This window comes from Lactuca saligna, chromosome 5 (genome assembly GCF_052625555.1).
Source record: "Lactuca saligna cultivar CGN05327 chromosome 5, ASM5262555v1, whole genome shotgun sequence".
Taxonomy (NCBI): Eukaryota; Viridiplantae; Streptophyta; class Magnoliopsida; order Asterales; family Asteraceae; genus Lactuca; species Lactuca saligna.
This window is the reverse complement of record NC_136421.1, coordinates 282,912,813-282,984,901: the sequence shown is the minus strand read 5'-3', so window position 1 is coordinate 282,984,901 and position 72,089 is coordinate 282,912,813. Positions and strand designations below refer to the sequence as shown.

General features: G+C 37.7%; 1 protein-coding gene and 2 long non-coding RNA genes across 3 annotated transcripts; all 3 read right to left on the bottom strand.

Moving 5' to 3' along the window:
* Nucleotides 1-36,359: 36,359 nt before the first annotated feature.
* Nucleotides 36,360-37,121, bottom strand: LOC145047255 (uncharacterized). The gene is made up of 3 exons (XR_013682174.1): nucleotides 36,712-37,121; nucleotides 36,531-36,617; nucleotides 36,360-36,427 (listed from the first exon to the last, which is right to left on the bottom strand). It is a non-coding gene; the product is annotated as an uncharacterized LOC145047255 (long non-coding RNA).
* Nucleotides 37,122-37,758: 637 nt separating this feature from the next.
* Nucleotides 37,759-39,640, bottom strand: LOC145048031 (zeatin O-glucosyltransferase-like). Its single transcript, XM_078996412.1, has one exon. The coding sequence runs from the start codon at nucleotides 39,589-39,591 to the stop codon at nucleotides 38,140-38,142; it is 1,452 nt and encodes a 483-aa protein (XP_078852538.1). The 5' UTR covers nucleotides 39,592-39,640; the 3' UTR covers nucleotides 37,759-38,139.
* An 11,566-nt stretch (nucleotides 39,641-51,206) lies between these two features.
* Nucleotides 51,207-51,906, bottom strand: LOC145048037 (uncharacterized). The gene is made up of 2 exons (XR_013682696.1): nucleotides 51,613-51,906; nucleotides 51,207-51,534 (listed from the first exon to the last, which is right to left on the bottom strand). It is a non-coding gene; the product is annotated as an uncharacterized LOC145048037 (long non-coding RNA).
* Nucleotides 51,907-72,089: the final 20,183 nt, after the last annotated feature.

The window sequence follows — 72,089 nt, the reverse complement described above, 5'->3', positions numbered from 1 at the left end:
CACCACTCAGACTTACGTTGCAATAGCTAAGTCATCCTTACCACAGTCCACAATAAAAAGCTCTGTGACTCTTCAACCAATTCACCATGAACTACCCATAGAGAACTTTGAAGTAGGTCAATGCTCTCAAAACCCAGAATCTTCAAGTTCTAATGAGTCAAGACCTCGTAAAAAATTTTTCAAAGGTTTCCAAGAAACCGAAGTTCAACACTAATGACTGCGGTGCTCCAAAAACATTAGCAAAAAAGACATTCAAAGAGGAAATTCGATCCCAAGGCACAAATCGACAAACCTTTTCTAAAAATAAAATATTTACAAAATCTAAAAGTCCAGAAAAGTTTGTACTCACTTACTATTTTTCAAAAAACTCTCCCATCAAGAAAATATGCAAAAGGAATGTACAGTTTCAACATCAATTCCTACCTCTTCTAACACAACCCAAAAGAAAGAAGGGTCTTTTCGATGCAATGCTTTTCAAATCTATTCCTCAGATGATCCAAAATGGAAGGGTATCTTACCCACTCCAACACTTTTTATATCACATCAAAATTTCAACAAGAGGAAGGGTATTGTACCAAATCCTAGAAAAAGGTCCAAAGAATCTACACATGCTAAATCTTTCTTGAAACAAACTTTTTCAAATTCCAACAACACCAATGTTAGATATTACCAACCTCGGACCGGTTACAAACCTACATCATCCTTGCAACCCCAGACTAAACAAAGAGTCAAAACAAAAGATAAAATTTTGACATGTTAATGTCGGTGTAGCTGTCAGAAAAGTTTATCTCATGTCAAATCTGATCCTTTTTAGAAACCTCGTAACTTTTCAAAAATACACAACACTCCAAAAATTCACAAACACCCAGGACTATGATTAAAAGTTGACACAAAACTTGTCCCTGCAGCCTCGATTCATGCATCAATCAGAAACTCATCCTTTGTCCTAGGCTCCAAACTAATTTGGATGCCTAAACTAACCGTGTAATTCTCGGGCCTTGTGCAAGGAGGAACAAGAAGAAGAATGGTTAATCAACAGTGCCTGCTCCTTGCACATGACAGGAAGGTTGAAATACCTTTGAGATTTCAGGCCAATTAACAACGGTGGAAATGTCACATTCGAGAACAATTCAAATGGGGTAATTTGAGGTTATGGTATTCTTACTATGGGAAACTTCTCTATTCAAAATGTTGCTTATGTAGAAGGCCTTAAACACAATCTTATCATGTTGGTCAACTATGTAAGGCAGGCCATCGTGTTGAATTTGATGACCAATTTTGCTATGTAGTGACAAGCGATAGGAGCACTTGCCTGATCCAGTCCAGATCCGAAGGTACTATGTATCCTCTGGATCTATCTCTGATCATAAGCAAACCACATTTATGCTTCTTATCCAAAGCAGTATTCGAAGTCAGCTGGCTTTGGCACCGTAAGTTAGCACATCTCAACTTCAGATACATCAACAATTTGGTCACCGGAGAACTAGTCAGAGGTCTTCTAATCCTCAAGTTCAACAATGATACTCTCTATTGTAACACCGTCAATTTCAAAACAAAATTTTCAAATTTTTATAAAACATAATTCATTTAATATTCAGAAAACAACCACATTTAATTATCCAATTCAAGTAAATACAAAATCCCATGATCTCAAAATCATAACTCCCATGCGTGTGTACTGATCAAGCCGGCGCCTTCCCATGATCGTAACTAGTACCTGAAACAAATAACATAAAACACTGTAAGCACAAAGCTTAGTGAGTTCCCCAAAATACCACATATAACACATATTAGCCACTCGAGGCTATAACTCTATGGGTCCGTGCACCCAAACTCTGTGAACTCTCAGGTTCTAACTCTGTAAACATGCACAACATAAATCACATAGAAATAATGCAGTACAACACATAACATACATAGCATACAAATACTCTATCACATAACTCTGGTTACCTATTCAAGGTAAAGTATAGTGAGAAGACTCACCTCGCGTGTCTCGGTAAGTCGTAAATCCTGAAATCACTAGTGCTCGATCTCCCGAGCTATAGTCCTCCTAAATCACAATACATCTCTAATTAACACTTTCGCAACTAAGGTTGACTACTCTTTAACAAGTCAACTTAGGTCAACGCTGGTCAACAGTCAAATTTGACCGGACTCGGCGAGTGCACTATAGCGACTCGGTAGGTCTGAGCGTATACACTAATTTCCTTGGAATCCTCCCTTGACATGTCGACTATTCTCATAACTCGACGAGTTCCACCTGGCATGAGTTGTGGAGCCACCACGACTCAACTCGCCGAGTCTCAAGAACCACTCGGCGAGTCCAGCTTGATTCAGTCCACCTGTCCACTCTGACTCCCCCCTGACTTACTGAGTCAACCCTCTCCAACTTGGCAAGAACACACGCTCTGTGATCGGGGCAATATTCATACTACTCGCCGAGTCTGTTCTTCAGACTCGGCGAGTCCGTGCCATGCAATGACTCAAACTTGATCATAAGGTCAGATCCAGTCCATTAACCCATCGATCCAGTCCTTCCAAGCTTATTTAGCACGTAAACTCACTATCTTGATGCACATACAATATCTATATGACCATATATGATGCTTTTGACCCATATACTACAACTCAAGGTCATAAACTCCATTGCTATACATAAAGCTTGATGAGTGAGGTTCTCTGGACCTCTATGGATCCAGATCCAGAGCCTCAACACAAGAAGGGAACTATTTGGCATCAAATCAACCCAATAATGTCCATAAGAAACCCTAAATCACATTATACTTCACAAAACAGAAGATGAGCCGAAATCATACCTCTAGATCGATGATATAAGCTTCAAATCCACAGTATAGTAACCTCCTTTGCTTCCCCTTGCCTAGAATCTCCTCCTTCTTTGCTAAATAACACACAAAAGGTCAAGAAATGCTTCCTTTCTCTCTCAAAACGTTCAAGCACTCAAGGGTTTCTCTCTAAGGGTTGGGTGAGCACAAATGACGGCCATAAGGCCCTTTAAATAGGTCTCAAACCCCGTAAATTAGGGTTTCACCACACAGCGTGGACTTGCCGAGTCCACTCTTTGACTCGCCGAGTCCGGACGCGAACCCGTGCCCAAAACCGCGATCCTACTCGGCGAGTTTGAGCTACAACTCACCGAGTCCACTCACAATTCCCAAAAATAAGCCAAAAATAAATACCTGGAAATTACGGGCTGTTACGATTCTCCCCCACTAGAACTAGACTTCGCCCTCGAAGTCTCATTCTGCAAATAACTCTGGATGCTGCTCTCGCATCTCACGCTCCGGTTCCCACGTCATCTCGGACGCCTTCCGATGCTGCCACTGGACCAAGACCAAAGGTACCTTCTTGTTCCTCAGAATTTTGATTTTCTTATCTATGATGGCCACTGATCTCTCAGCATAATTCAGGCTCGCATCCACCTGAATATCATCTAATGGAACCACTGCCGACTCGTCAGCTATACATTTCCGCAATTGCGACACATGGAAAGTGTCGTGAATCTGCCCCAACTCTGCTGGCAAATCTAAGCGATAGGCTACCCTGCCTACCCTCACGACTACCCGAAATGGTCCGATATATCGGGGCCCCAACTTGCCCCTCTTCCTGAATCGGATCACTCCCTTCCAAGGAGAGACCTTCAGGAGCACAAAATCACCGACCCGGAACTTAAGTTCGGACCGGCGCCTGTCCGCATAACTCTTCTGTCAACTCTGAGCAGTCAGTAACCTCTATCTGACCTGCTGGATCTGCTCTGTCGTCTGAAGCACTATCTCCGTGTTGCCCATAACATGCTGCCCGACTTCTCCCCAGCAAATGGGGGTCCGAAACTTCCTCCCGCACAACAGCTCAAAGGGTGGCATACCGATGCTCGAATGATGGCTGTTGTTGTAAGAAAACTCGGCCAACGGCGAATACGTATCCCAACTTCCCCCGAAATCCAATACACATGCTCGGAGCATGTCCTCGAGGGTCTGAATCGTCCGCTCACTCTGTCCGTCTGACTGAGGGTGATATGCGGTACTAAAATGCAGCCTAGTACCCAACTCCTCATGGAACTTCTTCCAGAACCTGGAAGTGAAACGCACATCCCGGTCGGAGACAATCGAGATCGGCACCCCATGCCGAGATACCACTTCCCTCACATATATCTCTGCTAACTTCTCTGTGGAAGAACTCTCACTGATGGCAAGGAAGTGAGCGCTCTTCGTCAACCTGTCCACAATCACCCAAATTGCATCAACTCCCCGAGCAGTCCTTGGCAATTTGGTGATGAAATCCATGGTGATCTGTTCCCACTTCCATTCGGGAACCTCCAATGGCTGCAACTTACCATGCGGCCTCTGATGTTCGGCCTTAACCTTACGGCATGTTAAGCACCTCTCAACGAACCACGCAACATCTCTCTTCATACAAGGCCACCAATACTCCTTCCTCAAATCCAAATACATCTTAGTGGCCCCGGGATGGATCGAGAATTTTGACCGATGAGCCTCTTCCATCAAAATGGCACGCGCACCTCCCACGAACGGTACCCAAATACGCCCCTGAAAAATCATAAGCCCCCGACCATCGGTAACGAACTCTGATACCAATCCAACAACTCACTCTCTCCTCTGGTTTTCCGACCTCACTGCCTCAGCCTGTGCTCCTCGAATGGTGTCCAACACCAGAGTCATCACGGTCAAACACAAACATACACCTCGCAACAGGGCACTCTCCGCCCGACGACTCAGGGCGTCGGCTACCACATTAGCCTTGCCCGGATGGTACAGGATCTCACAATCATAATCCTTAACCACATCCAACCACCTCCTCTGCCGCATATTTAGGTTGGGATGATCCATCAAATACTTTTGACTCTTATGGTCCGTGTATATCGTACATCGAACCCCATACAAATAATGGCGCCAAATCTTGAAGGCGAACACCACTGCCCCCAACTCTAGGTCATGCGTGGGATAACTCGACTCATGAGGCTTCAATTGCCTCGATGCATACGCTATCACATGCCCTCTCTGCATCAGTACCGCTCCCAACCCCAAAATCGATGCATCGAAGTATACAACAAAGTCCTCCATTCCCTTCGGGAGGGCTAACACCGGGGCCTCGCAAAACCTTTGGCGAAGCGTCTCAAAGGAGGCCTACTGCTCGGGGCCCCATGAAAAAGCAACACCCTTCCGGGTCAACCTAGTAAGTGGCATTGTTCTTAGAGAAATCCCTGATAAATCTCCGATAATAACCGGCCAACCCTAGAAAACTCCTGATCTCGGAGGGTGATCTCGGCACCTCCCAACTCATCATTGCCTCCACTTTGGCCGGATCGACCAATATCCCATCCTGGTTAACAAGATGTCCTAGGAACTGGACCTCTCGCAACCAGAAATCACACTTGGAGAATTTGGCATAAAGCCTCTCCGATCTCAGAACTCCGAGGATCTCCCTCAAATGCTCCTCATGTTGCTCCCTAGATCTTGAATATACCAAAATGTCATCAATAAATACGATCACCGACCGATCCAACATCGGCCTGCATACCCGGTTCATGAGATCCATGAACACTGCCGGAGCATTGGTGAGCCCGAAAGGCATCACCACAAACTCATAATGCCCATAACGCGTCCTAAACGTTGTCTTCTGGACGTCCTCATCTCGTACCCTCACCTAATGGTATCCAAACCTCAAATCGATCTTGGAGAACCAAGATGCTCCCTGCAACTGGTCGAACAAATTGTCGATCCTCGGCAACGGGTAACGGTTCTTGACCGTCAGCTTGTTCAACTCTCGGTAATCAATGCACATCCGGTGTGAACCATCCTTCTTCTTTACAAACAGAATGGGCGCTCCCCACGGCGAGCTACTCGGCCGAATAAACCCTTTACCTAGCAGCTCCTGAAGCTGCGAGGATAACTCTTGCATCTCTGGAGGTGCAAGACGATAAGGCACCTTAGCGATAGGCGCGGCCCCCGGGACCAAATCAATACCGAACTATACTTGTCTCACGGGAGGCACCCCGGCAACTCCTTTGGAAAAACATCCGGAAACTCACACACTATAGGAACCTCCTCCACCGACCTTGGCCTCCTGGAATCAACCCGCGTATCTGACACGTACGCCACAAAACCCTTACAGCCCTGCTGTAGACACTGCCTCACCCTAGCGGCCGAAAAAAATGCTGATCCAGAACGGGTACCCTTACCGTACACTGTAAGAACTCCCCCACTAGCATCTCGTATGGTCACTAGCTGCCGCTCGCAGTCGATAACTACACCAAACTTTCTCAACCAGTCCATGCCCACGATGACACAAACATCCCCCATGGCAATAGGAACCAAATCAATCGGGAACTCAACACCGAAAATCTTGAGTACGCACCCACGGATCACCTCCGTGGCATATATCGCCTTCTCGTTAGCTATGGAAACTCTCAGAGGCCGACTCAGCGCCTCGCGACTAACACTGATGTGCTGACTAAAAGACAAAGACACAAAGGACCGACTCGCACCTGAGTCAAATAATACCAAGGCATGTACAGAATTCACAAGAAAAGTACCTACGCATAACATAATATGAGCATAATGTTTCAACATTATAATAAATACACGAAAGAATACATACCAGCCACGACATCGGGCGCTGCGCGGACCTCCTCCGTGGTCAACTAAAACGCTCTCCCACGTGCCCTCGGCACCTCGGCCTTCACTCGCCCACTCCCGGTAGCTCTGATGGCGGCAGGGTCAGATCCCTGAGGTGCTCCCTAAGCTGATCCTCGCAACTATGGACACTCCGCCTTCCGGTGTCTGGTCTGGTTGCAGTGAAAACATACTGCAAACCCCTTGGGGCAGTCCTTAGCCATATGCCCCTCCTTGCCACATTTGTAGCAAGATCCCACTCTACACACTCCATCATGACCCTTGTCGCACTTTCCACAAGTGCAGCCCTTCTGGCTCCCTGATTTGGGATCAGCGGGCTTGGCCCGCTTGGCTGTCGATTGGAATTGTGCCGGTCGCCGATCGCTCCCATGAGACTCAGCCTCCTCCCTAGCCTGAGTCTCCAGCTCGATCTCCCTCTTCCGGGCATTTGCCTGAAGCTCAGAAAATGTCTGGTATGAGGAGTTCTCCACGGACTCCCGAATGTCTCATCTCAGGATACTTAAATACCGACTCATACGTGCCTGCTCAGTGGACACGTGCTTAGGGCAGAACATCTCCGTCTCGTGAAACATCCTGGTAATCACCGTAACAGACTCAGTTCCCTGCTTGAGGGTCAGAAACTCCTGGGCCAAACGCTCCCTCTCCACCTGGGGAACGTACTCATCTCGGAACATTGCAGTGAACCTCTCCCAGGTCACTGCTGCAAGCTCAGCAGGCGAAAAGTGTGTTGTCACAAACTTCCACCAGTCCTTCGCTCCCAAGCGAAGCTGGTTCAGCGCGAACCGTACTCTCAAATGCTCAGGAGATGAGCAAGTGAAGAAACACCCCTCTATGTCATAAATCCATCTCATAGCCGCCACCGGGTCCTGGGTCCCATCAAACTCTGGTGGTTTCGTGTTACTGAACTCCCGGAACAGCAACGCATCACCACCCTGCGACCTAGCAGCAGCAACAATTGCGTTGCCACCGCAACAGCAGCCTCAGAAAGAGCAGCATAACGCTCGTCAAAAGTCTCAATCAGTGCGGTCTTAATAGACCCGAACATCTCTGGTATCTCTGCCCTGATGACCGCAGCCACCTCCTCATGAATGATCTGTCGGATCTCCTCATCACTAGCCCCGACACCCTCCGGCATATGACGTGTCCTCACCATGATCAACCTCTGAAATACAACATACGATAAATTAGAATTCGCTCGATCATACTCACACTCGACAACTCATCCCTCCTTGATCCTTGGTATACCGAAGATTCTTACTTGGACCGTGCACTGCCCCGGTGCTTTCAGTAGTACGGGCCCGATACTACTGTCCACACCGTCTCAGTACACACCCCAAATCCTCCTCTTCGGATCCCAAATTCCAAGTACTCTATCCCTTCTAACAGATCTCTCATAAGCTCCTCGCTGCTACCTATTCGCTCTCAAGCATCTCATAGCAGCTCACATCTCCCTATGTTAAGGCATCACAAATCAGGGCACTCTAGTCCTAATAAGAATACCTAGCCTACTCTAGCAAGAGAATACATCATATCAATTCCATAAACATATAATATAAGGGTATTTAGGGAAATCACCGTTCGGGCGCTGACTGATCGTACACACGTTTCTTCTTTGAATTTCTCTAAAAATCTTTTACTCTTAGAAAAGTTTAATTCCCTTTTGAAAATATTTTTTCCAAATCCTCAGTTTGAGTTCAAATACTCCCGAAGGTGTACCCGAATCCCTCAAACTAAGGCTCTGATACCAAATTGTAACACCGTAAATTTCAAAACAAAATTTTCAAATTTTTATAAAACATAATTCATTTAATATTCAGAAAACAACCACATTTAATTATCCAATTCAAGTAAATACAAAATCCCAAGATCTCAAAATCATAACTCCCATGCGTGTGTACTAATCAAGCCGGCACCTTCCCACGATTGTCACTAGTACCTGAAACAAATAACATCAAACACTGTAAGCACAAAGCTTAGTGAGTTCCCCAAAATACCACATATAACACATATTAGCCACTCAAGGCTATAACTCTGTGGGTCCGTGCACCCAAACTCTGTGAACCCTCAGGTTCTAACTCTGTAAACATGCACAGCATAAATCACATAGAAATAATGTAGTACAACACATAACATACATAGCATACAAATACTCTATCACATAACTCTGGTTACCTACTCAAGGTAAAGTATAGTGAGAAGACTCACCTCGTGTGTCTCGATCAGTCGTAAATCCTGAAATCACTAGTGCTCGATCTCCCGAGCTATAGTCCTCATAAATCACAATACATCTCTAATTAACACTTTCCCAACTAAGGTTGACTACTCTTTAACAAGTCAACTTAGGTTAACGTTGGTCAATGGTCAACGGTCAACTTTGACCGGACTCGGCGAGTGCATTATAGCGACTCGGTGGGTCTGAGCGTATATACTGATTTCCGTGGAATCCTCCCTTGACACGTCGACTATTCTCATAACTCGACGAGTTCCACCTGGCATGAGTTGTGGGGCCACCACGACTCAACTCGTCGAGTCTCAAGAACTACTTGGCGAGTCCAGCTTGATTCAGTCCACCTGTCCACTCTGACTCCCCCCTGACTTACTGATTCAACCCTCTCCAACTCGGAAAGAACACACGCTGTGTGATCGGGGCAATATTCATACTACTCGCCGAGTCTGTTCTTCGGACTCGGCGAGTCCGTGCCATGCAATGACTCAAACTTGGTCATAAGGTTAGATCCAGTCCATTTACCCATAGATCCAGTCCTTCCAAGCTTATTCAGCACGTAAAGTCACTATCTTGATGCACATACAATATCTATATGACCATATATGATGCTTTTGACCCAAATACTACAACTCAAGGTCATAAACTCCATTGCTATACATAAAGCTTGATGAGTGAGGCTCTCTGGACCTCTATGGATCCAGATCCAGAGCCTCAACACATGAAGGGAACTATTTGGCATCAAATCAACCCAATAATGTCCATAAGAAACCCTAAATCCCATTATACTTCACAAAACAGAAGATGAGCCAAAATCATACCTCTAGATCGATGATATAAGCTTCAAATCCACAGTATAGTAACCTCCTTTGCTTCCTCTTGCCTAGAATCTCCTCCTTCTTTGCTAAATAACACACACAAGGTCAATAAATGCTTCCTTTCTCTCTCAAAACGTTCAAGCACTCAAGGGTTTCTCTCTAAGGGTTGGGTGAGCACAAATGACGGCCATAAGGCCCTTTAAATAGGTCTCAAACCCCGGAAATTAGGGTTTCACCACACAGCGTGGACTCGCCGAGTCCACTCTTTGACTCGCCGAGTCCGGACGCGAACCCGTGCCCAAAACCGCGATCCTACTTGGCGAGTTTGAGCTCCAACTCGCTGAGTCCACTCACAATTCCGAAGAATAAGCCAAAAATAAATACCTGGAAATTCCGGGCTGTTACATCTATCCTTCATGTGAATATGGAAAGCAATTCAAAGTATGTCACCCCATGATGATTGATTCTTCAACTTCTGAACCATTGGAACTCTTGCACATTGATCTCTATGGTCCATCTACCATAGCCAATCTTCATCACAAGAAATACATACTGGTTATAGTGGATGACTTCACACGTTTCACATGGGTCTTCTTTCCAAGTCTCAAGTCAGAAGCATCGTAGGTATTGATAAATTTCATCAAGGAAATTGAACTTCAGATCAAGTTACCAGTTTGACGAATCCGCAGTGATAATGGAACCGAGTTTACTAACCATCTACTAAATAGTTTCTTGGTTTCCAAAGGCATTACTCACAACTTACATGCCGTAACAAAATGCGGTAGTAGAGTGAAGGAACCGCACTCTAGTAGAAGCTACCAGATCTATGCTCAACTTTGCCCACCTTTCTCTCTACTTTTGGGCCGAAGCAGTGGTCACAACCTATTTTATACAAAATCAAAGCATTGTGTGCAAACATCTCAACAAAACATCGTGTGAGGGCCTTAGCAACCACAAGCCAAATGTCTGATTCTTCCATATCTTTGGGTGTAGATGTTTCGTAATCAACAACACAGACAACCTCAACAAATTCGCACCAAAGTCTGATGAAGGCATCTTCTTTTGCTACTCCACTAACAAAGTTGCTTATAGAGTTCTCATTAGACGCACAAGGCTGATAATTGAAAGCTTCGATGTAAAATTTGATGACTATCACACCCGCAACACCGCTCCATCAACCGAAACCACATCAATTCTAGAAAGTGATGTTCCTGCTTCTTTGGGTTCGTTAAATCTAATTAAAGTAAACCATGATGATCTCTTCGACCCTATAGAAACAGCCAAGTTTTTCGAAGTTCTTGTGTCCCGGGAAGCTCAACAACAGTATGCTGATGTATCTGGTCCTACACTGTCCGATGAGGTATCGCTAAATACTTCTACCTCGCCGGTTGAGGGGGAAAACTCTACTCCGGACCAAACAACAACCATCGAGGTTCCTTTAATAGAAGATGCAGTTCCAATCATTATCCGCAGAGGTTTTCAACCATCAAACGTCTTTTCGGACTCGGATGATGAAAACATAGAAAACATTGACACAAGAATAGATTCAAAGATTATCACTCTCCCATCCGCAATCCAGGGGTAACCTTCGCAGGTTCAAGGGGAAATTTCATCTACACTCCAAGGGGAACCCTCACCATCTTCCCAAGAAAACTCTAATCCCACATTCCCAATTCAAGACAATTCAGCAGGATGTTCTCAAGTCCAGAGGGAACTGTCGTCTCCAACCGCAAAGTCTTCCGATATTGAAGATATTCCCTCCAACGCAGCTGTTGATCATCTTCAACCCTGTCTACATGTATGAACGAAAGGCCACCCACCATGTCAAATCATCGGCAACCCATCTGCAGGAATCCAGACTCAATCATCCAAGGACTTATCTGATCACTGTGATTACGCAATGTTTCTGTCCTCGGTCGAGCCCCAAACAATCAAAGAAGCATTACTAGAACCAGACTGGATATCCGCAATGCAAGAAGAGCTAGAAGAATTCAAAAGAAACAAAGTATGACAGCTCATTCCGAAGCCGCAAGGCCACACCATTGTTGGTACTAGATGGGTGTACAAGAATAAGTTGGATGAATCCGGTGCGGTCGTCAGAAACAAGGCAAGGCTAGTTGCCAAGGGATATAGTCAACTTGAAGGTATTGACTATGATGAAACGTATGCTCCGTTAGCACAGATGGAAGCTATCTGAATCTTCTTAGCATACGCAGCTCACAAGAACATCAAAGTTCATCAAATGGATGTGAAAAGTGCTTTTCTCAACGGTGAGTTAAAAGAGGAGGTTTACCTTCAGCAACCTTCGGGTTTTGAAAGTCTTAAATTCCCAGATCATTGCTACAAAATTGAAAAAGTAGTCTACAGTCTAAAACAAGCTCCAAGAGCATGGTACGAGACTCACTCTGAATTTCTTGTCTCATCTAGATACAAAAGAGGTGTGATTGATCCCACTCTATTTAGAAAAGCAAATGGTGATCATCTTATGTTTGTATAAATATATGTGGATGATATCATCTTCGGTTCATCTGATCAAAAAGTGGTGAATGAAGTTGCTAAGCTCATGACCAACAAGTTCCAAATGAGCATGAATAGAGAGATTAACTTCTTTCTAGGACTTCAAGTGAAACAAGTGTTCGAATAGTGTCTAAGGCTGCAACTATATTAGGCAAGTATTTGATCCGGTTGTGCATGGTCATTTTGGGTTGCCTTCACCATAGCAACTTGATGGATGATTTGTTAAGAGAGAGTAAATATTATAAGGAATAATATATGGTTATTTGATTAATATAAGTCATAAATTAATTGGAATTAATTTGGTGACTTAAAGAGATTAATTAAATAAAGGGGTATAAACTGCCAATTGTTTGATAGTTAAACTTTAGACTATAAATCCATTGGGATATGCTTTGGACGAATTCTATGAGATATAGGATAGCTAAAATTGTCCAAAGGTTTATCTATGGAATGGATTTGGATAGCCTTAAGAGAAGATTATCCAATTAGGGTTTAGGTTGTAACCCTTAAGGAGTCTACAAGTATAAATAGACCCTAGGGGTGAGGGAATTCGACACACCATCTAAAGTAGAGATACTCTGGCCGAATTCCTCCCCTCTCCTCTCTCCTAAATCATCTTGCTTGCTATTGGTGTTTATAAGCCATTAGAGGAGTGACATTTGTGACTCTAGAAGCTCCAAGACAACAAGATCAACAAGGAATCCAAAGGTATGATTCTAGATCTATTTCAATGTTGTTATTTAACCTAGTTAGCCATTAGAAGTCTTGGATTCAAAGCATGTTTAATTAGAAAGCCTAGATCCAAGCATTAGGGTTTTGCATGCGCACATAGGAAAGTTCTTATGGCTAAAACCCATCAGTGGTATCAGAACCTACCTTGGTTTTCTTTAAATTGTTGCTTGATTAACTGAAACAAACCTGCAAAATTCGATTTTGGGTTTATGAGTCATGGACTCGGCGAGTTCCAAAGTGTACTCGGCGAGTAGGCCTGTACTCGGCGAGTCCGGGCGTCTGGATTAGGCAAAACCGGGATTTTTTCATGTTTATCTTATGGAAACTTACCTTAATCATATTAGATCAACCCTAATCCGTTTTATATATATATATATATATATATATATATATATATATATATATATATATATATATATATGACTATAATCTTGATCTAATTAAAGATATTTATCATCTAATAAAATATTTAATTTCCTTATGTGATAAATGATTAATTATTTTGATAATTATCTTAAAAGAAATCTTGGATAAATCAAATAAAGATAATTAGGATATTAATTGTTAATTGGAATTATTTGTTATTTGATCCTTCATGTTTTAAATGTTTGAAACCTACCCTAAAGTTTTCAAATTTATATTTGTGATTAAAAGTTTTAATTTAGACAACTTAAATTTCAAACCCTAGATTTTGAAAAAGTTTTAAAATACAACCCTATACTAATATGATATTACTAGAATAATATATATATATATATATATATATATATATATATATATATATAACTAAATGCTAGTCTTACCGTTAGTAGGCCTCATTCACGAAGCCGATCTATAAGGTGGGTATAAGGTTGCGGCCTATAAAGTGGCGCTTAATGGGTGTACACTCACACCCACCGCTTGCTTGATTGGTGGAGGGTCGTTAGCCGAACGGGTAGGATAGGGAAACCTCATCTTCTCATTAAAAGTATAATAAGAAATACAAAGTAACTACACGTTTTAAAAATTTCCCAATCTTAGTTACTTTGGGAAAAGTGAATTGATGCAATCCCATGAAATTACACTTTGCACCTTGCTAAGAAGTTAGTGGAGCGTGTGTGGTTTACTGGCACACTAATTGGTTCTAAGCGAAGGTGGCAAAGGGTGATTCATTGTTTATCATAGTTCGATGGAGCGTGTGTGGTTTACCGGCACATCGAATAGGTGATCGTTACAATGAAGGCACCATGTGAATTTGCATGGTAATTCACACACGCTTTGTGATCCTCGGCATCCCAGTCACAAACAAGAGGGGCATATCGAGATTTAAACATGCCATTGAATAGTTCAATGAATCTCATCCGAACCTAGGAATTCTCAGAAACACTTAGGACTAATAGTTTAAGTTTTGTAATGGAGAATTAGTGAATCTTCATTCACTTACCTTCAATTTATTTGCATGTTAGATTACGGCATACCTTTTCTAGTATGTAAATGTTATTGTTGGATCCTAGCCCTAATTTTCTTATTGGGTGATAATTAGGGATTATTATTCTAATCTATCTTTGTCCTTTTTCTAATTGAAGATGTCGAACGCAAACAACGCTGCTGCTAGTTCTTTCACGTTGATGAGCCTTTGCCAAAAGGTCACCTTCGATGGAACCGCTTCTATGTGACTTTTACCGATGACTATAGTAGATATGGGTATATCTACTTAATCAAGCAAAAGTCAAACACCTTTGAAAAGTTCAAAGAGTTCAAGAATGAAGTGGAGAATCAATTGGGCAGGAAAATCAAGATGCTTCGATCCGATCGAGGAGGAGAGTACCTAAGTCTTGAATTCCACGATTATCTCAAGGAGTGTGGAATAGTTTCGCAATTGACGCCTCCTAGGACACCGCAGTTGAATGGTGTGGCAGAAAGGCGTAATCGAACCTTATTGGATATGGTTCCCTCTATGATGAGTCGTGCTTCACTACCTATCTTCTTTTGGGGGTATGCCTTAGAGACTGCCGCCATATCCTTAACCGAGTCCCTACTAAGAAGGTTGCCAAAACACCTCACGAGATGTGGACAGGGAAAGCTCCCTCGTTGGCACATATCAAGGTTTGGGGTTGCGAGGCTTTCGTAAGACGAGATACTCACGACAAGCTTGAACCTTGAAGTGAGCGATGTATTTTCATCGGCTACCTGCAAACATCCTTTGGATATCTCTTCTATAGACCGAAAGACAATGTTGTCTTTGTTGCGAGGAGAGGAGTTTTCCGAGAGCGAGAACTCATAAGCCAAGGAGACAGTGGGAGGCAAATCGAACTTGAAGAGATTCAAGAGTCGATAGATGAAGGAACCTCTACCGCTGGCATTCAACCCGAGGAGGAAACTCCGGTTGAACCGATTGACGAATCCTTACCTCTCAGACGTTCCGATAGAGTTAGAGTTCAACTCCAGTTTTATGGTTTTCATATTACTACCGAAGGGGACACGTATATTAGTGATGGTACACTAGTAAATCTTGATGAACCTAATAGCTATAAGGAAGCCATGGAAGGCCCGGAGTCTGCGAAATGGAAAGAGGCAATGGATAGCGAGATCCAATCCATGTACGATAACCGAGTTTGGAATTTGGTTGATTATGTGCCCGAACGTAAGACCGTTGGGTGCAAATGGATCTTCAAAAAGAAGACCGACGTGGATGGAAACGTACACACATATAAGGCGCGATTGGTCGCGAAGGGCTTTACTCAAACTCCCGGAGTTGACTATGATGAGACCTTCTCACCAGTTGCGAAGATTAAATCTATTAGAGTGATGCTAGCAATTGCCGCATTTCATGATTATGAGATTTGGCAAATGGATGTCAAGACCGCTTTCCTTAACGGAAAGTTGGCTGAGGATGTTTACATGGCTCAGCCAGAGGGGTTTGTGGATCCGAAGCATCCGAATAGAGTGTGTAAGCTTGAGAAGTCCATTTATGGACTTAAGCAAGCGTCTCGCAGATGGAATCTTTGCTTCGATGAGAAAGTCAAAGAGTTTGGATTTGTACGAAGCGAAGACGAATCTTGTGTATATGTCAAAGCCATTGGGAGTATAGTAAGCTTTCTCGTTCTATATGTCGATGACATATTACTCATAGGGAACGACATCCCGACTCTGCAGGAGGTCAAGTCCTGGCTCGGAAAGTGTTTCGCTATGAAGGACCTCGGAGAGGCTTCTTACATTTTGGGAATAAGGATAGTAAGAGAAAGAAGTAAGAGACTAATTGGACTTAGTCAGAATACTTACTTAGAGAAGGTACTAAAACGTTTTAGTATGGAAAACTCAAAGAAGGGAGAATTACCGATACAAGGAAATGCCAAGTTGAGTAAGACTCAAAGTCCGAGTACCGAAGCTGAGATAGCAGAAATGAGCCGAGTACCATACGCTTTCGCAGTTGGCTCAATCATGTACGCTATGACTTGTACTCGCCCTGATGTAGCCTTCGCTTTGAGCATGGTTAGCAGATATCAAGGGAACCCTGGCAAAGCACATTGGATTGCAGTGAAGAACATCCTTAAGTACCTTCGGAGGACGAAAGATTGGTTCTTAGTCCTTGGAGGGAGTGATGACTTGAAGGTGCAAGGGTATAGTGACGCTGGCTTTCAGACCGACAGGGACAACTACCGTTCGCAGTCGGGCTGGATCTTTACCTTAAATGGAGGAGCAGTGACATGGAAGAGTTCCAAGCAGGAAACCGTAGCTGATTCAACGTGCGAATCAGAGTACATTGCAGCGAGCGAAGCGTCGAAGGAGGCAATATGGCTAAAGAACTTCATTGGTGATCTTGGAGTTGTGCCGGCCATAAAGGAGCCCATGGAGATTTTCTGTGATAACGAAGGTGCGGTTGCCTTGACCAAGGAACCGAGGGATCATGGTAGATCTCGACATATCGACAAAAAATATCACTTCATTAGACATCGTGTAGAAGAAGGACAACTCGTAGTGAAGAGGATATCATCAGAAGATAACCTAGCAGATCCGCTTACGAAGGGACTGAGTAGGGTTAAGCACTTGCAGCATGCTAGGAGTATTGGGCTGAAGGATGATATTAGTATAGATTAGATAGTATTAGAAACGTATAATAGATAAATGTAATTAACATTTGATGATTAAATAAAGGAGTTTTATTTATGAGTAAAGTTACTTTCACATGTTAATTGTTTAACTATTGTTTCACTTTGCATGTTTTGACTTCCAGAATAATTGAGTTTATTAGGAATAATCGAATTATTCAAATGGTCCACAATCGTTCATATGTTGGGAGTAGATATGAATGAATATTGTCATGAATTGGTGTGTAGAATGTCTAAATGGTGTTAGACATAGCAAGGGTTGCTGCAACGTTCATGAGTGCTTATGAACTGGTTTTGAGCATTGGAATAAACCCGCACTTGCTGGAATCACTTTATGGAATACGATATAAAAGGTGATCGCAAGACGATAATATCATATAGTCTTAAAACCTAGATATATGATTTATTATTTGTTAATTGATTGTGCATTGATAATGCGAAAACGCATTAGTAACTTGGTGTTATAAAACGCATTGTTGTGTATAGTTGGTTAATGAATAAGTAAATGCATATAAGTCGAAGTTTATCTGTAAATTTTATCCTAAGAGGGTAGAAGAGATATCTTGGTCACTCGATTATTTGATTTGACTTATGTGCCGGGCCCGTTCAGAACTGAATTGATGTGTTTGATTAAGTTCTATGTCAAATAAATCTGAGATCGAGAAATCAAATGCTTGACTAACCATTCCATAGGATTGTCAGCATGATATCTAACAGAGGACTGTAAGATCCCTTATCTAAAGGACAAGATTGATTAGATCAGAGTTGACAGCGTCTTTGAGAGCTACGATTGCAAACCGAATTGTACTTGTATAGTTACTAGACTTATCCAAGTGGAAGACTGTTGGAATAGTGTCTAAGGCTGCAACTATATTAGGCAAGTATTTGATCCGGTTGTGCATGGTCCTTTTGGGTTGCCTTCACCATAGCAACTTGATGGATGATTTGTTAAGAGAGAGTAAATATTATAAGGAATAATATATGGTTATTTGATTAATATAAGTCATAAATTAATTGGAATTAATTTGGTGACTTAAAGAGATTAATTAAATAAAGGGGTATAAACTGTCAATTGTTTGATAGTTAAACTTTAGACTATAAATCCATTGGGATATGCTTTGGACGAATTCTATGAGATATAGGATAGCTAAAATCGTCCAAAGGTTTATCTATGGAATGGATTTGGATAGCCTTAAGAGAAGATTATCCAATTAGGGTTTAGGTTGTAACCCTTAAGGAGTCTACAAGTATAAATAGACCCTAGGGGTGAGGGAATTCGACACACCATCTAAAGTAGAGATACTCTGGCCGAATTCCTCCCCTCTCCTCTCTCCTAAATCATCTTGCTTGCTATTGGTGTTTGTAAGCCATTAGAGGAGTGACATTTGTGACTCTAGAAGCTCCAAGACAACAAGATCAACAAGGAATCCAAAGGTATGATTCTAGATCTATTTCAATGTTGTTATTTAACCTAGTTAGCCATTAGAAGTCTTGGATTCAAATCATGTTTAATTAGAAAGCCTAGATCCAAGCATTAAGGTTTTGCATGCGCACATAGGAAAGTTCTTATGGCTAAAACCCATCAACAAGTCCCTCAAAGGATATTCATTCATCAGGAGAAATACACCTCTGAACTGTTAAAGAACTATTCAATGGACATTGTTCTTCAACTAACGTCCCCATGGCCTTCGGACATAAGATATCTGCTGATCCCTCAGGTGAATCAGTTGATCACAACACTTATAGAGGTATCATTGGCTCTTTAATGTACCTCACCGCAAGCCAACCAGATATCATCTTTGTAAAAGGTGTATGCGCAAGGTACCATGCTGACCCGAAAATGTCACATATGACCGCAGCCAAGTAGATTCTAGGGTATTTAAAGGGTAGCAAGACTCTTGGTCTATGGTACCCCGCAGAGAACGACTTCAGTCTACAAGCATTCACTGATGCGGATCATGCCGGATGCTAACTAGATCGTAAAAGCACCTCCGGTGGATGTCCATTTCTGGGTGGAAGACTCATCGGTTGGTCATCAAGAAAACAAAATTGTATATCTTTGTCTACCGCGGAAGCTGAATATGTGGCTGCAGCTAGTTGTTGTTGACAAGTCTTATGGATGAAAACACAACTATTAGACTACGGATATAGAATGTTGCAGATACCAATCTATTGTGACTCTGAAAGTGCTATAGCGATTTCTCACAATCCAATACAACACTCAAAGACCAAACATATTGAACTACGGTATCACTTCATCAAAGACCACATCCTAAAAGGTAACATTGAACTAATTTTTGTCCATACTCATGAAGAGATTGCTGATGTAAATACAAAGGCACTTGAGTCGACAAAATTCAAAAGTTTCTTACAAATATTAGGAATGATGAATCCGTACCCACAATGCTTTTTGAATTGAAAGGTACCGCAGACCATCCTTGGTCTCTGTGACGATCCTAATTGGAGTTATCTATGATATATGGTTTTGTTATATCCTGTGTATCGCAACCATATATCATATTTATCCTTCAATGGTCCTTATTGTTTTTTATTACTAATCTTTGTTCAAGTGTTCTCTCCTCAGTTCTTCTACCGTAGTCACCCATCCGATGACAAATGATCCATCCGCAATGAAGTCTCAATCCGCAGTCACTTTGATTATTCTAAAAAAATAAAAAATAAATAAAAATAGTAAAAAACAAAAAAAAAATTGTTTCATTAATTTTTGAAGCATGGTGTGCTATTTAATGATCCTTCATTAAATAAGAAAAACATTAAAAAAAACATTCTTTGTGTCACTGTCCCATTCCTTTTAAATAAATCTTGTGTCAGACCTATTTTAGGTATGATGACAAAAAGAACGATTTCCCAAAATCAAATCCCTTTTAACCCGTCACTTCCATTAAACCTGTTCCTTCCTATTACCCCCAAAACGTCCAATCCATTTCAACTTCTCTTTTACACAACGGATTAATCCCACCCTCACCACATGTTCCTCAGACATGGTGTTGAATTCTGACACTTCATTAAATGCAAACCCTTTTTGGAAAATCTCGAAAAACAAAATAAACCTTTTTCATAATCTGTGGCTAAGATTTTATCTTCTAATCCAAGAAAACACCCAAACATTTTACATAATTTCACCTAGGATAAAATCTGTAACCGCTCCAAATTGCCGCTATAAAATCCCATTCTTCATCCCAAAGAAAGGCTTATGTTTTCTGAACTTTGAACTTCTCTTACACTCTGTTCCCTTACAAACCTTCTTCAACCTCAAAATGGTGAAATCAGGCATCTCCAAGAAACACTCCAAGGCTTTTGGATCAGCAAACCCTACTAGTTCAGACTCTGCATCAAGGAACCAAATGCCAACGATTGTTTCAAGCAATTTTAGGGTTGTGTTCGAAGAGCATTCCTCCTACAGTGCTCCGATCAAGTTGATGATCAAGTTTCTGTCCAATCACCCATTGTTTGGTCCCTTCGATTCCTTCACAGATGTGGTTCCTCTCTCAACTCTGTTCAAATGTGCCCTCTCAACGTATCGACCCCTCGAAAATATGTAAGAGGTGCATCTAAACTTGGTAAACGGTTCTTTGGTCATTCTAACTAAGGAAAAGTTCCTCACTGCCATCAACCTGCTAGTTTATCCTTCAATAAAGGTTTTCACTCCAAGTATGGTGGACATTCTTTCTGCACTCTATCAAATGGGTTACCAAAAGAGGATGAAAGGCATAGGCGAATTCAAGAAAAATCAGTTGCCTGAGGTATGGCAATTTGTTTGCCACTTCATGATCCGCAGCCTGTTCGGCAGAACAAGAGACACTGATAATATGGGTCTCAAGCTCCTAGAGCTAGTGTGGAGTATTTTCACTAGCCATGATGTCAACTACGGTCAGATCTTATGGGATGACATCCTGTAGTACATTCCCAAAGAAAGTCCAACAAAGAACCCTACCGAACTCACTTTTTCCAGGTTCTGGTCACTATGCATCTCGGATCTTCATGCGGATGCAAGACTTAGCATGGGCAATGACATCAATCTCTTCATCTTTAAAGATCTCAAAAGGTACAATCCATCTACTGATCATTCTGCTTTTGGACCTATCAGACGACTATCAGTCCACATTCTCTCTACTCTTGGTCTTGAAACTGCTGATGTATCAGACCATATAGAGGCTACGAAAGGTATTGCCCTATACCTTTCTACCTCGCCTCTACAAACCACACCCGCACTCACTGTCCCAGGTAGTACTGCAGCTCCATCTTCCACCACTCTATCAAACTTGTCTTTATCACAAAGATTTAAGAATTTAGCCTCGCCTCATCAAGGTCCCTGCAATATCAAGAAACATGGAACTCCAAAGAAAAAGGATGCTCCTAAGCAAGCTAACCCTTCAAAGAAAAGAAAAATCATCCAAAATGTGCCCACATATGACGAACCATCTGCACATCAATCTTACTCTTCCTCTATGAGTGATTCTGATGAGGACGATCAACCCATCTCGATCCTCAAGAAAAGAAAAACCGATCCCACAGACCAAATGTGTGACCAGACTGATGTCGCAGCCTCTCAAAAGGCTCTGGTAGTCCTTGGGGTGGTCGCACACCCATTCGATACCACTATCGAATAACACTCAGACACAGAAAGTGTGTCTGTTTCACCGCAACGTGGAGACCCCCCTAGCTCCCTCCCAAGGGGATGGAACTGGTTCTTGCCCTAAGGTCTCCAGGGCTTCCTATCTACATTTCTTATCCCTTGTGGAGTTGAACTCCATCCTTTTTTTCTGTAACCCAAACACTTCAAACACCTTCCCAACCACAGGGTAATTATTCAACCCTTTCCAGAACTGAACCGAGGCCAGACTTGACCACGGGTCAAGGAGACCGAGGAAGCTCAGGAAATCCTACTCTGCTTACATCATTTACAGGTGGTTTAGGCACGGTGAGCACAAATGTGCAAGGATCCGTGAACCCGAGGGACACCTCGGTGCATTTCCAAGGAATTGATGACATCGATCTAAATGACTCATGGAGTGCTTATCAACCTACCAATGAAGCCAAAGCAAAGAAATATGTTGCTTTTCGAAGGGAATTTCAAGCAAGAAAGGCTTGTCAAAACAAAGCAGCTTCAATAGAAACAACTGGAGATTCAATCTATAGCCAAATACTGGGCGGGCGGAATCAATAATGCCAATACCGTATCCACCATTCTAAAAGTACAAGATTTCATGGACAAAATGGCCGATATGATCCGCAAGGCTCAGTCCACTCATGGTGGTGAAGGTACTTCTAAACTCCCTCTAGCTCCTACTCTAATTTCTAGAGATTCTAAAGATGATGGAACTGCAATAGAAGTTAGCTTTGCTCGTATCTTCGGATTTGATGATGCTGATCTGAATAAGGTAAATTAGCCTAACCTTTCTGATGATGATATGATGATGTTTGATAAAGAAGAGGAATCGAGTGATTCTCAACACTCAACCTCCAAGCCTAGAGAGAAAAAGAAGAAGAAGATGGATATGTTTAGAAAAGAATTTTTGAGTCTACAGTCCAAAGTATATCAAATTCTTGATGCGGTCAAGTCCACTCAACCGCAATCTGAAGACCATCCAGTACCGCAGTCCTTAATCGAAAGAATTGAGAGACTGGAAACCCGTGAAAGACTAGTTGCTGAGCGAATATCTCTCAAAGTTGAAATGGGAATCCGATCCCTGGATACAAGTCGCCAAGCTGATCACAAACAATTCATGGCTGCAACGAAGCGCCTCATCTCTGAGGTATCCGCAATTAAGGAAAATTTACAAACAGCCATTGTGGATTAGTCCACTCTCTCATAGAAATTGATAGCTAAGACTCACAGTGCTTATGAGTCCACTATCTCAGTCCTTCATTCAACCATCAACAGACTTCAACGATCCTTATCGTCCAATTTTCATGGACCTGAAATTCTACAACTCATAAAGGAGATTCATCGTCTTCTCTTCAACACCGCCATCCCAGACAATCAGCAACTGGTTGATGTTCTTAAAGCTCAATTTTAGGAGGTGTGTGCCAAGGTCGAAGGTCTCAAATAATGGCTTGAGGAAGCTCCGGGTCTGAATTCCTCAAGAGGGGGAAATGAAGAAGACCATCATGAAAAAGACCATCAGTTAGAAGAAGACTATCACTCAAACAACGGTTCTCATCATAAAAGCCCACATCATAACCCGGTAAATTCCTTCACCGCAACCATCACCACAACTATCTCCTCACAAGATTCCAAGCCATCAGTCTCCTCCACCGTAACAAACAATCGTTCTTTCTCCTGAATGACCTGAGACTCCTCCTCACTTCAAAAGTCCAGCATCCAATATGTCATCCGAACACTCCAACGAATCCCCCGCGACAAAACAGAAGAAAGTATATTGGAAAGAAGCCAAATTTGTTGAACTCATCTGGAGAGAAAACAGTTTCGACATCACCTTAAATGGTTCTTTTATCATCTCTTGGATTAACCCCACCGCAGACTATTGGATGATGACTATAAACCTTATCTTACCTATGCTGAACCTCCTTTTGATGGTTACTGGGATGTTCCAATCTCTCCTAATGCCAAATACTTCACTGTATTTGAGCCCTTTGACCTTAGCCTACCGGATCACAAAAGACTGCCCATGGAATTCGAGGAACTCAATCGATTTTATGCCAAATATGCCTCTTCCATAGAGAAAATCTAGTCTAATGACAGACCATCCTCATTCAAGAATTTCAAGCCCCGGAAATTCATGAAGGTTGAATTCATTAAATACACTCTTACAAGAAGGAATCAGGATTATGTCCGCACCCAAGCTAACTTCCCATGTATGAATCCAGAAGAAGTCTTTCTAATAGAAAAGGTGTTCCAAAACAAATGCGAAAAGTATCCAAAGATGAAAATAGAACTTGAAAGGGCAAGCACATTTTGGAAGGAAACTCTCTGCAACTTCGCCAAAATTGATGCGGAAGTTCATCCGGTTATGGCAAAGAAGTTCACTCTACCTCCACTAGATCCTGCACCAATGCCTACCGAAGGTTATCAAGAGAAATCCCTAGGTGCAACAAACATCCCTAAACTTGGAGTTATTTTCAAAAGGAAGGTTAATAAGGTCAAATACTTCATTCCCATGACCTCCATGAATCGTCTTACAAGGAAGCAACTTGAAATCTGTCGAATCGCAGTAGAAAAATCAAAACACACGACTGCCGAAGTCAAGTTCGAGCTTTTAAGAAGGATCAACTGGTTGGAAAATATCATAAAGTTTTAGTGGATTCTGATTAAGTTCCTAGAACTTGATAAGTGAAGAAAAGTTAAAGAGTTCACTTTGGGGGAAATTGTTGAATCATGAAAGTGACCCTCATGAACTTCGTCTACTGCAGCCCTCAATGATCCGCAGTCAAGACCTTCTCAGCAACCTTATCCGGAGTCATCAACAACCCACAATCTTAGTTATTTAGTACTTAGTTTATCTTTATCTACTTTTCTGTAATACTGTCTATTGTCCAGTATGCCTTGCATGGCTACTCTTAGAGACTTGATTCAGTGTAACTATTGAGTCTCTATATATATAGAGCTCATTTCTCTCTCAATTACTATATCTCTCTAAATAACCTTCAATACTCTCAATTACGCATCTCTTCTTACTTTTCTTACTCTCAAAGTTCTCTAGAACATAACTGATTATTACTTCTCTTCGGAGCATGTCACTCTTGACTTTATCACTAAGCTTGATCTCACTTACAAACTTGGTTTGAATGCATTCCATGTTATGAATCAACTTATGTGTATACTTGTTATATCACCTATTTTCATTTATATTTCTTTACATTTCCGCAACTAACTTTATAACTATCTAACACTAACTTATTATTATTGTTGAGCTTTATGATCCTTTGAGATAAACTATTCCGCAACTATACTTGTTCTAACGTTTGTTCAAGTGTGTCTCAAGTTTTTTCTCTCAATATTCTCATATTCATTTTGAATTTTCTCCTAAAATAAAGACAACAATTAACATACGCTATTTAAAACAAACAACTAAACTTAAACATTCAAATAATAATAATATTTCTTAAACAAGAAACTATAATTAATAATAATATATTTAAACAACACATTTATTTCGTTTATCACTTACCCAATCTTCTTCTGCTAGACTTGTACACCAACCCAAACCTTCTTTGTAGCGCATTTGTCTCCAACCCTCAATATGTTGCGGCTTGATTCCATTTTTTCCTATAATAAGTGAAAAAACAATAAATATATTTGTACAAATGTTAATAACAATTTTAAATAATACTAATGTATTTTATTACCTCTAAATGACGTCGTTGAGCATAGAGTCTACATCCGTGAGCACTTGTGTGCGGAAGTTTCGACCTAGTAACTTTATTTTTGTCTGACGTGCGTTTGTATTCCTCGGTCAAAAACAATAAATCGATCATATTGTTCCAAGCTTCAGTGGTCCAATCGGCCAGTGGATATCTTCTTGCCCTTTCGGTAACATCCAAAAACTTTTACGCAAAATTTAAACTTTTTCAATCATAGATAAAACCAAATAGTATTTGTTTACAAAATGTTTTCAAATCATTATTCATCCGAGTGTCCCAATAACTAGATCAAAAGTATGAGTAGCAGTACGGTTACGGCTTCGCCTTGCCATGATCTCCTGAAGTACCAGAAACAATAAACTGAAACTGTAAGCCCAAGGGTTTAGTGAGCTACCCCCAAAATACCAACACTACACTGATAATACCATATCAATAACAGATAATCAACAACATGCATAATGGGCTATCGGCTTCACTGGACCGCCCTGCAGGGCCTACAGTCTAACTGAATCTGTCCCGAGCCTTCGGCATAACTGGACCACAATGTGGGCCTACAGTCTCCTCGGGCTGCTCATAGGGTGTGTTGGCCTTCAGCACAAAGCAGGACCGCCTTAACCCAAACAACTAGCTAATAACCATGTGCGCATAACTAGCATGTACTGGCATATATAACCACAGACATATCTATCTTACTGATCATCAATCAGAGCAATCTCTCATAGCTAGAGCATCGACCTAGTAGGTCACTATCATACCAATCCCTACGGATCATAAGAGCATAACATACTCTCTACCCTAATTCTGATATAACAGATCATAACCATAGGTAGCATACCATAACAATAACAACTAAAGGGCCGACCTTAGTGCCTTAGACCCTATTGATATAGTGAGGATAACTCACCTTGCAGATGTCGACTCAGTAGATGAACTCCAACTGTTGGATCACTGACAAAACTCCACCACCTATTACCATAATATAATTATACCCATAAGTTCCCAACCTTTCAAGGTATCCCAAAAGCCAGTAATCAAACCCTGGTCAAAATCATGGTCATCAGTCAAGGACAACAGTCCAAGTTGACCCTAACATGCCGAGTACCCTTGGCTACTCACCGAGTTCCTTGAAGTACTGGCCCAGTCGCTGAGTCACGCAGTAACTCGTCGAGTTACTATGGTTTATGATTGAAGTCGAAGGCCACTCGTCGAGTTTCCTTCGGCAGCTCGACGGTTACACACGCATACATACATTGGGGAAAACTCATCCGACTCGCCGAGTGGTTCATACCACTCGTCGTGTTCCCTGGCAATCTTCATCGGACTCGCTAAGTTGTTCATCCAACTCGTCGAGTCCATGTCTATCTTCTTACGACTCGCCGTGCCGACCTTGTGACTCGTCGAGCTCCTTCAGTCCATAAGCCATATAGATTATTTTTAAGCCATGCAGTGGCTCCAAAATATAGATTCAAGATTCTAAGGCATGCATTTCACGTAAAGTTGCAAACTTTACGTGCATGCATGGCTACAAAGGCTCTAAATGACAAATCCAAGCCTACAATGGGGTTTCATACTCAAGGAAGGTTTCATACGTGGCCGAGTCCATAGCTTTCTGACTCTAGAACCCAAGAAAGGTCCAAATCTGAATTTACAACTTCAGATCTAACTCATACTCCACATTATCATCTCAAATATGCCATAAAAGCCACTAAATATGCGATCCGACTTCGCTGCTACTCGACGAGTATGGAAACAAACTCGTCGAGTAGGTATCAAAACCAAATAACTTTTAATTAAACCCACTCGGATCCCCTTCGATGTTCCCACTGAACCTTCACCAAAGGTATTTATTTTCTCTGTAAAATCTTCTTCTTCTTCCTCTCCAAGATGGCCACAGGCCTCTCCACGTAATTTAGGCGCTTATCGGCCTGAATATCATCGAGTGATACTATCACCTCTTGGTCCATAACGCACTTTCGCAATTGCGAAACATGGAACGTGCTGTGAATTCGGCTGAGCTCTTCGGGTTGCTCTAGCGTATAAACCGCCTTGCCAACCCTAGCAACGATCCTGAATGGCCCAATATAACGGGACCCAATTTTCCCCTCTTCCTGAAACGGATCACGCCCTTCCAGGGCGAGACCATCAGAAGTACCATGTCACTAACCTGAAACTCCAAATCTGATCAACGTATATCAACGTAACTCTTTTGCCAACTATGAGCAATCTGCAGCCGCTGTCTGATCTGTTGGATCTTTTCGGTAGTCTGCAAGACTACCTTTGTCCGACCCATCACTCTGTGTCCAATATCACCCCAACAAACTGGGGTCCTACATCTTCTACCATACAACAACTCAAAAGGTGGGGCGTCAATACTGGAATCAAGGTTGTAGAACTCGTTACTCGGTACCTATTCGGCCGACTACCGAGTAGCGAGTACTCGGGAGTACGTGAAAGTACTCGGGGAGTACTCAGATTTGGAAATTTGTGTAGAAATATTTTTTAGGGAAATTATATATGTCAAAATCATAAGATAAAATCATAAGTTGATTGAAATACATAACAAAATGGGATACATGTGAATACATAAAAAATGAAAAACACATAAAGGTCTCACTTCGTGAATAATTACTGAAAATTTAAGATATATATGTAATAAAAATTACATGTGTGTGTGTTAAATAATAAATCACTAAGTATATTATACATATTAATTACCGAAGTGATCGAATTTCACAACACTACTCAGTTCAGTAAGGGACCTATTGTGGAGTACTCGGGATTATTTAACTCGCCTCGGTAAGGGGAGGAGTAGCGAGTACTCGGAGGAGTAATCCGCCAACTTGGCGAGTTTTACAACACTGATTGGAATGATAGTTGTTGTTGTAGGCAAACTATGCAAGTGGCGGATGGGAATCCCAACTCCCTCTGAAATCAATGGCGCACACCCTCAACATATCTTCGAGGGTCTGAATGGTTCGCTCACTCGGTCTATCAGTCTGCGGATAGAACGTTGTACTAAAGTGCAACTGCATACCCAGTTCCTCATGGAACTTCTGCTAAAAACGGGAAGTAACCTGACATCTCGATTGGAAACGATGGAGACCGGAACCCCATGGCGAGAGAAAATCTCTTTGACGTACATGTCGGCCAATTTCTCAGCCGACGAACTCTCCCGTATGGCCAAGAAATGGGCACTCTTGGTCAACCGATCCACGATGACCCATATGGCATTGAACCCCTTTTTCATCCTCGACAACTTTGTAATGAAGTCCATCTTGATCAGCTCCCATTTCCACATGGGAATCTCAAGAGGTCGCAGCTTACCATGTGGCCTCTAATGCTCGGCCTTGACCATCCTACAGGTCAGGAACCTCTCGACAAACCAAGTGATTTCTTGCTTCATACCGGGCCACCAGTTACTTAAACTCAGATCGCGATACATCTTGGAGCCCCCCCCCCCCCCCCCCCCCCGGGGGTGTATAGAAAAGTGAGACTTATGAGCCTCCATCATTGTCTGTCCGACCCCTCCGGTTATCGGAACCCAAACCCGACCGTGTCGGGTGAATAACCCGCGGCTATCCTAAACAAACCGAGCGCTCTCGCCCTTTATCCTCTCCAATTTCCATCTCTCTGGTCTCATACCCTCAACCTGAGCATCCCTAAACAGGCTTACAAGAGGGGGAATCCACCACTATCCTCATACACCTCGTCGGGGTAGAAGATCCAGCTAACTTGCAGCATAAAGCGTCCGTAACCACATTCGCTTTACCAGGATGATAAAGGATCTCACAATCGTAGTCGTTAACAACATCCAACCACCTGCGTTGTCTCATGTTCAGGTTTGGCTGATCCATAATGTGTCTCAAACTATTGTGATCCATGTATATAGTACATCGGATCCCGTACAGATAATGCCTCCAAATCTTGAGAGCGAATACCACCACTCCTAACTGAAGATCGTGCGTAGGGTATCTCATCTCATGCGGCTTCAGTTGTTGCGATGCATAGGCTATCACTCGTCCCCTCTGCATGAGGACTACCCCCATACCTATGATGGATGTATCACATAATACTACAAAATCCTCGACTCCCTCAGGAAGTGTCAATACTGGCGCATCGCATAAACTCTGCCGGAGGGTCTCAAACGCCCTCTGCTGCTCAGGGTCCCACCGAAAACCCACCCCTTTCCTCGTTAGACGAGTGAAGGGTACTGTAATCTTGGAGAAATCTCGAATGAATCTCCGGTAGTACCCTACTAATCCCAAGAAACTCCTTATGTCTGAGGTAGATTTCGGAATCTCCCACTGCATAACCGCCTCCACTTTGGCTGGGTCGACCAAAATCCCATTCTAGTTAACGATATGTCTGAGGAACTAGACCTCTCGTAACCAAAACTCACACTTTGAGAATTTAGCGTACAGCCATTCTCGCCGCAAAACCTCCAGCAGCTCCATGAGATGCTCCTCGTGCTGCTCTCGAGTCTTAGAATATACCAAGATATCATCTATGAACACAATGACCGAACGATTGAACATCGGTTTGCAAACTCGGTTCATCAAATCCATGAACACTGCCGGTGTGTTTGTGAGCCCAAACGGCATCACCATGAACTCGTAATGACCATAATGAGTCTGAAACACGGTCTTCTCCACGTCATCCTCCCTTAACCTGGCCTGGTGATATCCAGATCTCAAATCAATCTTGGAAAACCAAGATGCACCATACAACTGATCAAAAAGATCATCTATCCTTGGAAGTAGATAACGGTTCTTCACCGTTAACTTGTTTAACTCCCTATAGTCAATGCATATCCTGTGCGAACCATCCTTCTCCTGAGGAAGAGGATTGGTGCTCCCCAAGGAGAACTACTCGGGTGAATGAACTGCTTACCCAACAGCTCATGTAACTGAGATGCCAACTCCTGCACCTCTGGCGGTGCTAGACAGTACGACGCCTTAGCGATAGGGGTCGTACCCGACACTAGATCAATCCTGAACTCTACCTGCCTCTCCAGAGGCACTCCAAGTAACTCGTCTGGAGACATATCAGCAAATTCTTTAACCAATGGAACCTCTGAAACTGAAGGATGATTTCCAATCCGCGTATCCATCACATACGCTAAATAATCGGCACACCCGTGCTAAATAAACTGTCGAGCCCTAGCGGCTGAACAAAACCTTGCTCCCACTCCTGTGCCCTCACCATACACCACCAGTTCTCCGCCACTTAGGGTTCAAACTACCACTCGCTGTCCCTCACAGTTAATCATAGCACCAAACCAACTAAGCTAATCCATCCCTACGATCACACATACTTCCCCCATGGGGATAGGAAACAAATCTATTGGGAAGGATACCCCAAAAATCTCCAACTCGTATCCCGGGTAGACCAAAGAAGCAGAAACCCTGTGTTCATTGGCGATCAAAACTCGCACCGGACACTCAAGCTCATTTACCGACACCCTGAATTCTCTACTAAAAGCCTAAGATACAAATGACCGAGTCACCCCTGAGTCAAATAGAACCAAAGCAGGCAAAGAGTTTACTAGAAATGTACCTAACCATAGCTACAACTGATAAGCATACCACAGATATTATAACTGAAATAGAAAATAAAAACATACCAGCAACCACATCCGGTGCTGCCTTGGCCTCCTCGTCCATAAGCTGGAAGGCTCGACCCTGAGCCTTCGGAGGCTCCACCTTGACTAGCCTCCCATCCCCAATCCTCAAATTAGCCGATGCGTATCCCTACGCCGGCTTGATGGCGAGCTGCGGACCATTGGTCTTCACGTGACCAACATGATGATAATGGTAACAAATCCTCATATATGTTGGAGGGGTGGACTAGCGATAGTCCCTGACATAGTTCCCCTCCTTGCCACATTTGTGGAAACCACCTCCTGCTCGACAAACCCCAGAATGACCCCTGCCACGCTTTCCATAAATGCGGATCTGCTGACCCCCGGTCCAAGTATCAGCGGTCTTGGACCGCTTAGGTGCTGGTTGAGACTGTGTCGGAACCTAACGCTGCTCCGTCAAATGCAGCTCTATCTCTAACCCACGCCGCCTCGCGGCTTCCTAAAGATCCAGAAGCGTCTCACAATGTTGCGTAGCAACAAACTATCAAATACTCGTCTTGAGCATACTCTGATAACGAGTCATCTGAGACTGATCTGAAGCAAACTTCAGGCAAAACATAGCCCTCTCTGTGAACATACGATTGATCTCCATCACTGACTCCCCATCATGCCTCAATATCAAAAACCCCTAAGCATGCCGCTCCCGCTCAACACATGGAAGGTAGCGTGTGCGGAACATATCGCAGAACTGCTCCCAAGTAATAGCAGCTTGCTGATCATCAATGTACGACCCTGTCATCAATCTCCACCAATCCTTTTCCCTAAGCCTCAATAGGTTCAGGGCACACCTGACCTTCTAGTCAGCAGGATATGAACACGTGAAGAAATAACCCTCCACGTCAGATAACCACCTCAAAGCCCTGATCGGATCCTGCATACCATCAAACATCGGGGGCGTCGTGTTATCGAAGTCCTGATACTGGAAAGCTCTAACAGCTCCTCCTCCAACCTCTGCCGCGGTTACAGCCGATGTGGCTGCATCAGCATTTGTCTCTGCTAGAGCTACGTACCGCTCATCAAAGTACTCAACCATCACGGTCTTAACCGACCCAAACATCTCTGGCAGCTACGCTCGGAATGCCACAACAATCTCATCGTGTAGAATCTCCCGGATCCTGGCATCCAACTTCTCTGTCCCTATCTGTACCACGGGCTCAGGTGCTATCAACACCTCCGACCCTCCTTCTCCCGGTCCCGATTTCGATCCTGACCTTCAACCGGACCCAGTAGCAAAACATCTCGTCACGACCATACTGAAAAATATAACCAAGACATCAGATAAATGACACAATATCGGGAGACCAATTCCCACAATCCCTAGGGTTTGTGACTTCCTTGCTACGTGTGTGGGTCCTGTGCTTTCAGTACTACAGGCCTATACTACCTTCCACACCTACACATATTTGTCTCAAGTATCATCACAACGCCCTAACACTATCATCAACATAATATGCGCTCACCTTCACTCCTGGGGGGAATATCGACTATCTCGCAACTGGTCTTGCAGCTTCTCACAACTCGCACATCCATGAAACTTTCACCAACCCTGCATAACTAGTGTCTGCTAGCGACACATAACGTTGGACCCAATCGACTTTCGAATATCCAATCCTACACTAAGTTCTAACCATACATTCTCACGATATAAGAACTTGATTATACACAGCCGTGATGCATACACTAAACATCTACAGTTATGATCTCAATTCCATATACAAGAAACCCTAGGCTAGCAGACATCATATAATTAGGCAAATCTTATCATGCGATTCCTGAAGACTCCTAGCCTAGCACTAGCATGTTGTTATATCATATCATAATATCAAATAATAGTATGGTATTTTGGGGTTTACTTACAGACTTCGGCTGATCGTACCCTCTACATCCTCCATCCTTAATTTGAAAACCATTTTAATATTTATTCCGAAAATTCCCTTGATTTGAGACTGGATTCACACGAGTGTTCCTCCAATTCACTCAAACCAAGGCTTTGATACCAACTTGTAACATCCAAAAAAATTTACGCCAAATTTAAACTTTTTCAATCATAGATAAAACCAAATAGTATTTGTTTACAAAATGTTTTCAAATCATTATCAATTAGAGTGTCCCAATAACTAGATCAAAAGGATGAGGAGCGTACGGTCATGGCTTCGCCTTGCCATGATCTCCTGAAGTACCTAAAATAATAAACTGAAATTGTAAGCCCAAGGTCTTAGTGAGCTACCCCCACAATACCAACACCACACCGATAATACCATATCAATAACAGACAATCAACAACATGCACAATGGGCCATCGACCTGATTGGACTGCCCTGCACAGCCTACAGTCTAACTGAAGCTGTCTCCAGCCTTCGGCATCACTAGACCGCCACGTGGGCCTGCAGTCTCCCCAGACCGCTAATAGGGTGTGTTGGCCTTCAGCACAAAGCAGGACCGCCTCAACCCAAACAACAAGCAAATAACCATCTGCGCATAACTAGCATGTACTGGCATATATAAATACATACATATCTATCTCACTGATCATCAATCACAATAATCTCTCATAACTAGAGCATCGACCTAGTAGGTCACTATTATACCAATCCCTACGGATCATAAGAGCATAACATACTCTCTACCCTAATTATGATATAACAGATCACAACCATAAGTAGCATACCAAAACAATAACAACTAAAGGGTTGGCCTTGGTGCCTTAGACCCTATTGATATAGTGAGGATAACTCACCTTGCAGATGTCGACTCGGTAGATGAAGTCCAACTGTCGGATCACTGACAAAACTCCACCACTATTACCATAATATAATTATATCCATAAGTTCCCAACCTTTCAAGGTATCCCAAAAGCCACTAATCAAACCCTGTTCAAAATCAAGGTCATCAGTGAGGGTCAACAGTCTATGTTGACCCTAACTCACCGAGTATCCTCGGCTACTCGCCGAGTTGCTTGAAGTACTTGCCCACTTGCCGAGTCACGGAGTGACTCGTCGAGTTCCTTTGGTTTACGAATGAACTCTAAGGCCACTCATCAAGTTTCCTTCTTGCAGCTCGATGGTTACACACACATACATAAATTGGGGAAAACTCATCCGACTCGTCGAGTGGTTCATACCACTCGTTGAGTTCCCTGTCAATCTTCATCGAACTCACCGAGTTGTTCATCTAACTTGTCAAGTCCAGGTTTATCTTCATATGACTTGCCGAGTCGACCTTGCGACTCGTCAAGCGCCTTCAGTCCATAAGCCATACAAAATCTTTTAAAGCCATGCAGTGGCTCCAAATTACAGATCCAAGCTTCTAAGGCATGCATTTCACGTAAAGTTGGAAACTTTACGTGCATGCATGGCTACAAAGGCTCTAAATGACAAATCCAAGCCTACAATGGGGTTTCATACTCAAGGAAGGTTTCATACAGGCCAAGTCCATAGCTTTCTGACTCTAGAACCAAGAAAGGTCCAGATATGAAGTTACAACTTCAGATCTAACTCATACTCCACATTATCATCTCAACTATGGCATAAAAGCCCTAAATCTCAACCACATGAGGTCTAGGAGGAAAATGAAGTAAAGGTGGCGACTTGATACCTTCAAATGATGCCAACTGAGGTAGATTTCCGATTCCCACACCTTCCTTGCTTCTAATCTCTTGTCCTCCAAGCTCTTCCTTCCCAAAACTCCTCTCTAAAGCTCAAGACACACAAGGATGAACACCACACGAATTAGGGTTTCACAATGGACTGCAAAGAGGCTAAAGGGGGGCTTATGCTTCTTTAAATAGGGTGCAAAACCCTGGGATTTAAGGTTTCATTTGCCAACTCCTACTCGTCGAATCCCTTATGGACTCGGCGAGTAGGCCACTAAATACGTGATCCCACTTCGCTGCTACTTGACGAGTAGGGAAACAAACTCGTCGAGTATGTCTCAAAACCAAATAACTTTTATTTAAACCCATACCTGGGAATTGGGACGTTACACTTTCCACATTATGATATCTACCAACTCTTTCAAAATGTTTTTTTATCTGATACTTGCGCTCTCGATAAGATCTTTGCATATCTGATTGGATACCCGCTCGAAGGGGTTCCCACAAGTTTGTGCCCCGATACCTATTAATATCAAAATAAGTCTGCCAAAGGAAAAATATATTTGATTAGTAAAAAAATATTTAATAAGTGTAAAATTCAATACATATAAAATATATTGTATACTCTAGCTCGGGATATAAATCATCTTTATACTTGGTAGGAACACGACGCCAAGTATGATAATGCAATGGTACCTGTGATCCTACCAGATTTGAGATCAATTTGACAAACATTTGCACGTTGTCCCTTATAAATCGATACGTCCGCCCAGAGATATCAGTTTTCAAATCCAAAGGCCTAAACTTGTTTTTTTTTTCATACTCATCCCTTATTAGTAACGTTTGTTCTTAATGACAAACATTTTAACTTAAAAATTAGATTGTATACATACATAGTTAAATTGTATGACTTTTTGTTTGAGAAAAAAACGGATGGAATATATATATATATATATATATATATATATATATATATATATATTTTTTCAATTACAGCATTGTACTTTTTATATATATACATTTTACTTTATTTCAATTACAGAAAAAAACTGTTATCGATCATCATTAGATTGTATTTATAGTATATATACATTTATTTTTTTCAATTACAGCATTGTACTTCTAATATTATTTTGTTTTTTTTATAGCACCATACTTTTAATAACAACGTGGTTTTATTATTTTGTTTTATGTTATAACTTTTAAATAGAAATGAAAATAAAATACTTTCATAAACGATATAAAAAAGTATGTTGCTATTAATAACTTTTGTATACATACATAGTTAAATTGTATGACTTTTTGTTTGAGAAAAAAACAGACGGAATATTATTTTGTTTTTTTTTCCAATTACATCATTGTACTTTTGTTCACTTAAGCTAATAAACTAAACAAATAACACAACCATACATATTTTATATTTTATACATAAAATTTCATACCAACCTAAACAAATATCATAATCATACATATACCAAACAAACAAACAAATTTGAATTTCATACAATTTCAATTTCGTATAAACCCAAACAAACAAACAATATACATATACAAAACAAAAAACAGCAATCACACATATACCAAACAAACAACACAATCACACGTATACCAACCAAACAACACAATTCTATAATCAAAAGAGCATCAATTTCAATTTCATGAAAACTTATGCATATATATAATTTCAATTTCAAAAAAAAAAAAAAAAAAAAAAAAAAAAAAACTAACTGTGTTTGTTCTTCTAGCTGTGATGGGGACTCCCCTTGTCAAAATCAATGGTGATCCTTCGTGGTGGCTGGTGGTCACCGGATATAAAAAAAAACAAAAAAAAAACGCGATCGTTCAAAATCGATGTTGTTTTCTTGCAATAAAATACAAAGGGTGGTGAAGGAGATAACCTGGAACGATGGGCGCCGATGCACAACGCGGTGGTGAAGCTTCAGGCGGCGACTGTGGAACGGTGGTGCTTCACCACTAGTGAAAACCTGTAAACACAAAAAAAAAAAAAAAACTCAAATTTAAGCTAAAAATCATTAGCACACATCAATATTCAATGAAATAGGAGTAGAAAAGGTTTACCTGGGGCTAATCGCCGGCTGGTTGACGTTGGAATCGGATTTTCGTCGAAGAGAAAGAGATGGTTGGGTTGCTGTGCAAATGAACGAAGGTTGTGCCATTTTTTAGGGTAAACCCATATGTCGACGACATGTCGTCGGTATAGGGTCAAATAAACGATTTCATTCCAATTATTTGCTGAAACAAAAAAACAATTAAAAATTAAAACCTATGGCGACGACCTATCGTCGGGATAGACCTGGGATGCGGATCGCCATACGTGTCATGCCGACGACTAGTCGTCGGTATAGCATACACAAAACAACGTCGTTTTGTTTTTCTAGCGTATGGATTAAAAATAAATGGAAAATATATTTTTTGATACGACATGTCGTCGGTATAGAATTTCAGAAGACCGTCAATACTTTTGTCGTTCCCGCCAGACTTTTGCCGACGAATTGTCGTTGGAATAGAGGTCCTAATCAAATTAAATTGGTCAAAGTTCGCAAAAGGTGTGGCGACGACATGTCGTCGGGATAGGGGTACTTGTAGCGATGACACTTGTCGTCGGCCTAAGTGTCGTCTACATAGGTCGATATCCTTGTAGTGTATTTTTGTGTCGGTTTAGGATATGTACCTTATAAATATATATAGTGTAGGTTAAAACATTTAAGATTGTAACATTAAATATGTTGAAAGAATAAGAATTTGAGTTACGAAAAAAAAAAAAAAAAAAGTAGTAGTTTGGGAGGTAGACATGTAAGAGGAAAGTAGGATTAAAGAGGAAGTGAACGAGTGAGAAGATATTAATGAAAAGAATAAAAAATAAAAATATATTTTGTTTGAGGCGACTAATTAGTGGCTTCCGATTGGTTTTGGTTTTGGGAAAGCTCAATTTACCAAAAGAGTAAAATAAATTGAATATAAATACATTTGTCATGTTCATATCATTTTCATCTTGAAAATTTCGTCATGTTAGGAAAATAAATTAAATATAAATACATTGGTCATGTTCATATCATCATTATAAAGGATATTGTTCTATATAATCAAAATTTATTAAAAGTAGGGTAACAATTAATTTGGTCATGTTCATATCATTCTATCAAAAATTGTTACCCTACTTTTAATAAATTTTGATTATACAGAACAATAACACACTCTCCAATCTATTTCTAAGCTAGAGTACTCCTTATTACTTAAATCTTCAAACATTTTTTTTTAAAACACAACAGACAAACTAATTTACTTCTAATTATCACCATTTATGTTTCAAACTAGATTTAAACCAATAGCCTATTAATTAAAAAAATCACTCGTTAGGGACCCTTTGGTTAAACCTTCTACCACTTGGGCAGAAGAAAACCACTTCAACACCATATACCATATACCGCTCGACAACAAGAACGGTTATTTATTTTAATCAATGTTGATGACACCACTAAGTCATAGTTATCGAGCTATATGAGCTATGAACGATTCCAGCTCCACCCGAGCGTCGCCTCCATCTCTCACCGAGTTTCTAACTCGACGGCCTACAACCACCGCCCTCTTCCTCATCTCCTGCCCTTCCGTCGAACCCATCAATCTCATCACCGCCTTCTCCACCGCCGCTGCTGGCACAACCTGCGCTTGCCGTGAGGACCATTCTTTCACCAGGAAACCTACTTTAAGAATCTTGGTTACCAAAACGGCGTTGTTTGGTTGGTCGGAGTGTAAAGGCCATGCAGCTATTGGGACACCCATAGAAATGCTTTCCATGCACGAGTTCCAACCACAGTGACTCATGAATCCACCGATAGATGGGTGAGCCAAGATCTCTAACTGGGGTGCCCATTCTCTAACCACCATGCCTCTATCTTTAACTCGATCTTCATACCCTTCTGGAAGTTCCAAGCGACGTTTAATTTCATCGTTGAACTCATAATGAAGATCTCCTATATCTGCATCTCGTAACACCCATATGAACTTTACGTTGCTCCTTTCTAACCCGGTTGCAATCTCGAGAACTTGTTCATGGGAGAATGAAACGGTTGTACCGAAAGAAACGAAGATCACGGTGTTCGATGCTTGTTTGTCAAGCCATTTGAGGCATCTGTCGACGTGGACTGGACCACCATCTTTTTTCGTGACTACTGTTGACCTTTTTATGTCCACAGGATTAAAGGGTCCAAGAGCCCAAAGTAACTTGTTTCGATTTCTTGCCTCTGTTTCAAGTAGGTCCAGAATTGGTTGCTCCACGACTTTACACGTGTTGTAGATGCGGCCTGAGCTTAGTTTTGTATACTCGTGTTGTAGTGAAATGAATTTATTGAACTCGGAAGTGAAGCAACCCTCGAATGAGAGGAGGTCTTTTGTAAGATCCTCTGGTTCGACTAACTCCTGGATTTGTTCTCTAACTTTCTTGGAAGTGTATAAAGCAATAGCGAATGCTGATACTGTATGAAAAGTATATGATTCAGCGTTTGGAAGAGAAACGAAGTCTTGAACGACAGAACCCATTAGAGAATCATGGATAACAACGAGACGGTGGGTGGTTGGGGAGAGTTTACGGAGGAGGGAGGCTACGGGGTGGCGGAGTTGGGTGGCGGCTTCGCATAAAGGCTGGAGATGAGAAGGGAAGTTGTTGGTGGAGTTGGGGTTGTGAGGAGGACGAAGAGAAGAGGAGGGAGGGATAGGGAAGTCGTGGAAGTGAATGGTGGAGATGGTGTGGGGGTTCCATCCCTGGATCCGGAGCTTGGCTTGGCGGCCGTGGGTGGTGGTGCAGACGAAGTGGACTGGGATGTTGTTGGTGGCGATAAGACGAGAGAGGTGGAGGAGCTGGTTTAGGTGGCCTTGTAATGGTAGTGGAACCATCACTACGACCACCTTATTCAGGTCAGCAGCCATTGTAGGTGTTACCATGGATATTGAGAGCTTCGTCTTTAGATGTGTGTATTATATTGGCGGTTTTTAAATGGAGAAAGATAGTATTTATTTGAGGGAAAATGACTTAAAAGCCCAACAAAGTTTTCAAACCGTTTAAAAAATCCCAATCATGTTTTGTCTATTAAAAAAACCCAAGAAACTTAACATTTTATCTAAAAAGTCCAACTAAGTTACACCTTCTCGAAAGTCAAATAAGAGAAACAGATGACGTGGCTTATTACCGTATCGGAAAAATGACTTGTTAGACCAACGAAGTTTCCAAAACGTTTAAAAAACTCCAATCATGTTTTGACTGTTCAAAAAAAACCCAACGAACTTAAACAAAACAAAATTGAAATTTTCTGAACGGTTTGAAACTTTGTTGGACTTTTTAGACAAAAGGTTAAGTTCGTTGGGTTTTTTTGAACATGCAAAACATGATTGGAGTTTTTTGAATGGTTTGGAAACTTCGTTGGGCTTTTAAGTCATTTTCCCTTTATTTGACAAGTTTCCTTCCTATCAGGGAGAACAATAATTGATAGATGAATTTCACATGTGTCAACTGAATATAATAAGAATTGACCAACCATAACATCTAGAATAGCATGCATAAAATTTTAATACTAATATAAATAGGTGGTATATATTATTTTTATAATAACGATGCTGAAACACTGTATGTTTGTCAACTATTAAATTGCTTGATGTTTATTTATTTATTTATTTTTTGGTGTTGTGACTGAATGCCGTTAAGAATGTCTTTTTAAAATAACGAAGAAATTGAATAACTATGGCGGAACTATATCTTTACGAAGATTAGTCGCGGGGTGAAATCTGTAAGTTAATTCTAATTTTTATTTTCGATTAAAAAACCCTCATTTTTTGTTATTTTATATTAAATTTTCAAAAATACCTTTATTATGTACAAAACTCAATTACTCAAAAGAAATGGATGAGTAAACCAATCTTTCTAAAAACTTTCATCACTTAAGATTGCGTGACCATTTGAGATTATTAGACCAAAACGTCATGTATAGCGGAAGAAAACAAGCCTCACCGAACTAGATATGAACTATACATAAGAATTATATAATGATGAGAAGACAAGACAACATATATATTCTAAAAAAGGATATCAAATTTTTTTTTATATTGCAGATTTTACTCAGATTTTGGAACCACGGTGCTAGATGCCGATTCTAATATCATCAAAGATATATCTTGAGTTTATGGTTTACTCTCCAAATAGCCTTTATAGAGAGAGGCTATATTAGGATATATATATACAAAGACATATATAACCATATCACACCAATAGGAGATATATTAGCACTTACAAAATCGTATTTAGTTACCAAAACTTATTTCCTAAAGTTTCTTGTAACGGAATTCTCAACAATATAATTTTTAATATTCAACACCTTAACACAACTAAGGTTCAATGTTCAATAAACATACTTCCTTGGTACCTTGACAAGTTCAACATGTAGACCTCTTAAGTAAATGGAAATTTAGATAGTAACAATATCACACTTTTCTTCATAGAGAAGAGAATTTGCATGTTCTCAAATATAAGACCAAAAAAACATAAATATTGAGTTGTAGATATGTTAGTTGGTTCCCTATGTTGTTTAAAAATCCATATATCCCTCCTCTTAAACCATATACTAAAATTGAGGAGCATTCCGAACATGACAAATCTCTTGTCAAAAAAAATCAACCAATTTATCGATAAATTTTGCGTTGTTACTCCAAAACGAAGGCGGAAAGTGGTCTAGTATAAGAAGCTTACATACACTTTTATTGAGTTGTGAAACATGCAATAAACCATGTATTTTGAAATACGTAGGGAATTTGAACTTATATTCAACATTCCTAACAATTGTAGAAATTTGAAAAGAACCATAATACTTGCTTACGAACGCCTGATTCATCATTAATTTATGTAACAATCGGTTCCATGATATTTATTATTTTGACCCTTATTATTAATTTAATTTGAAAATTTGGTCCCAAGGGGGTAAAAGTGAAACTTTTGGGAAGGAAGGAGTACAATGGGCGTGCTCCTAGTACATTGGGTGTATGTTGTTCAGGGACAAATCCTAATTTTAGGGTTTGGACCCTATTTAAGCATCATTATGGAGCTTCATGGTGCCCCATCACCAACCTCTTTACCATAGAAGATAACCCACGAAACCCTAGCCTTCTTTGGAGTGTTCTTGAGCTTTGAAGTGATTTTGTAGCACTTATGGGTGGTTCTTGGTGAAGAAGAAAGTTCCTTGAAGAAGAAGTGGTGCATTCAAGCTTTGGATCCAGATTCTACACCTTCTTGTGCATCCTTATAAGGTATTGATATTTGCATAATTAGTCATATGTTTAGCATATATTTTTATTCATTTTTAGCTATTATGTGCATAATGTGGACAAAAGGTACTTAATAATGCTTTAATTGTGTTTTCAGTCCAAAAGACATGCTTAGAAGTAAAAAAGAATAAGGAGAAGCAATTAGAGACCAAAGAATGAAGGAAAAGGAAAAACCCACACCTACTCGGCAAGTCCACGCACCAACTCGGCGAGTTCATAAGAATGTTCTCGAAGAAAAGTCAAAAATCCTTGTGTTAGTCCCAAAAACTATGGATCCAATTCAGTAATCAATGAAGCAAATAGCAATCAAAATTAAGTGTAAAAGGAGTAGAAGAGAGATAACATCAAGCATGCACACATCTATATCATAAATGTGAAGTACACCTTGAGAAGTACACACACTGTACTGTCCAGCAACAAGTACAATCTGGCACAAATCAGCTCCTATAAATAGTATCCCCACCAGCACACGAGTGTGCAGCCATACACGCGTGTGCGACCGCACACACTGTATGCGGCCGCACACACGTGTGAGGCTGCACACATAAATCAAGTTTAACCAAAACACTGCATTACATACACTTTCACCCTAATCAGATCTATACAAAATTGATGCCTAGCTCAAACCACAATATTATAGACTATAACTGTATATGTATTTTATATCTACGATAATGTTGGGGTAAAACATGGGTAGATGTAATAGATGGAGTATGAGTTGGATGATGTGTTGAGAGGTGAAATAGAACGTGAGGTGAGGGTGAGAGGTGGACGATGTGAGAAACCTTTTTCCCAAATGATGGCCCCGTCATTCAGCAGAGTATGGATGACAACCACTGGCTATTCTAAACAGTCCAGTGGAACATTAGCAGGCTCGCAACCTGTAGGTGTTGTAAACGATGAGTTCACCGGTGTACTCTAAAAACTAATTGACATGTATTGCGAGTGGATACTGTCGATAAACGAAATAGCCCTGGCAGCTATGGATTTAGTGACCGTTGAGCAAACCTTGGCAGCTATGGACTTAGTGCCCGTTGAGTAAACCCTGACAGTTATGGACTTAGTGCCCGTTGAGTAAACCCTGGCAACGATGGATTTCGTTCCGATTCCTTAGGATGATCCTTAGGAATGAATGAACGAGAAGTAGTTGATTCTTAGGGTAGACCCTTAAGAGTTAAGAAGATAATGATGATGGGTAATTGGGTTAACTGTTTGACAATTAACATAATAATTATATTATTGTGGGTTGAAAACCCTATGTACTCATCAGGTTTCCCAACCTGACCCACTCAGCTTATTTATATCACAGGTGTTAATATGAAGTCACATTACACTGAGAGATTAAGAAGATTTAAATCACTAGTGATAATGAATGTAAGTTCTATTTATGCTTATGTTTCTTTATTGATAATAACATCAAAAATGTTTTAAAATGAATAAAAATATATTTCTTTAGAAATGCTTTGATAACGTATTTATCATGTTTTACTGGGAACAAATTCCGCAACATTTTTATTAAAAGGGGTACTCTGATTTTTATAAAGCATAAACAAAATTGGTCTTTTCTGGCCGTGAAAATGGGGATGTCACAGTTTAATTAGATTCATATTGGCGCCAACCGGAACGCCAAGATACTTGAATGGTAGAACACCCGTTGCACACCCCAATAGGTTAGCCTAATTTTCTATTTCTGCCTGGATGGCACCAATACCAAAAACCTTTGACTTATGAAAATTTACTTTGAGACCCAAAGAGATATGAAAGCACCTCAATATACGTGCAAGGTTCTTGAGATTAGACTACGACCATTCACCTACGAACAACGCATCGTCAGCATAGAATATGTGAGATATGCTAGGTCTATTACCTGGGATTTGAACTCCTTTGAAGAGCCCTTTTCCACAAGCCGATTTAAGAGCCACACTCAACCCCTCCATTGCAATAATATATAGGTAAGGAGATAGGGGGTCACCTTGATGAACCCCTTTTGAGATCGGAAATTCCTTCGTTGGAGATTCGTTAACTATCACTGAAGCCCTAGACGAATTCAGGTTTCCCCGAATCCACATCCACCATTTGTTCCCAAAACCCATTTGTTCAAGTACCGAATCAAGATATTGCCAATTCACCGAATCGAATGCTTTGTCAAAGTCAACTTTGAAGAAAAGGATATTTTTCCGCACTTTTTTAGCCCATGTACAAACCTCATTAATCATGAGAGGGCCATGAAGTATGCAGCGCCCTTCCACATAAGCCGACTGTTCGTCACCAATTAAACTCCTGATAACCGACTTCATTCGATTGGAAGTATCTTACTTATGATTTTGCTCAAACACCCAATAAGACTTATAGGGCGATAATCATTCAAAGATAGTGGGTCTTTGATTTTGGGAGCTAGAGTGATGAATGACGAGTTACACCTTCTTGCAAGTGAGCCACACTCCTCAAAATGCTTTACAAACTTCATCACATCATATTTGATAATGTCCCAGAAATTTTTTAGGAACTTAAAGGTAAAACCATCGGGTCCTGGGGCTTTTTCACTTCCACAGTCCCAAATCGAAGCCTTAATCTCCTCAAGACTGATATGAGATTCAATTTTAATGACATCCATCATTGAAATTATCTTAAAGATCGGGTTGATTAGTTTGGGTCTAAAAAACATGACCATCCGAGAATTTTTCCTGAAAAAATCTGAAGACTTCCTCCTTGATCTCGTTAACCTCCATATTCCACCGACCATTAATCATGAGACCATGTAGAAGATTCCTCCTATTTTTGCTGTTAATGAACCCATGGAGAAATTTACTGTTCTCGTCGCCATCGATGGTCCATTTGATTCTAGCTTTCTGTTTCAGATCCAAAGCTTTAAATCGTTCCATCTCCGTTATCCTGTTGATCCCACAAATTTCATACATAATTAGGAATTTATATAATTTGTTATGATGTTAAGAAAAAATTAAAATGTAATTTGCAGACTCAATGTAGATACAACTCGGTTCAAATGATTTTAAAAGTGGATGATACAACTCTAGTTCAAATGCTTTTAAAAAATGGATGATACAAAATGAGCAAGTATCTTCGATTCTAGTCCAATTTGTTTTGTAAGTCCTTATATTTTTTTTATTCGTTGTTCAAATGATATGGTCCAACTTGTTACACACAATGTGCTTTTCCAGACAAATAACATATTATATATTCATATGTTTATGGATATAAAGGAAGTTTTAATACCAATTATAAAAGTATATTTCTATTTCGAGAAACGATCACAATTATAATATAACAAAATTGTCCAAGATATGGAAGTCAACTTCGACATGACTGTCAGGCAGAAAGCGGTCTTTGAGTGTCTGCGGACGCCTTATGCTCAGGATTTTCTGCTAACTATCCATATTGATGATATTGGCCAGCATATGTCTCTTGTGGAGTACTGAACTATCCTTCGTTACCGCCTCATGATTCCCATATTCTCAATTGACGAGATATGCCCAGTTTGTCGCAAGGCATGTTTGGATACCTTTGGGAACATGCGGTTCATTGTAGAGAGCTCCTTGGTTTCAAGTATAGACATTATGTGGTTCGGGATGTTCTCTTTGATGCTTGTCGGCGTGCTGGTATTTCTGTGGAGAAAGAAGCGTTAGTGAACTTTTTGACGAACCCGCCGGATGGTAGGTCCACACTTAGACCGACTGACATTTTGGTATTTGGATGGATAGGAGGGAAGCATGCGTGTGTGGATCTTACTGGGGTTTCTCCTCTCGTTGGTTTGGGGAGCGGGGGTTTCACAGCTGGGCATGTCGCTTTGAAAGCCGTTGCGTGCAAAGTGGTAAAGCACGAGAATGCATGTAGAGAAAATCAACATGTGTTTGTTCCTTTTGCATTCGATACATTTGGTTTTCTCGCACCAGAGGCGGCGGAGCTCCTTAATAGAGTCCAACGGGTTATGCATTCTAATGTCATATCTCCTAGATCCACAAATATTGTTTTCAAAAGAATTGGTTTTGCCATCTAGAAAGGGCTAGCGGCGCAACTTGTTGCCCGTTTGCCTTCAATCGATATGTATTGAATGTTTATTTTATATAAATGTTAAATATAAAATTTATATAGCATAACATTTGCCGGAACTGTGAATGTAGGGGATTCATGTTAGAAAGTAAAATAAAATCAGAAATCGAATGGCATATATATGTGGTGGGGGTGGGAGTAGAATTAGAAAAATTGATACTTTGATTAAATGGTGGATTTGAGTAATAAATCACAACCAAATAAGACTTTACTTTTTTTTAGACTTGGATACATGAATAAAAAATCGAATGACATTATATTTAAAATAATGGACACAAATGCTATTATGTGTTTTGGAATTAATAAAAAAAGTAATAAATAATTTTATAGAAATTTTCCATTTGAAAAACATTTAAATAAGTAACACAAATGGTCATTGCTTAATAAAGTTATCAAAATGGTCCCTTTTAAAGTAAATGTACAAATGCTATATTGTTGATTATTGGTTTTTATAAATAAAAACAACAAAACACAAATTTTGAAAGTATAAGGCTATAATCAGGTATACCTTGAAAAGTCTACCTAATTATAGCAATGTACTTTCAAAGTTAAATGCTTTATAAAGAAAAGACAATATTTACATACAAACATCCACACATAGCCACTGGATACAAACAAATAGTAACATACATGGCCCATGTTTAATACATTTTATAGAAATGGTACCTATTAGAGTAAATGTATAGAAATGGTCCATGTTTACACGTAACAAAAAGGTCCCTTTGTACAAAATGCAAAAAAATCCTAGTTACAGATAAAAATGAAATCAAAATACATTGCTATGAATGGTAACACAAATTGTTTAATGGCAATTTTCTTGATTTTTTCATTTAAAAAATAGAAGTACATTGTTAAAAGTTTAAAGGGATGTATACATAAATTAATCGAATAACATTGTACTTTTCAAGTGATGGTGTAAACTTATAAGTACCCATTTTTCTTTTTGATTCATTCAATAAAGTACATTGCTCTTTGTGACCCATAACACTATAAACTGTAATGACAGCCGCCATGTTTGGTTTTATAATTTTATAAGTTTTCCCTTTCTTTACGAGATCTTTGATTCTGGAAAAGTTTTGATTAAAAATGCGAGATTGGTGTTTCGTACCCTGTCAAAATAACAAAGGTAATTAGATTAGACATTGAAATGATTGCTCCAACTTAAGAGAATGTAGGAATATTTGTGTAATTATATGGAATAAATAATCCAATTCTAGAAATTGTAGGAATATCTTTGCATAATAATTTGAAAGAACGAATATAGTTGACAATATGTAATTTAGAAGAAAATCAAATATTTTTTCATGCAGTTTTAAAAGTATTCATGTTTCATTTTGGTAGAACAAGTGAAGAAAACGAAAACAATGAGAAGTATAGAAAAAGGGACGATGGAGATACATATAATTAGAGTCAAAACAATAAAGAACATAACATATAGATAGAGAGATACATACATAACATAATATAAATGAAATTAATGGTCCTACCTCTATTTTTTGCTTAATATGATTCAGGTTCGAAGAATCAGGAGTAGAAGTTTTATGCATAAGGTATGGTGATCGGATTGATCAGAAAAGGACGTAAGAATTCTTTTTATGTAAATTTTGTATTAAAGGAATGAAGGAGATATAAGAAATAAACTGACGTGCATTTATTCAAATTTGAAAGATTAGAATGGTTGTTTATATTATCTAGATAAAAATGTCATAATTAATGCTTTTCACTTTAAAATATTAAATGTAGGTCAAAGATTTGAGCATATTTTGAAATTATTTAAATGGATCTTTGTTTATTTACACTAACGATATGTATGCATATTTTCCAAAATTTAAGTATCAAAGTCAAATATTAACTATGAAACTCGTAAAAAAAAACGGGATAATATATATTATCGATCTCAATGGCAAATCCGGAAATTCACATAGGTTGTTTGAGCGGGAAAATTTTATTTTGGGGGGGGGGCTCAGCGACTGCCACGTAGCGTCTCAGTGCTCTTTTATTAGGATAAAAGATATTATTTTGAAGTTTTGAAATTTAAGTATCAAAGTCAAACAACAGTTGAAAAAACAAGACAACATATGTTATCGATCTCAAGGGCAAACCCAAACCCAGAAGTTTACATAGGTTGTTTGAGCGGGAAAATTCGATGGGGTGGGTGGGTGGGGGGTCACAGCTTCTATCACATGGCGTCTAGGTACTCTTTTATTAGGATAAAAGATATTATTTTTAAATCCCAAAATTTAAGTATCAAAGTCTAACATTAACTGTGAAACTGCTGAAAAATGGGACAACATATATTATCGATCTCAAGGGCAAACCTGGAAATTCACATAGGTTGTTTGAGCGGGAAAATTTATTGGGGGGGGGGGGGGGGGGGGGGGGGAAAGGGTGCTCAGTGACTGCCACGTCGTGTCTAGGTACTCTTTTATTAGGATAGAAGATATAACAATGAATAAGTGTAGAAAATACATATAAAATTATTAACTATAAGCAAAATTGCAGTATTAAGTCACGACTTACAAACGACGTGCAGTGGCGGATCCTTTAAGGGGCCAGGGGAGGCCATGCCCCCCCCCCCCCCCCCCCCCCCGTTTTTCACAAGATCTATGTTATTTTCCATAGATGTTTCAGAGGAAGGATGTCGGAATGGTTGTGATCAAGACAACTACCCAAGGAAAAAAAAGGTGGGGAGGTATATTTGTTAGGGAATAATTTCTAATGAATACTCATGATGTAAAGATGCAAATAATGAAATGGAGAAAAGACTGAAACATGATCGCTTCTTCCTTTCAACCACCACCGATTCAATATTGTACTCTTTATATCTCTTTCTCTTTCTCTAACTTTCTCTTGCAAACTCTAAGTTCATACAATTCTGGTTATGTATTAGGTGTTTTTTGTGATATGTTGATTTGATCTCTTTATTGCTTGAGAAAAAAATGTACATTGATGTCTTTTTTACCACAATTTAATTTTGTCGGAATTGAACATGTGGAGTTGCATATGAAGTGTTTGTGAAAAGTCCTCAATGAGGTTTATTTTGTGAAAATGAGTTTTGATGAACATATAAAGTTTCAAAATTTTATCTGTAAGCTCTTCTTTATTTTTTCCATTTGGAATTGATCTAGTGGTCTTTTGTATCTATGATTTATATTATGGGAATGTGGTCTTGAAATTTTACATGCTAAGTGTTTTGATAAAAGTGCCCAGTGAGGGTTTTGGAATTGATCGGAAGAGGACACCCTAATATTTTTATATATTTTATAGGTTTATCCGTAATTTGAGCTATAATTCCTCTTATGCAAGTCTATACAATCATATATGTACACATCATATACGTGTATAGCTGTGTGTATATGTATATACCCGTTCAAAAAAAAAATGTATGTATATATACATATAAACATGAACGGAAGGATATACATACAACTATAACCTCATTTTTACTATGAATTTATTGCTTGATATATTTTGACATACTTACATGATTTTGTTTTACTGGTTAGACATTTTACAAGTGATTTATTAGTGTTTTATACTTGACTAAATGTAGTGTATATAGTAACTATGGCTAATACACATACAATTTGTGATCATTCAAAAAGCATTTAACGAAGTTTTGGTTTTGCCCCCCCCCCCCCGTTTTATTATTCGTGTTCCGTCCCTGACAACGTGGCTCATCAATGCTTGTAAAACTTAAGGTTTGACATTGTTGTCAAGTCATGCCTAAGATTATTTAGAACCTTGTTTTTAACTTATTTCAACCCAACATGATAAATCTGCTAGCTTATGTGGTCTAGTGATATTGATCAACGAGCCTAAATACATTCCACACATTTTAATTTTAACACGTCATTTTTGGATGTAACCAAATATAAAAAAATTAGGATGCTACATCAAATGGTTGAAAAGACACAAAAGCCATAGAATCGTCGTAATATGTGTTATTTCATTAAAATAGTAGGTGAGCATGTCTATGCCGGAGAAAATACATCAATTTTGTTGTGGTGCGAGTAGTTAATTTGTGAGTTAAAAAGAACAAGTTCCTATGGTTGGACGGTGTCGTTGCATTACGCTCGGAAAGAACTCTACAACACCATTCCGGTCGGAAACATGCATTTAAGCTTCTAGGGTTTAACATGAACCATCATCTTTCAAGTTGTTTTTCCCATGCCTCTTTGGTATCTACCAACCCTCCAATAGTTATATCACCCTCAAACGACTAGTTTATTTTTTTTTAAAGGTCTGAATTTATTTCCTTACTCCATTTTTGAACTCTTGGATGTGGAGTGCCGAGAAGAAGAATTGAGGTTGGAAGGGAAGTTAGATTTCATTATAACATTATCATGTGGGTTTAGTTTTTTACTTTGAAAATCAACTTGGACGTCAATGTTATTTGATATCACAATCCAAAGGCCTGTCAAAGAAAATTAGAAAAAGAGAGCTATATATACTTTTTGTTGACTTTTATTTTGATAATACATTTATAAATTGTTGTTATAAAAGTTCATTTTATAGGCTTATCGTCAAATAAAGGTTCAATTATTTAAAATAAATACATGATCTTGCTATGAAAGACAATTTCCACATGTTTAAGGAAAATAAGGAAGATAAGAGCGACCCTGATGTTGCTAAAGGGAAAGGAGGGACCAATATATTGATACCCACCACCCTAATAGTTAACCGATCTTTTATTAAATTTGGGTTTGGTTAAGCAAAATATGATGCACAAGATATTGAAAGACTTAGCAGAGTTCTTATGTATAAATTAGATAAGGATAAAGTGGGTGGAAAGAGATTCAACTTCAACCAAACATATCTTCGTACCCAATAAGAGTATTAAGCTTAATATTATATGGACATAAGCCTCTCAGTAAGATTGAGTTTTTTAAAAGGTTTTCTGAAATTACCCAATAAGAGTATTAAGCTTCATATTATATGGACATAAACCTCTCAATAAGATTGAGTTTTTTAAAAGGTTTTCTGAAATTAAGGGATGTCCATCTATACCCTTTGTATACATATAAATTCATCGAGCTTTTATGGTATCACATATCTATCCTTTGTAAAACCTTTTATACAAAATATGAACGCAAAACAATTTATTCGAAAATATGAGTTCTTATTTATAAGGATTTTACGACTTTTTTATTTTCTTATAATTTTGATAAACAACCATCTTGACAAATAAAATTAAAGATAATGACTTTCTGTAAAACATACATATTTGTCACTTAAATTGACCTATAATGTTTATACATATTTGGTCTTTTTCTTTTGGCACTATTAACCCTTAAACTTGTTTTTTATTGAAAACATACAACTATTACCTGTAATAGGTAAAACTTGTTTCGGGTCTCGACGATATTTCCGGTGGATGCAAGCTCCAGGTACATCTCCGGTCATCTTCTCCGGCCTTATCATTAGTTCTACCAACCTCTTCTCCAACATACGCAGTCATCTTCTCTGACGTTCCTTACTTTGCAAGAGTTCCACAAATCTTGGTGGCTGCCAGGTGCATGTCTCCCATCATCTTTTTCGTCTTTATGACAACATGGAATTAATAAAAATTACAATGGATTATACCTGAATGATACGTCGGAATGATCTTGATGATGAATTATGTTGGGTATATGGATGATTATATGGATGGTTTTGAATACTTTTGGTAGATGCTTTGCTATTCAGAAATAGAAAAACTATTTCAAAAGAGGAAGAACTTTGAGATCAACTCAAATCTTAAAACACTCAAAACATCTTGTTTATTCCATATGGGAAAATGCCCAATTTATAGGCTCAAGTGAGTCGGCTACATAATTGAATTGCAATCGTACAATTGCAACATGACAAACATATTTACAATATGTTTGTAAACATATTTAAAACACTCAAAACATCTTGTTTATTCCATATGGTAAAATGCCCAATTTATAGGTTCAAGTGAGTCGGCTACATAATTGAATTGCAATCGTACAATTGCAAGACAACAAACATATTTACAATATAGCCCCTATACTATGGAGGAGTAGACACTTTATGATACATCTCACGTTACATTCTATATATGACACTTTACCTATTGATACATGACATATACTCTACCGATAATGACAAATAAGAGGCATTACAAATAAAATAAATTACGTCCTTTCGTTGTGGAAGGGATTGTAATTTATTTTATTTGTAATGTCTCTTATTTGTCGTTATCGGTAAAGTATATGTCATGTGTCGATAGGTTCCATGTCATGTATCAATAGGTAAAGTGTCATATATAGATTGTTATGTGAGATGTAACATAAAGTGTCTACTCCTCCATAGTATATGAGCTATATTATAAATATGTTTGTCAGTCTTGTAATCATACGATTGCAATTCAATCATGTAACCGGCTCTCTTGAGCCTATAAATAGGGCCTTTGCCCATATGGAATAAACAAGATGTTTTGAGTGTTTTAAAACTTGAGTTGATCTCAAAGTTCTTCCTTTGTTGAAATAGTTGTTCTATTTCTGAATAGTAGAGCGCCTATCCAAAAGTTTTAAAACTTGAGTTGATCTCAAAGTTCTTCCTTTGTTGAAATAGTTGTTCTATTTCTGAATAGTAGAGCGTCTATCCAAAGTATCCAAAACCATCCATATAATCATCCATATACCCAACATAATTCATCATCAAAATCATTCTGACGCATCATTCTGGTATAATCCATCGTAATTTTTATTAATTCCAAACTATCGTAATTTTGGTATCAAAGCATGTTCAGGAAAAATATGATGGATTATGTTGGGTATATGGATGATTATATGGTTGGTTTTGGATACTTTGGATAGATGCTCTGTTATTCAGAAATAGAACAACTATTTCAACAAAAGAATAACTTTGAGATTAACTCAAGTCATAAAACACACAAAACATCTTGTTTATTCATACGGGAAAATGCCTTATTTATAGGCTCAAGAGAGCCAGTTACACAATTGAATTGCATTCGTATGATTGCAAGACGACAAACATATTTACAATATAACCCCCTATACTATGGAGGAGTAGACCCTTTATGTTACATCTTACGTCATATTCTATATATGACACTTTACCTATTGATACATGACATGTAACTTATCGATACATGACATATACTCTACCAATAATGACAAATAAGAGACATTACAAATAGAATAAATTACAATCCCTTCCACAACGAAAGGATGTGTGTTTTCAAGAATGTCTTCAATAATAATGGAGTGATGCGTTATTGTGTGCGTTATTCCTCCTGCTACCGAAAGGACAGATATGTTTTAAAATAATGGCTGCTTCGGTCATGGCTGACGTTAGTCTTCCATGAATAGTGTTTCTTCTGTATTTTCTGTACAATGATTGTAATTGTGTCTTGTTGCATGCATAATATGTTTACAAAGTTGTTTTTTGATAACTTCATGATGGTTTCCATTCTCTTGTCAATGTGTCTGCTATATTATTATTGGCGCTTTTAATATACTTGAGATACGGATGAAATTGATGTAATTGTAATTGCCAACGAATTAATCGTCCACGACAATAATCTTCTTGTAATTTATAATGCCAAAACCAAGTAAATACTTGGAATCTGTGCATAATTCGAATCTGGTTTGAAGTAGCTTGACTTTACATTTCTTCAATATTTTGAGACATGCTAGTGTTTCTCGTTCATGTGTACTATAATTTTGCTCTATTTGGGAAAATGTTCCTGATATATACTTGCATAATTTTTACTCATATTTATATGTTTTTATTACTTCAGATGATACATTCGTATCATTGTATGATTTTGGTGATATTTTCATATCACTATATATTTTATTAGTGTATGCTTCGAATGATATTTTCATAACAATGTATGCTTTATCATTGTATACTTTTGATGGGTCAGATATAATGTTTCCCTCATTATCTAAGCTCAATAATATTTTTCCATGTATAATTGTTTTTAGGCATCCTGTCCAAGTGTCTTGTGATGCATCTGTTTCTACAATTAAAAAACTGTCGGTTTTTGCATTATATAAAGTAGAGAGAACTTGAACTTTTTGTTTTATATTTTGTACCAAAATAGTGTATGTATTGGTCCAAGACCAATGTATTTTTTCTGATATTTTCAATTGTAAAACTTTTCTTTCTTTTGCTAATTTTTTCAAAAATCCTTGTTCTGCAATATAATTTAAACAACCAAGAAATCGTTGTATTTGTTTTCTATTTTCAAGTTTATTAGGAAACATATTATTTTTTTCTCGTATTTTGTCTGTTAAAGATAGTTGACCATTTTCTCCAATTTTTAAACCAAGATATTCAACTGTAGATTGAAAAAGTTTTCATTTCTTTTTTAATAAAACTAAACATTTTTCTTTAATTCTATTTAAAACTTTGATAACTGCATCGATATATGTTTTTTCATTTCCTTTTGTAAAAACATATATATCGTCAATGTATGCAATACGAATATGATCTAAACAATTTAAGGTTTCATCCATGAATCATTGATATATTGTTGGTGCCTGCTTTAAACCGAATGGAAGGACATTTCATTCATTATGCTTCTAAGGAGGACATGAAAAAACCGTTAGTGGTTTCATATTCTCATGTAAGCGTAATTGCCAATATCCGGATTTTGCATCAAATGTACTAAAATGTGTAATTCCTTTTAATTCTTCCAAAATATATTATTTTCATAATAATTTATATGAGTCTCCTATAGTAGCATCGTTCATCTATTTAAAATTAGTTATCATTCTTCGTTTTCCTTGTTTTATTTAATTATTTTTTTCCACATAGAATGCAGGTGCAAAATGAGGATTCATGCTAGGTCGAATGATTCCTTTTTTCTAATAGTTCAGTGCATTCATGTTTAAATTCAGAAACATCTTTTATATTATATGGAATTTTATTTGGAGCATTAACTTCATCTTTAGGTTTTTTTAATAATATTATTATTTCTTGATTGTTTCTATTTTTTATGATCTAGTGGGTTTTCACTACATACTTCTTCAAATTGATTTTCAGCAATTTCTTTAGCAAACGTTAGTAATATGCATAGTGAAAACCAACTTCTTGTTTGATTATTTTAATAAAATCAAAATGTTTGATAGTTGTAGTTTTTATAATACCTTTTATCAGGTGATTGAGACTTATATAATCATTTGTTTGTATAAATTGTTGATATAATTTAAGGAAATTATTTCCTATTAATAAATATATTCCCGAATCATGTTGATATATAGTTGGAGTTTTAAATGGTGCTTTTTCAATAACTATATTTATCACAAATTGTAATTTTTAATGGTTTTTCTAAATTTTTAATATATTTTTTCTTCCAAAACATAAAGTAGCTCATGTATCTATATATGAAACTAATTCTTTATCTTGCATTTTAGTTGTAATAAATGTACTGTTGGGTTAATATTTATTTTTCTTTTAATCATTAGTGTCTGTTTATAAATTTCTATATATGTATTTAATTAACGCTTCTACTTTTTCTAGTAAAGTTTACATATTAACAAGTTGTTTTTGTTAGGATGGTTGAAACATTGCGTATTGTTTTTAAATTACGATTTTGTGATTTTTTGTATTTTTTAATTCCTTCTTGTAATCGAGATATCGCTTTTAATTGATTATTATACTATTTATTTTTTTATTGTAATCATAATAAATAGTTTTCTTCATACGATAAAGTATATTTTAAATGTTGAATAGTATTATAGATATAAGAACATATATTCCAATGGTGTTTAATTTTATTAGTCCAAAGCATGTTATCTTTTGAAAAATTAATTTGTACTTTTGAATTCATTTTAACAAATTATTAAAGCGTCTGAAAGAAAATTAATTGAATTGTTAATATTTTTATTACCATTTTAAAATGATTAATTTGAGTTCTTAATCTTCCAATTTTAATTAATTGATATGCAGTATAATACTTGTTTTTAGAAATTAATTTGTATACTTCAGATTCCTTTTCTTTTAAATTTTTGTGGAATTTTCTAAATATTTCCATAAATTTTTAAGTAAATTAACTTTATATTGATTATCGAAATTACAATATACTTGAGTTTTGTTACTCATAATTTTATTTATTTTTACCATGTGAAAGGTCGTTTAATAGTAACTTGTTTTTCTTTAAGTGACGGTTTTTTATTAAGTGGTTCTTCTTTAATAATTTTTATTTTTAAATATTTTTCAAATAATATTTTCTATTGAGTTAGATTTTGTAATAATTCAGGAATTTGTTTTAATACAAGTAAACTTTCTATTTCTATAATATTATTTAATTTTTGACTAATTATATTTAATTTATCTCCTATTGGTTTATCTTCTTTAAAACTAATACGAATTTTATATAATGTTCATTGTGGTAAATTTTATGGTATTTCTATAATCATTTCATTATATGGTATATATGGTTTTGTATTTTGATATGGACCTTCAAGTGTTTTAAAATATTTTAAAGAATTATTAGATGATTATGTCATATTCGTCAACTTAATGATCTAATCATTTTTTTAATATTTTCTAATTTTTCATCGTTATTTTCATTAGATGTTGTAGGTTAACATACCGAAATGTAAGATCTACCTATTATGGTTGAAATTGGAGATTCTATAATTAGGTTTCTTTTTATTAACAGAGTAGTTATTATTCGTTGCAAAATAGTTTCATTAAAAGTTCTATTATAAGTCATATTTGGTGATTCAAGTGATAATAAATGGTAAATAATTTATCTATATAAATTATATCTTTTGTTTTAAAGGTAATACTATGATCAGAGTTTGTTAATGCATAATTTATTTGATATATAATAGTAAATGGATGATTACCCTTTAACATAAAATTTTGTCTTAATAATTTATATCGTACAGTAATACTATTATTTAGATTTTTATCTTTAAGACTTAGTCCTAATTGAATATTAATGTCAAATTTTATTTTTCCTTCAATTAAATTACATTTTCCTTTTGAAATAATAATTTCTTGATTATTAATTATACGATCGCTAATTTTTAATTCTAATGGTGTATCTAAATTACTAAAATTACTTTTTAAAATTACTTGAATAATTGATATATATGAATATAAACAATTTTTTATTCTAGCTACTTGTTTAATATTAGACAATCTATTTCTAATTTGTTGTTTATTTATTATAGGTATAATAATATTTTATTGAGTCGATTCTACGAGTATTGGTTCTTCTCATATAATTTATCCATAATATATAATATTTTTTTTAGAAAAGAAATTTTTTAACAAGTTATTTCTAAAATTATGTTTTTCTGATAAGGTAAATTTTGATTTTTTATCACATCTTTATTAATACTATTTTTATTAGTTAAAGCATCAAAAGTGTATCCAGATTCATTTTCTTCGTTGTTAATGATTATTGGTGAATTTTTTATTTCTTGAGACATATTTAACAAATTAATCTTGTTATCTTATCTTCAATATTTTTTATTTGTTCTTGTTTCTAATTTATACTATCTATTATATGTATTGTTTCAATATTACATATTCAATTAATTATTGATATGTTGAGTCTATTTTTAGATTTAAAAGAAATTTTTTAGATTCTTTTGGTGTTTTACAAGAAATTCTCCCTTTCTCCATCTTTCCTTTTACCTCTTAGATTCACTTTCTCTTCATTTTGTGAATCTCGGTGTGCTCCACAATTTGATTTTAAGTGAACACTTTTGACAAGAATAACACACAAAACCGGAAGATGAAAAAATCAACAAGAACCAAAAAGGGCATAGACATTCACAATTATGATTACTCTTAAAGGCTAAACCTATCAAGTAAATTACCTAAACTGCCCGAGTAGGAAATTTAGTAATTCAAAATTGGAACAAGATCGTAACAAAAGAGGGGTCAAAATTACATCAAGGAAAACTTTGCAAACACTAACCACATTAGGAGTCAAATTATCAACATCCATTGCAAGTCGGAGCTTATTAATTTGGAGGAATGATATTTATTTTTGTAAACCTGGTCTGATTGTACGGAAGATGTCGTCGGAGATTGCGTCCACCGGAAATGACGCCGGAGGTGGAAGTCAACCCCTATCCCCACCCCAAAAAAAAAAAAAAGTTTTATCTGCTACTACAGGTGAATAATAATATTTAAAAAGGTGAATAATAATATTTAAAAAAAAATTTAAAGGTTCACAGTATACCAAAAGAAAAATAAGTGACCAAATATATAAAAAATATATAATTTGTTACATTGTCCCATGAAATTAATAATTTCATAAGGGTAAAACAACCATCCGGTGCCAAAACCTAAAGCTTAAAAACAATAATATATATATATATATATATATATATATATATATATATATATATATATATATATATATATATATCATTTAATTTGCACCAAAAAACACAACCATTTCAAAGACTTGGAATCATCGTAAAAGTTTGATCGAACGACCCCATATCTACCTCTCAAAGCATAAACATAAATTATAAGAACAAACTAAAAGTTTTAAAAAATCAAATAATATAAAGATATAAATCATATTATTTTTTAAGAATTACAAAGAGATATAGAGGCATCGGCCCGTTTCAATTTTTCACTAAACCCATTAGGCCTGGCCTGTTGACTGTTGGGCCTGTTATACTACTTCTTATGCAATTTCTGTAAACATCAGTATATGTTAAAAACACTAAATACTAAACATCACTATATGTTAAAAACACTAAATACTAAATGATTTATTTAGTTTAATCGAACAATCCCGTCCCTCAAATATTAAAATCTAAAATCACATTACAAGCCATCTAAGAAATAAGTGGAAAATAATATAAACATGTTCAACACCAATGTCACACTCTCTTTAACAAGCAAGAATCAACTATGGTACCACACGACATCACCAATACTCTATTGATGCCAATGCACTTTTCCTTCTCAAATCGTCATCTTCAAGATTTTTATTTTTATTCTTTTTTCTAACAAATTTTAAAGTTATCAATGGAACAAATTAATATATATTTGTGTGTTGCTTCCAAACCATCCTCGCGGGCCTCCTCCATCTTGATCCCGGTATGATCCTTCCTTACTCTCATCCTAAGCATTGAGGACAATGCTTAATTTTAAGCTTGGGGTGAGGTAATCTAATCTTTTATTTTTATTGCATTTAGGTTGTATATAGTTGCATTTAGAGTTAGTCATTTAGGGCATTCATAAAAATTGCATAAAAAATTCAAAAATATTGCATATTTTCTTTCTTTCTTTTCTAATTTTCATACTTTTTAGATGCATTCTAGTTTAAGTTCATTCATTTTTGTTCTCTCTTGTCTTCTCATCCCTACAGGTACCATAGCGCCGAGTCATAAGTATTGAATCATAGATTGGTCCTGGGTCTTGATATGGAATTCCTTGTATTTGATGAATGGGGCACGTTTTGAGCCTCACAGACCACTTTGAGACCGCTTGTGTGGGGGTCAGATGCAGGTATCTTGATTGGGTCTAGGTGCGGAGGGATGTGGTTGGTCATGCCAATGTGTTCGAGCAAAGACTAGCCCGGTAAGGTATTTTGAAGACATTGAAGATATTGAAGACTCGCATCTTGGTTTTGGAGGGAGTACCCCTTAATACTCCCGAGTCTCGTCCGAGCCTTGTTTAGTTAGATTCTCACCGCGTTTTTAGGATAGGTTATCATTTTTCTAGGGGTCTAGAGTAGATAGTTAGATAGATTTTGTTTATCACACCTTGCATTGAGGTGCTCGATGAACTTTGAAGTGGGTCCCCCAATTCACATCTTTTGGGACCAAGTCTTTTCGGTAACACCCATTTTTGAGTCATTCCCCACCCTTTTTAGTTGATCTTGGCACATTGTCGATGATCATTAGTTGTTCATATTAGCCTCCATCTATCACTCAATTTTCACTATTGGAGTCCTATGTTACTTGATGAGATTCCTTAGACCTTCCAAGAAGCAACACAAAGAATGAAGAAATTTGAAAAAGTGAAGAAAATAAGAGCCTATTAAAGATGATTCAAGAAAAGCAACAAAAACAAAGAAAAAAATGAAGAAAAAGAGCAACACAAAAAGAAGAACAAGATTTCAAGTTCAAGACTTATGTTATATATCTAGTTTGCAAAAAAAAAAAAAAAAAAAAAAAAAAAAAAAAAAAAAAAAAAAAACCTGGATGTCAAGCAGCGAATGTGATTGAAGACCCAATAACAGAAGTTCAAGATTGAAGATTTAGGTTGTTAGGTTTAGATTTAGGTTAAGTATAATTTTTATTATTATTTTATTTTATTTTTGATTTTTGGTGAGAAAAGGCCCCGGCGATGAGATGGTAGACTATAAAGGACAGTACAAGGGAGAAGCCTCTGAAACCGGATGTTTGCCCGGAGGCCGTGCTACAAAACCCTATTTCGTTATTATACACTTTGGCCTGACAAATGTAGGAATCATAGTGTGAGAAGAGGCGTCTTTCCTTCGTGCACTATGGTCTACATTGGTGATTTAAAGTGCCCCCACTGGGCGTATCTCTGTTTCCTTTGTCTTGCACACCGCGACCGCATCCAACCGTGATCTATTCGCCCATCAATTGGTTGAGAATGTGGTTTATGGCTCTAAAGCGGGGAACATTTTGAAGATGCGTAGGGTCTATGAAGGACTAATTCTGACCATGTTGACTGATGTTGACCAAGTTCTTGTTGGGTTATGAGCATTCTAACACTCCTAAGTGTACATGCAACCCTAAATACCTTGGATCTATATTTTCTCTATTATACATGCAAATATGAATATCCAAGGTATTATCCTAAACTAGCATACAAAACTATCAATATAACAAGATAGAATACATACCTCTTTGATGGTGCTTGTCTTCATGAAGCTTGAGTGCCTAGTGCCCTAAGTGTGACACCTCAAATGGTTCACAATCATCAAAACACTTAGAATAACTTAGAGAGAATTCTACACTTCATGAAATCGGCTAGCCCTTTCTTAGTCTCACTAGTGGCCGCTTTTCCTCAAGAATAAGATGCTTATATAGTTATACAATTAGGGTAAACCCTAATTGTCATGACTTTCCATTTCCTTGGATCCATGGGTTAAAATACACCATGGAGTATCCATGGAGCATCATATGGGTTTTGGCCCAACTAGATAATCCATGGAGCATTAGCCCACTATACAAGTATGGATGATTTACACAATCAACCCACATATTTAATTAGTCTTCTTTTGATTACTCAATTAATGCTAGATTAATTCTTGATCAATACTAATTAAATAATCTCATTATTCTTATTATTAATATACTAGAACTTATAATATATTAATAACCATAAGTGTCTTATTTCTCTCATTTAGTCTATCCAAGTGCATGATGGTATGCAACCCAAATAGACCATGCCAGGTCGGGTCAAGTTTTGCCAATTATAGTTATGGACTTAGACATTAATCCAACACTCTCCCACTTGGATAAGTCTAAAACTATTATTGCGTATGACTTCAGGAACCAACTGGCAATCGTAGCTCTCAAAAGCTTCTGTTGAACTCTGACCTTGTAGATGAACTCTGATCTTGTCAATGACTTGTCCATTAGATAAGGGATCATATATTCCTCCATTCTAGATATCATATGGACTGAGACATGGATTATAATCATTCTCTCTGTCCATTAGTTGTTTCCCGATTTATGATTTATGACGACTGACTAATTGAACAAATCAAATCAGTCTTGGCCCGGCCGAGCACTTCCACTTGTCATCATCAAATCATCGAGGGGCCCACATATATCGCTTTTATCCCGAAGGTAAAAGGAATGGATAAACTTCGACTCATATGGCTTGTTCTACTACTTGTTGAATCATACACAAAGACACGTTTTATAACATCGAGTTACCAATGCGTTTTCGTGCAATCAATGTACTATCAACTCATAGTAACAACTCATATCTCTAGGTTTGAAGAATATAAGATATTATCGTCTCATGATCACTCGTGATAAAATCCATGAAGTGATTCCAATGAGCGCGGGTTGAATCCAATACTCAGAACTTATGAGCACTCATGAGTGTTGTAGCCCTTTGTCCAACATCTTAGACCTCTACAAGCCAACCCATGACAGTCTTGATTCATATCTACTTCCAACATATGACCGACTGTGGATGGTTTGAATAACTTAGTCATTCCGGAAGAATAACCTAGTTTATTCTGGAAGTCAAAACATGCAAAATGAAAACACAATAATAATTGAATCCAATATGGTATAAAAACCTATGAACATAAATAAAACACCTTTTATTTATCACCATATGATTACACATTATTTATTGTATACTATTTCAGCTATCAACTTTATTCTTGAATTTAAAACAATAGTTGTCCCATGCTCTAAGCATGTACACTATGTTTTCTAAACACTAGTCATGCCACACACCAAGTATGCATACTATGTTTGTCTATGATCTTTACTTTGTGAACTAGATCAATTGAACATAACTTCAATGATTCTCTTTTCACACTCCCAAATCCTTACTGCAAATGCAAGAATTCCAAATTCATGTCATTTACTGAAATCTGTTAGATTCTAAACTTATATGCATTGACCCTCTTGTAACGATTATGCAAAAATTCACAAAGACTTGGCAACAATCATTACAGAGCATTCCAAAGGAGATCAACTCCTTGGAACCATCCTTCTTGCATTAAGTTTCCTTAATCTTACATAGATTGAAAATTCTAACTTTGAAACATTTCCAGATTCCATTTCGACTATCACTTCTGAACAAGAGTTGCCTCCTTACAGATTATGTCAATATGGTCCTTCCAGAATTATCACTATACTTCCAACTGTCCTTGAGCAACCAATCTTTGGTAAACCTTAGATTGTCCTCGATAATTGTTTAATCCTTTTAGTCATATCCAGTTCTAAACCTTTTCCCTTCTTAATGCCCCAGGCATTTGGAAACTTTTAGAAAGGATAGATATAGCACATGTAATCGATCCTATATCCGAAGCATATGGGACACAATTCATGATGTCTCACATAAAGACTAAACCAGTCTTTTGCTATAACATTTCCATTTCTATTTGCCAAGTTCTCATAATTCAGATTATGAAAAGGGATGCCGTAATCATAATCGAATTTTAGAACGCAAATAATGGACCCATATACAAAATTTCCTTATGTTGAGCCATTCCAACATGAAATTCATATATATTCTTGACTAAATGATTAAAACCTCACGATCTAAGCTTATAGATTTGAGATGAAGTATAATTTCCTCTCCCTTAATTATATCAAAACAACTCTTTCCTAGTTGAAACTTTTGTTTTCTATAATTAACATTGCTAACTTGCAATACTTATCATAATTATCATGCTCCCACTAACATGATGATTATTAGCATAACACTTATGCTCCCACTAGCTTTGACATGTACTCAGAAATCAGCTGGACTTCTAGAAATCAATACTTTATCGACTTTCTTACCAAAGTTCAGATTTCTGATACTGGATTGTTTTGATAGAACTTTATCAAAATCATACACCTTCCCTTAGATAGCACACTTGTGTGTCTAAACAATTATGAAGAGGGATGCCGTAATCATAATGGTTAGACCTTTTTGCCACTTCTCACAAGTCCAGGTTAGTGTGTCGGTAAGCCACACACGCTCCACTAACGACTTTGAGAATGCAAATATCACAATTGCTATCTAGCTAAAATCTACTTAGCGAAAGTGTTTCCTCACCATCATTTTCATGAATCGGAGAGAAACCTTATGACACTTAGATTTAATGGTGTATGTGTTCTTATCCATGTGAATTGTCAAAACCATAGTCACAAGACAAGGATAATGACAAATCCGAACTCATATGGACTGAACTCAATCTTAACTTCTTGCCACCTGGCAGCTCAAGGGCCTGCCATTTCTTCCAAGTTGTTGTGCAACACATTGAGAACTCTAAGAACTCATATGCAAAGCCAACTTTAACTGGAATGGGCACATAATATGTCAACACGATAGGTTATAAACCTCAAGTTGTGTGCTAGTGAGGAACTTCAGGTTTCATTCTTGATTAGTTCTTGAGACTTTCAAGAACTTTAAGACTCCCACTTTCCTCTTGACCTATAAGACTCCCTTGTCAAACATCCAAGAGATAGTGCGGATTCTAATAAAGACAAACACTTCACACAATTGACCTTAGTTGGTCTTTGTTTTATCCAAAACATCACAACTTATCAATTTCAAATGTACAAGAGTAGAAAACTTTTACTCTTACATTTGATAAGTGTTTTTTAAACCTTCTTAAAGACATGTCACTCAAATTACAATCTTGGAGTATGACTCTAAGACTTGTATTGGAACGAAGTATGACTCATCTTCTTGATTTAACCATTTCAACAATTCAAGATCCCTTCTTCTTAGTCATAAGAATGCACTAAGACTTCCTTAGAGAACTAATTTTGATATGGATTCTTAATCATTAAGATGATCACAAAGCTGATACTAAAGTACTCTCCCATCTTTTCATATTTGAGGAACTTTTATCTTTCTGCCTAAGTTGATTCTTCTTATTCGCTCTGCCTTACATTGGAACCTTTACCAATGTCTCAGAGTTACACTTAAGCTTGTAAGTATAATCATATTTACTGAGCTTTAGTAAACTATGACGAATAGCCTTACATCTTTTGTGGTGGACTTAATCAGTGCACATGACTATGTACTCGATCCCTTAGTCCATTACTTGACTCACACATCCATGTGAACAAGTAATTAGTCTTAATTTTTTCCAATACTTGAAAGTTCTCATTCATCATGCTATACAACTTGCATGATTCCAAGTTTTGGTCCAATTGAGACTTGGGTGATGAGAATCTTTCCTTTATTTGATAAATTTAGACATTACCACAAATGAAAGAATCAATTTCATACTTCCACTCTTGCTATTAATGGAATCATATAAGCAACAATTTTTCCTCAAATGCCATTGTAAGGATATTTTAAAATAACTAAAATAAAAAAAAATTTCTTTTATTTTAAAACTATGCGGAAAAACTTATCCTTACAATCCATATGAAAACCTGTTGTTATCTATTCCTTAGCAATATCTCATAACTCCTAAGAAGTAGCTCAAGAATCCGATTTTCAAACTACGCGATAGAAATCCATCTATGCCATCAGATTCAGCATATTCTTTCTTTAAGTTCCTTTACTTTTCTTTGATTCTTAAAACATTACCATGTGACCCAGTCACATCATGTATTCGGAATCTCAGAATAGAAACTTAACAGAGTTAGATTAGTGGACTTTACCTGAAGTAGAGTCAATCTTATTGACTTTAACATCCTTAGGTAAATTTGGCAGCTTCGCAACTAATGACCCTTACTTTGGCAATATAAACATATGGACCCTTTGATAATGGTACATAGGACTATCACAGACTTAGCTTTTCTCTTTACCATTTGGTCAACCGAATTGACTATGGCCGATCCCTTTCCATTAGGAAGAGAATGCTTTTCTGGATTTCCTGTGTCACCATTGTCAATGTCCATAAATTTTAGGAAGTTGATCTTAGCAAATAGATAAGATCATTAAGGGTCTTGTCATAGTCTGTTTCATAGGTGTTCCAAAAGAACTCACTATGTGACTTAGAGAGTAGTTGAACCACTAACTTTCTCAAGACTTTGACACCCAACTCTCCCAGCTTGTCAATATGTGACTACATCTCCAAGATATGATCACACCTAGACCTTGCCTTGCCAATAGGGCTTGAGTGACCTTAAACTTTTCAAGAACTTGTGGGGTAGGGAGAATAATTGGAGGAGGTGAAAGAAGTATGATTTCCATTGGAATATCATCTTCATTTAGGAAAGCTTGTTCAAGAGATTTGGTAAGATCATAAATGTCTAAACCAGACATGTTTTGGGAGATATTCAAGATAGTTGATCTTAAAGTCCTTAATATGACACCCAATATGAAATATTAAGGCTAGGACCCAACAAACTATTTTATAACTTAGAAGAGGTATGCCGTAATCCAAGCTATAAAACAATTTGAAGGTAGGTGAATGACGATTCACCAATTTCCACCAAGATAAACGAAATGTATTATTAGGTTTTAATTGGATTTGAAACTCCTAGATCTTTTGAGATTCATTGAACTGTTCAATGGCATGTTTCAATCTCGAGTGTGCCCTTCAGGTTTTGTGACTGGGATGCCGAGGATCACAAAACAAGGTGTGAGGTAACCATGCAAATTACTTGGTACCCTTAATAAATTACCCCTCAATCGATGTGCCGGTTAACCACACACGCTCCATCGATACTATGATAAACATTAAGTTACCCTTTTCCTACCTTGTTAAATACGAGTTAGTGTGCCGGTTAACCACACACGCTCCACTAACCGACTTAACCAAAGTGCAAAGTGTAATTTCATGGATTAGCACCTTCTTCACATTTTTCTAAGTAACTAAGATTGGGAATTATTAAGAGTTTAGTTACTTAGTATTTATCATTAATACTTTTAATGAAGGGAGAATTATAGTCCTGTCAAACTCGTTCGACTAACGACCCTCCACCAATCAAGCAAGCGGTGGGTGAGAGTGGACACCCATTAAGTTGCCATTTTATAGGCAACAACCTTATACCCACCTTATAGACCGGCTTCGTGAATGAGGCGTACTAGCGGTAAGACCGACTTTACTCTTATACATGTATATATTATTAACTTATAATATTATAAAGTATAAGGGTTGAATTTTAACTTTTAAAATTCTAAGGGCTAACTTGGAATTAAAGTATTCATAAGAGAAAACTTTACAAATTCCAAAACTTGAGGGCAAGTTTTGAAACTATTCAAAACTAATTAATTCCATAACTTATGTATTTAAAGTAGTTTTAATCCAAAAACTCTTCAAGTTCCATAACTTGAGGACAAATTATGGAAGACTTTAAACTAATAAAGAATTAACTTTTCTTTATTTTTATAACTTATGGAATTAATTAAGGTTACATTTTTTTTTATTTTATTTATTTATTTAATGAAGAGACTCTTGGTCCTCCATAACTTGAGGACAAATTATGGAGTCATAACTCCAATTAATTAGAACTAGACTCTTCATTTTTGTAAACTTTGCCAATTTTATGAGTTTTATGAGTCTTTAATGTGACTCTTCATGTAACTTGAGGACAAGTTACACAAACACATTTTATACTCAACTCTTAGATTAAAATGGATTGAAAACAGCTAATTCAATTAACTTTTCTATTAATCTAAGCAACTCATAAGAACAAGATAATTCAAATCAAACTTTTTCATGTAATTAGTCTAAACCTTAAACTAATACAAAACATGAATCTATTGACAATTATCTTTGAAAATGGATTAGCATGAACATTACCACATTAAAAAACAAGTTTATAAGTTCAAAAACAACTTAGGGTAATGTTCCTAGTCCATTTCTAGCCAAAAAACTCGAAAATATGTTGTCTGGGGTCCAACTCATCGAGTGCATGAACATAACTCGGCGAGTTGGATGCATTTTGCCTTGGACTCGTCGAGTCCCTTCATGGACTCGGCGAGTCTGCTGGGTAGACAACAACAAAACTCGATTTTTCAGCTTCTATTGCAAGTATAACAAGAAAACAAGCCTAGGCTCTGATACCACTGTTGGGTTATGAGCATTCTAACACTCCTAAGTGTACATGCAACCCTAAATACCTTGGATCTATGTTTTCTCTATTATACATGCAAATATGAATATCCAAGGTATTATCCTAAACTAGCATACAAAACTATCAATATAACAAGATAGAATACATACCTCTTTGATGGTGCTTGTCTTCATGAAGCTTGAGTGCCTAGTGCCCCAAGTGTGACACCTCAAATGGTTCACAATCATCAAAACACTTAGAATAACTTAGAGAGAATTCTACACTTCATGAAACCGGCTAGCCCTTTCTTAGTCTCACTAGTGGCCGCTTTTCCTCAAGAATAAGATGCTTATATAGTTATACAATTAGGGTAAACCCTAATTGTCATGACTTTCCATTTCCTTGGATCCATGGGTTAAAATACACCATGGAGCATCCATGGAGCATCATATGGGTTTTGGCCCAACTAGATAATCCATGGAGCATTAGCCCACTATACAAGTATGGATGATTTACACAATCAACCCACATATTTAATTAGTCTTCTTTTGATCACTCAATTAATGCTAGATTAATTCTTGATCAATACTAATTAAATAATCTCATTATTCTTATTATTAATATACTAGAACTTATAATATATTAATAACCATAAGTGTCTTATTTCTCTCATTTAGTCTATCCAAGTGCATGATGGTATGCAACCCAAATGGACCATGCCAGGTCGGGTCAAGTTTTACCAATTATAGTTATGGACTTAGACATTAATCCAACAATTCTATGGTATCTTTCTTTTTCCCTTTTAGATAGTTCATCCCGAGCTCATTTTTAGTCTTGTTCTAACTTGAGGACAAGTTAGGTTTAAGCTTGGGGTGATTTGATAGCTTATTTTATTTCCTTATTTTTATTAGTTTATTTTAGATTTTTAGATCTTTTTATCATTAATGCATTGTATTTTATTTATTTTTCTTTAGTATGGATCGTACCGGGTGCTTGTTAGGTTGCATAAGATATTTTGTAGCTTTTTCGATGCTTGTTGCGGTTGCGGGTTGATTGGAGATGGGCTTAGTGGGCCCCCGAGGCATTATTGGGCTTGGCGGAATCAAAAAGGAAGAATTGGGCTTTGAAAGTTATTGGCTTAGATTATTTGGGCTTGTGAAGATGGATCATAAAATTCAAATTTTGGGCTTGGAGCATCCATTTGGTGGCTAAATGATGATTGGTGCATTTCAAATTACATGGACAAGGGGGGGGGGGGGGGGGGGGACCAAAGGAATCTTTGGTAGTGGAAGGGTAAAGTGGCTTGGTGGACCAATAGCATTACAGCAACATTTGCGCGGGTGGAATTTCTGTCGCGCGGGTACCCGCGCAACTGCCCAGTTTGGGCATTTTGGTCATTTGGCTTGCCATAACCCTTGGGGATGAGATCTAGAAGCTCATTCACGATTTTCCACCATTGGAGACCTGCAAGAGGCGATTTTGGGAGCTAGAAATCATTTCCTTTCATCTTTCCAAATCTTAGGTAGTTTCTTTATGCAATTAGATTATTGTTCTTGTTACTTTGTTGCCATGAGTGGCTAATACTCTTATTTGGTTGACTTTGGCTGAAAACCAATGAATGTTTGTGGGTTTTGAAGGATTTATGTTGATTATCAATTTATTCCATGTTTATGATTCTAGTTTGCAATTCTTATGCTTATTTGATACTTTGATCATGAGCTTAGTATTTGATTGAGCAATAGTTGATTTATTTCATTGATTTTGCATTGGATCATTGAATTTATCTAGAACAAAGGCTTTATGATGGTAGAAATCATCTCTAGCTTATGAATCATATCTCCTTTATGGATGTGTAAGCATTTGACATCCTCTAGGAATTGGGGATTCCTTCATTCTTAAGGCTAATTGATTTCTTGGGATTAATTGCTTCAATTGACCCTTGATCTTAATTAAGAAGGTGTGTTGTGGGCTTCCCCAACCTCCATACCACCTATGAGGAATCTTGGCATATCATGCTTCATGATTGCTATAACTAATTTGGGATGAAGGATAAGCTTTGTATTAGATCCTAATGATAAACCCACAAACATTCATTGGTTTTCAGCCAAAGTCAACCAAATAAGAGTATTAGCCACTCATGGCAACAAAGTAACAAGAACAATAATCTAATTGCATAAAGAAACTACCTAAGATTTGGAAAGATGAAAGGAAATGATTTCTAGCTCCCAAAATCGCCTCTTGCAGGTCTCCAATGGTGGAAAATCATGAATGAGCTTCTAGATCTCATCCCCAAGGGTTATGGCAAGCCAAATGACCAAAATGCCCAAACTGGGCAGTTGCGCTGGTACCCGCGCGACGGAAATTCCACCCGTGCAAATGTTGCTGTAATGCTATTGGTCCACCAAGCCACTCCACCCTTCCACTACCAAAGATTCCTTTGGTCCCCCCCTCCTTGTCCATGTAATTTGAAATGCACCAATCATCATTTAGCCACCAAATGGATGCTCCAAGCCCAAAATTTGAATTTTATGATCCATCTTCACAAGCCCAAATAATCTAAGCCAATAACTTTCAAAGCCCAATTCTTCCTTTTTGATTCCGCCAAGCCCAATAATGCCTCGGGGGCCCACTAAGCCCGTCTCCAATCAACCCGCAACCGCAACAAGCACCGAAAAACCTACAAAATAGCTTATGCAACATAACAAGCACCCGGTACGATCCATACTAAAGAAAAATAAATAAAATACAATGCATTAATGATAAAAAGATCTAAAAATCTAAAATAAACTAATAAAAATAAGGAAATAAAATAAGCTATCATTGTGTCATTCAATCACAGGAAGATTATCATATCCAACATAATTCTTGATTTAAAATATCAAAATCTGGTTCTTTTGCGTTCAAATGATGGTTAAAATCCTAAACACATTGATATTGAGTTTTCGTTAGCATGTGAACATCTATGTCATTATGTCATATATGTTTTAACAAAGACCAAACTAAAACTGTAACATTATTCACAACAAAAATATTGATTTTTAAGATTTTTTTATTGGTTGAATTTCCATTGTTTTTCGAAAAAAATAAATTATAAATAGTTTATTATAAATTGACTTTTTAAAAAGTATTTCATAATAATGGGTTACATCTACCTATGAAAAGGAGAATGCCCATGTGACAGTCCCAAGAGCTAAGCAACCTAACTATAGATTATAAAACAACAAAATAAAGAGGCCATGAAAACTAATATTGACAGTTTTATATATGACATTACCATCTTTGTTATTGACATTTTTATATGTGACATTATCGGCTTCATTCATTTCATTTTCTTGTTCATTTGTAACATTAGTATAACCTTTTTTTCTTCAAAAAACTTGTTCGTAGATCATTTTGAGATTCTATTAATTTTTAGTTTTTAGTTTTTTTTTCACTTCCAGACAAATATTTTTGAAAGAAACATTTTGAAGACAAAACACTTTTAAGCAACAAAAGGTTAATGAACATATGAAAAGAAAGTACCAAACTTGATTGCACATAACATTCTTTTGCCACTTTTCTTGAAGTGCTAAGCCGGGCTTAAGTACGTTTAGTGAATTTAATTAAAAAGGGGCTTTTATTTGTTGGGTGGGCTAGGGTACATAGTATGTTTAACTAAAAATAAAACAAGTGTTTGTTTTTTGTCTTCAGATCGTCTTTTCTGTCTGCACCGCACAAACATTAGTTTTCGCAGACTGTTTGTTTTTTTGAAGACTGCAGACCTAAAAATATATGTGCGCCCTCTTCTTAGCGCATATATGGACTAGAGTCTTCTAATATCTTCAGACATCTTTTAGCCTAAAAAACATATCTTTATTTTCTTAAGTGTTTTTTTTTTTTTTTTTTTTTTTTTTTTAATTTTTAATTTATAATTTATAATTTTTCTAACTTTATTAATGATAAACAATTTGGAAAAAAATTACAAAACTTAAAAAAAAAACGCTCGACGATACAAAGATGATATTTTTGACAAATTTATAAATAAATATTTATTACAATAATAGTCGTTGAAGTTGTTTATATAGATATGAAAAAAAGGGAAATCTCCAGAAAAGTCTCAAAATTTTAGTCCAATTTATGATAAAGTCCCAAACTAAATTTTGTTTACAAAAAAACACATAATACCGGTTAAAACTTTGAAAAAACATTTTTCGGCCAGTTTTGAAGATTTAGCCGGTATTCCGTCTTTTTTCGTTAGTTTCCTTAAAATTTTAGGACTTTTCCGGAAACTACCTTATAACCAAAATATTGAGACTTTTTTGAAAATTATCATAGAATTAATGGATATTATTATTAACAAATCATTTATAAACATAACAAATATTTTTATTATAAAAAAGAAAATACACTTGTTGCTAATTTCTAGGAATTAATTGGTTG

What these genes read in the sequence shown, in the direction of transcription:
- LOC145048031 (XM_078996412.1), bottom strand. Translation starts at nt 39,591, where the DNA reads ATGGTAACACCTACAATGGCTGCTGACCTGAATAAGGTGGTCGTAGTG.